This window comes from Notamacropus eugenii, chromosome 3 (assembly GCF_028372415.1).
Source record: "Notamacropus eugenii isolate mMacEug1 chromosome 3, mMacEug1.pri_v2, whole genome shotgun sequence".
NCBI classification, from domain to species: Eukaryota; Metazoa; Chordata; class Mammalia; order Diprotodontia; family Macropodidae; genus Notamacropus; species Notamacropus eugenii.
Window position 1 is genome coordinate 191,922,806 of NC_092874.1, and position 71,304 is coordinate 191,994,109.

Consider the following 71,304-nt stretch of genomic DNA (forward strand, 5'->3'; position numbering starts at 1 on the left):
ACACTGGGAAGCTATGTTTTCAAACAGCAAGCCCTCGGAACAGAAGCCAGATTGGAGGGTCTTGGGTTAGCTATTTAACAAGTCAGTTAAAGTAAGTAAGTAAAGTAAGTTAACAGGAGAGATAGAACAAAAGGAGAAAGCTGCGAGCCGAAGCGAAGGAAGCAGCACAGAAACTGACGACAGAAACTGACAACAGAAAATACTCCTGTGGATTTGGGGAACTCAGCTGATTGGCGGAGAGCGGGGCAGGTTGAAAGAGCTGATTGGTGGAAAGCTTTACACTGAAAGAGCTGATTGGAGGAAAGGAGAATCATCCGCTGTCAGAATAGAATCTCCTCAAAGCTTTTCCTCTATGCCAATTTACTGTACCCTCTCTCCTCGTAGAGGGAAAAACCCGAATACCTTTGCAGATATCAGGGTACTCCTCGCAGTGTCACATTGAGTTGATAGCCCACCAAAAATCCTTAGATCTTTTTCAAAGAAGTAAACTCCCTTAACGACAACTCCCTTCTTCTACATGTATAAGCAATTGATTTTTTAAAAACGAGAGACTTTATCTTTGAACATATTTAACTTTACTCTATTAGATATTAACCACTGTTCTAGTTTGCCAAGTTTTCCATCTTCTTTTTGTCCTCTGAAAATTTGGTAAGTATTGCTATCCATATTTCATTTAAATCATTGATAAAGACGTTGAGCAGCACAGAGTCAGGGCTGAACGCTCCACTAGAAACCCATGTCCAGTCTAACGTTGACCCATCAGTTGGTCAAATCATTCAACCGATTCTGAATCTCCATTAAAGTGGTTTAGCTCGCAGCTCTCTATATTTGAATACAAGGAAAGCATGGGGTTCTTTGTCAAACGTATCACTGAAATTAGGAATTCCCTGGCAATACCGGTTTGGAAAGGCTGTCAAAAGCGGAAATGAAATTAATCTGGCACGACCGGCTCTGGAAGAAATCATGTCTCTTGCTTCCTTTTTTCCTAAGTGTTCCCAAACCGTCACTCTAGATTCAGGTTCTACAATTTTCACAGGAATCTAAGTTAATCTCATGGACTCACAGCTTGGCCAGACCTATCAGACCAAGAGTGGGGGACGCGAAGGTGCCGGAGGAGGAGGGAGATGAGGCATGGAGGGCAAAGGAAAAAGACTGCAAATCCCAAGATGCTAAGCGGCACACACGTCAAGCTCTCCCAGTCCCCTGCCTTCTCTCCCACCCACCCCAGTTTCCGCTTCCCTATTTCATAGTTCACATCCCTAGGAGCATAGGGCCAGTTTTCAGGCACGTGAGTCCGCGTGACAGCCAGAGGCGGGGAGATGAATCTTACCTATTGGTGGAAAGGAGGGTTTGGGAGCGGGGTCTGCGAGATCGGCAGGAGAGAAGGGAGGGGCCCATCGGGGGCTCTTGTTAGTGATTGGACAGGATGGGGTGAGGGCGGAGTTCATTTTAAAGACTAGGGATTGACTCGCTTTTTGCCAATGAATGGCCAAATGGTAGGCTGGATTACTTGGGAGTGGGAGGGGAAAAGGGAGAAGAGGCAGGGCTTTAAAAAAAAAATCCACGGTCGCCTGCCGCGGGGCCTGGTGGGAGGTAGCCTTGCCGGGTCGTAGGTTCTCGCTTCCTGTTTCCGGTTCCCGGCGCGGGGCAGTAAGAGGCGCTACTGAAAACCCTGGCTGTTGAGACTTGGGCTGCCGCTGGGACCCTGTTCTGTTCCTTCTTCGGGACCTGTCTCCTGACGATATCCCTTGGGGATTCCAAAGGAGGATTGCGCTGATTAATATTCATGAGGGCTCATTAATAATTCAGGACGATCGGCGTTTCGCCCCTCCTCCGGTGGCACGTGAGTATGCTGGGGCCTCTGGGAGAGGGAAGGACCCCAAAGGGCCTCCGGAATCCGGATCGCCTGCGTCTCTTCTCCCGAGACCTTAGTCCCCATCTCCCAAGGGGGGTCTTGGGAAGGGGGTGAGGCTGGGACTCCAACTAGGCCACGGGGAAGTTGCCGGGACGTGGTTGGAGTGGAGGGAGAGGAGATCCTATAGGAACTTGGTTGTATTTGGGGGAGATCGGGGGGTGCTGAGAAAAGGAGGTAGTGATCTAAGGAAGTCCCCTGCACCCCTCGCTGTGCAATCTGGCCGAACTACTATTGGGGGTTCCCCTGTGTGGGCTTCACCAGATAACTTGATGGAGGCGGGGTAGTGCAGGTGAGGACGTCAGGTAGAGGAGGAGGACTTGTGTCCGTGCTAGGAGGGAACGGGAGTCTTGAGACAAGCTATCTGGATGGAAGGTGTGCAACCCGGCTTAAAGTTTCTGCCGGCGGCACAGCTTGAGCTCCTCTCTCCCAAAGGCTTTCTTTTTGCATTCCTAAGTGTTTGGGCCATGGACCCTCTTCTGGGGCAAGAGAAAGGTGAAGGCCTGCAGTTCTTGTTGCCAGGTGTATCAGTAAGCACCCCAGCATACGCAGGAGGCACTTGCTACCACAGGTTCTTAGGTCTGCGTTGTAAAAGGAAAGGCAACTTTAATCGGAGAAGATCCAAATCAAAATTGCAGAGAAATCAGAAATAAATCAACTGACAGCGCTTCCAAGCTGCCTGACCGTTATATAGACACAGTTACCCGAGAGGGAAGCATCAACTTCTGGGTTTTAGGGGGAGGAGGCTCCTTAACGGCTTCCCAGAGTCTCTCTGACCAAGTGAGTAAATCCCAAGAGTATTTATACACTTTTTAGAGCCAGAGGACATAACCCTCTGACCCAGTGCCTCAGTGGAAAAAGAAAAGGTACTTGGGACCCTCCTACAAAACAGCTCCCCTAATCAAACTTCCCACTATGGTCAAGCTCATCAGTGGATGGGAAAGATCCTCCTAGTCACATCATTCAATCAGAGGCACTTTTAGTAAAAAAAAAAAAAAATAGCAAAAGATCCTAATTTGATTGCCATTTCGCAAGAGAGGCACGAAGCTGGTCCTCAGACTTGGGAGGTTGAGATGGTCTAGAGAATGAAGCCGCTTCCCATCTACCAAAGCAGTCTGTCCGTACCCCAAGTGTAGGAAAACTTTTGAGTGTTTCTGACATCACAGAGTTGGAAGGGGATCACAAGAGACCATTACCCTTTCATGTTTCCAAGTTATAAATTGTTTAAGAAAATTGCTTGCTTCTTGAGGATCTCAACCTCCTTTTGAGAACTTTTCTGACTAGGGAGGGGTTTATTTTTAATCTTGACAAAGTCAAGAAGTTCTTAGTTTTAAATAAAAAAACTGCTAAAATCTCTACTGTCTTAATTTAATCTTATCCTTCATGTTTGAACAAAGCATCTATTCCCACATCTAGAATGCATGCTTTTTTCACTTCAACCTCATAAGAATCCCTCAAGTTTCACCTCAAAGATCACCTGTGCCCTAATCCCTTCATCTGTCAGTGCTGCCACCACAATAAAACAGATAATAAAAAACAAATCCCTTGTGTATATTTTCTATATGCCTGTGTACCAGATGGCTGTTTAGCAGATTGTCTGAAATGCTAGCTATAATAGCTAACATTTATGTAATGCTTACCATGTGCCAGGCACTGTGCTAAGCACCTTGTTGATAGATAACTTATCATTGATATAATCTTTAGTCATGATATTCATAAGGAATAAAAGAGGATAATAAAACAATCACCTGTTTTCTGAAGGATAATTATAAAAATCTATTTACTAGCTTAGCCATCTTTGTTGATTATCATTTTATGAATGATTTTATGAAGCTTAAATAGTAGGGTGACTAAAAATTACATGCAAAATTATTCTCTAATAAGAGTTGGACTAATTGTGGAGCAAAGAAGAAAAGATTCTTCTTTATCCCCTTCATACTATATTGTTAGAATGTTCCTAACCCAGTTTTCCGGTTAATGCCTCAGTAGAATTGAGTAGTAATGTTACCTAAATAGTCCCATATGACCTCCTGTAGGAGGCTTCTGTAACACAAAGGCAATAAGGTAGATTCCTTGCATATTGGTATGGGTTGAAAGAACGGAAAACCTATTTCTCTTATGGCCTGAGGTTTACTATCGGTCGCTTAGAAGTTTGGGGATGACCCCTTCTAGTTGTTGAACTCTACAAGATAGACTAAAGATATGGGTTTTAATGCTCGAGGCTTTTGAAAGAAGAGTTCAACTATTAACAGATAAGGGACATAGAAGTGTTAGACCTAATCCTTTGCCTCCAAAACTCCAAATGACTTTTTCTAGGGAGTTTCAGTACTTTGGTTCCTTTAATTGTTTCTCATTTCATTCTGTTTGTGGAGAAAGTCGCAGAAAGAAGGGACCCCTCAGGTAGTGCTATTTGGCAGGTTTTAGAAGTGATACAGGAAGCTACTAGCAGTCGGGGCCTGAGTCCTTTATTCCATTTTCCACCAAATCACTCTTGAGTTTTGGGGAAGTCATTTCGCCTTTATCTTTTTGAGTCAAATAGGGAATATAGTTTTTGTTATTTGTCAGCTTTTCTAGATCGTGAGAGATTTGGTGTTTTAGTGTTTGGGGGTCCTCAGACTATATGAGGATGATTACTTACAATAAAAAATTGAACTTTGGGGTTGGTAGAAAAAGACAGGACTGTGGAGAACCTGGCAGAGATGGGGGCAGGATGGTTTGATTATAGAATTACCAGCTTACAAGGGAGTTGCCTTAAAATAACCTCTGAGATTATCAAGGAATGTAGGCAAAATCGAAGTCTCATGCAAATCAGTATGAATTAAAGGAATGGACAGAAAGGGACAATACATTTTGCAATAGGGTAGATTCTAATTAATGAACAGGATTTTTATTCCCAGAGTAATTTGGTAAAAATGGGTCAAGTATGCAAACATTGCCTTGATTTGGCTGAGTGGTTCCCAGGAGCTCAGTGGCAAGAAGTGTACTGACCTAATGAATTTTCTTCTTATAATTTATAAAATTGAATTTTGGAGAGCAAAAGACATGAGACCTTAAAGGAAATGAGTGTTTATTGTTAAGTGGGACTTTATTCTTTTTATGTTGTTTTGTCACTCCCCATTCTAAGATAGGCAGTAGGATTTCTTGCTGGTCTGAGAGATTAAGAACCAAGGCAATCTTGTTTACTTCTATCTAGCTCAGGTTTTTTTGAACTTCTATGATGCTTTTGGATGGGAGGTGAGGGTGGGCAGGGATTGGGGGTTAGGAAAAATTTACTTCTGCAAGAACTGTGACTAACTACTGGCTTGACATAAATCGCAATCTAACTCATCTCCAGACTAGCAGGAATGCTCCTACCCACCCAATTTCCTGAAATTGTGAGGTGTGATTTGTTTTGTCTTTAGCAGTTATGAACTTCTATTCTAACAATCCTGATTGGGCTTTTTTGGTGCCTCAAGACTGAGGAGAGCTGTTTGTTCATCATATCTTCTCCTTCCCTGAAGACTTGTGAAATAACTAACAATTAGGAAAATTGTTAGGAAGTTCCACTCGTAATCCTGATTTGAGAATGGCTTTTTGGTGCCTTAATACTGGGGAGGACTCTGCTTGTTCATCATTTCTTCTCCCTCCCCAAAGTACTGTGAATAACAAAGAGGAAAATTTTGTAAAGAAATGCAAAATAATGAGAGTCATCAGCATAAGCTTGGCACTCTAGGGACCTTATGGAGACACATTATAGAGGGGAGTAGGGAAGTCTTCTATAAAATTGTGCCTGAGTTGGGGGGAGAGCTCTAGTATAAGTTAGGAAGTGTCTGTAGCCAGTGACAGGTATAAAATGTGGGTTAGCTAGAGGGCATGTGTATGTTACACATTGATGTATTTCTGCATATTCCAGAGCTTTTTGCATTTAGTTATAAAGGATCAGCCTTGGCAGTATGTTGTGATGACTGATTCTCTAAACCTCCCCACCCCCTTTTTCTCCTCTGTCCCAATAGGATGTTCCCTTTTTACAGCTGTTGGAGGGCTGGGTTGCTGTTTTTACTACTGCTGGCCATGACAGTGAAGGAGGCTTGGCAGGTGGAAGAGAAAACCTGTGACTTGATAGGAGAGAAGGATAAAGAATCAGAGAAGGAGCTGGCCATACTGAAGAAGCTGACTCCACTTTTTGACCAGAGGTAAAAGACGGAAGAAAATGACAAATTTGGAGAAGGAAAAGTCAAAGTATTCCAGTATCTCTGTCAAGAAAATCCTAAAGGGGGTCACAAAGAGTTGGACAAACTGAAAAGATTGAACAACAACCAAGGACAGAAATTTCCAAGGGTTTGGGGCAGTAGTTGTTTTAAAGAATTTTTCTCTTTATAGTCTGTGATCCCAGGATTAAAAAAAACCTTACTATGCAGGGAATGCCATCCGTGGCTTTTTTGTGGACAAACTACCTGGTTTCATAATGAATGAAAGGAAATTAATCCAACTTTTCCTTTGAGCCTGTATTTCTTACATTATGCTGCCTGATTTGTCTGTCTCCAAGAATAGACTCCAAGGACTGAGCCTGTCCTCTATAAAGTGGACTTTTGGTGACAAACTATTTGACTCAGACACTGGGCCTTAAATTTCTTACATGGGCATTGTTAGATCCATACATTAGTTGTTCCCTGCTGCCTTAAGTCTTGGGAACCTCCAGGTTATCAGTTAAAGGTCCTTGTAAGGAAAAAAAGCAATCTTAGAATGCCATGTTCCTGAGCGTGGGGAAATGGCACATATAAAGTTACAGGGCTTAGTATAGATGATCTGTTAAAAAAAAACCCTAGAAGCTGTGGCAGGTGTATTTTCATTATCAGCTAACCTTTCAGAGTCTCAGGTATCACATTTCTGCAGATGGTATTAGCTACCATGTGTGACCATAATCATCTCTGCCAAATGGGTGGGATGAACTCTGATAAATGGACCAAAACCTCAGTAGATGTGGTCAGGGCAAATTCTGCTATAAGTGGAGATACCCATTCTGACTTTTGTCTCCCTTCCTTGTTTCCCTGTTCTTTCTTAACAGCTTTGTAAGTACTGTGGGCCAGGATTCAGAATCCTATACCTACAAATTTAGGGTGTGCCGGGAAGTTGGCAACAACAACTCTGGGGCTGGACTGGTGCAGATCAACATGAACACCAAGAAGGAGACGATAATAGGGAGGATTAATGAGACCCATGTCTTCAATGGAAGTAAGGCCCTTTCTCACTTCTCCTGTCGTCACACCTCAGCTTCCCTGATTTCTCTGCCCTTTCAAATGTATCTTATGATCTGCCACCAGGCTCCCATTTAAGGATATCCATTTGTATAATTTTCTTTAGATCTTGGTTGCTTGACGAACTTCTATTGGCATGATTATTTCACTTAGGGTTAAAGTTGGAAAGAACATGATCGTCCTTGTGCTACCATCCCCTTCTCTTTCCTATCATTCAACCAGTTCAACACATAGATTATACTTTTGAGTTATCAGTGGCTGATTTTAAATACCAGAGAGTAGGTAGGCTTCTCCCTTCTCTCCTTTTGCCAGCAAGTAGTATGTAACTGTGACTCACTATTAACTGATGAGATTGATTTGAAATAGCTATCTTGTATATCCCAGTAAAATAGAAATCATTTAGATTCATGTCATTGTGCCCTTATATGAGTATGGAAAAATCAAGATTTCTTAGTAGCCTAGAGACTCATCTTTTCCAGTTCTCATTATCCACAGGATAATGGGTATTGCCACAGCTATATTAAACAAGACACTTAATACTTTGGTATGTTTGGTATATAGGTCCCTTGATGCAATAATGAACAAATCTTTCAAGTAAAGTTAATTCATCTGAATCCCTTTTATTCTTTCCTACCCACCCCATTACCTAATTCTGTTACTGCTACCCTTTCCTGTGACAAAAAATAGTTTTCCTTGTCCCTCAGGTGACTGGATCATGCTGACCTATAAAGGGGGTGATGAATATAACAACCACTGTGGCAAGGAACAGCGCCGGGCAGTGGTGATGATCTCCTGTAACAAAAAGACCCTAGGGGTGAGACACCATGGAGCTAGCTAGTAGAACTGGGCAGAGGCTAAACAGCAAAGTGGGCACAGCATCACTGTGTGGGCATATGCATGGGCATATTATAAGGGAGCATTTCTTTCCTTCATTAGGCTAAGGGAAGTGAGTGTTAGAAGGGTGCTAGAAAATGTTGCTTTTAACGTAGTAAACTATTATAATTTTCCATCTTCATGCAGGGCAACTTTGCACCAGTCTCTGAAGAAAGGGGCAAAATGCAGGAATGTTTCTACCTCTTTGAGATGGACAGTAGTCTTGCTTGCCCACCTGAAGATTCCCACCTCAGTGTGGGCTCTATCTTACTTATCACGTGAGTGCTCATCAGTACAAATACCTTAATACCTATTCCCTTTTTCTGGATCAATAGGAACAATTTCTGTGGAGGGGTAAGCGATCAAAAATGCATTCTCATCTCCACCTCTGCAGCTGTGAATGTGAATGGATTTAACAATAGAATCTATTCTAATTGCATTAAGGAGGCTCTGTCCTAGAGGACTTGACAAATTCTTATTCCTACTTTTGCTTATGGAATAAACGAAAGTGTAAGTCAAGGGGCTGATGATTTGTTTTGACCAAGAATGAATTTGTGCTAAACATGGAATCCAGATTCACACATCCTTCTGAGCCCAGACTCTTTGTTGACCATTAGGGTCAATAGCCTGGCTGGTAGCCTCAAGGTCATGGGGGAGGGGAGCTCACTAATTTGTATTGCTAATTGTTCACTACCTGTGCTCTCAGTGTCCAACTTTGTTATTCCTGAGGACCTGTGTCTCCTGGCTTATTTTTTATACTTTTTCCCTTCTCTTCTGTAGGTTTGCCTCCCTGGTGGCTGTCTATTTCATTGGGGGCTTCTTATACCAAAGGCTGGTCGTAGGTGCCAAAGGCATGGAGCAGTTTCCTCATTTAGCCTTCTGGCAGGATCTGGGCAATTTGGTAGCAGTAAGTAGTAATAGGGTTGTTGCTATGGTACCCATTCTGTATCTAACTGCATGGAACAAACAGATTCTGGCCTTTTTGCAAGAACTGGCTTATTTAGTTTTCTCTCTCAAAGTTGTTTGAGTATTTTGGAACTTGGTGAGGGGTGGGTGTAGGGGAAGGGAATGGTTACCATCAAAGACCCTACTCTCCAACATTCAAAAACTCAAACGAAACTTTAAACTTACATGTCATCAGCTGGCATCTTTATTCTATGAGTTACTTCTCTCTTCCCTGGAAGCTGCCTGTCTAGGGCTAACCTGTAATAGCTAACCTGTAATATTTGTAGTCTAGGGCTAACCTGTAACATTTGTAGACTAGGCCGTCAGTTGTCTGTTTTTCCTCACAGGATGGTTGTGATTTTGTGTGCCGGTCTAAACCTCGAAATGTGCCTGCTGCCTACAGGGGTGTGGGGGATGACCAGCTCGGGGAAGAGTCAGAAGAGAGAGATGACCACTTGCTGCCCATGTGACCGCACTGGAGACATCCAGCCTTTCTTTCTCTCCACCCCCGAACCAAAGCATCCTCAGCCAGATTTCTCCGCCGCTGCTGCTCCATCTCTTCTACCAGTCTTTTCCTCTAGTTTGCTTTTAACTTGCACTCACTCTTTCTACCCACTAAGCTGCCTTCTCTCTGCTGTTTTTTCCCTTTGGAGTCTAATAGTGGCACTGACCCAGAGAAACGTGCCTAGGAGGAGACATCCCCTATGGGCCAAAGGGAATGGAGGATTTGAGAGGGACTACCATTGCAGAGAAAGGATAAGAAGGAGGTGTACAGATGGCTGGGAGTGGGCAAGAGACTTTCCTAGCCTTTTTACTGCATTTTCAATGTTAGGCCCTTCTGTGAGACACTGGATTTTAAAGGAAAAAAGATATTATTTATATAGGGTTTTGGTTGCCGTCATGCTATTACCTATGCCTGCTCTTATTTACAAGAGTTTGGTTGGAATTCCCTTGTGCTGGGACAACTTTGTAATGATCATCACTTCCAAGTTCCTGAATTAGGTCTGGGCTCAAGGCAGCCCCCAAGTCTCTCTTTTGGCCCCCTTTGGGAACAGAACCATAAAATGTGAATTTTCCCAGGCCATAGATTTGTGAGGTATCACTGGGTCATTTGTTGACTTAGTAGAGACCTTTACCTTGAAATATGATGTGGATTGTGATCTTGTGTTGTCACTTCACATTCAGCCAAAAAGCCCATTCCAGAAAACCAGAAACTAGAAAGGGGAAACAAGACTGAAGTATTGTGCCACATTGGCTCCTACAAAGGAAAATGAGCCATGCCTAGGGTGGGCTTATTGGTGGAGGGGGGATTTTCTTCTCTCTCTGGTTACAGAACTGGGGAAGCTTTTCTTACTCTACACCTGCCTTTTTATGAATATGGCCTATCTCTCTAGGTATGTGATTTTTCTTTGACAAAAATTGCCAAAAATGCAAATAGAAGCAGGTGGGGAGCCTGGAGCTCTGCTTCCAAGTATAGAGAATGCTACTAACATTCCCTCTGCTGGCTCAGGGAGGAAAGTGTGTCTTGCCCATGATATTTCTGGGCAAGTAAGGGTTTTCAAAATTCCTTCTGGTGCCTCCCTTTTCTAATTAGGTGGTATGGCCAGGAAACTGGGCTGATCTTTCTTTGGCTAATTAAGTTCTTCTGGCCAGTCAGGGGCAAAATAGCTACAGACAGAAAATTTATCTTTGGCTTTTTCATTACTGTTTGAACATTTTTTCTTTGAAAATAGGGAAATTAAGATTATAAAATCAGCAGGTATTTTTTTGTGTGTATATTTTGTTTTCCTCTCTCTTCCTTAACCCGGTGTTTTAAAATAAGGCAAAAGTCTATGCCACTTTTTGTATAAAAACACAACTTCAGAAAATTAAAAGGACAAAAAAAAAATCCTTGAGGTCTGGCTGTTTGCTAAGAATTAGGGTCTAGGAATTTCAAGAATAAAGTAAGACAGACAACCAAGACCAGTTTTCATCCTTTTACTAAGGAAGAAAAAAAATATTTGATATTTTTGTTGTACAAGAAACAGGGTCTGAGGCAGGTGCTTATACTCCTGCCCCCAGCAACTCTTACTCCTGCCTTGTAAAGCTAGGGGAGAGAAGAGGTAGAAAGAAAAGGAAGAAGGGTGGGTAGAGTAGAACAAAGCCAACAGATGAATGGTGGAGAAAAAAGAACAAGAAAAACCACACACGTGCCAGCCACAAACATGCCGTATGTCCTTACAGCAACTCAGGAGGTTATGTGCCAACTCTCAGGGGTCAGCAGCCCTGCCACAGAGCAGGTGGAGCTTCGAGGTACTCAGGAAAAAGGGACTCAGCCTCAGCTACAGTGGTACAGTCTGGGGAGAGAAGTACCATAGACAATTCTACCCTTATTGCCCCAATAGGGGAAACAACCCCAGATCTTGCCTGTTCCACCATGCCTGGTCAGGCCCTTGCCTTACCACAGTCCCCCAGTAGAACTGAAGTCCTGGCTGGACTCATCATCTAGAACAGAGCTGAACAGCCCTTGCCCTCCAGGTCTTACAGATTTGGGGGTATAGGGAAGGGTGGGATGGTGAGGGAGGAGCCATTTTTCAAAAATAAACTAGAACTGAGAAGTGTCAAAGCTGCTGCCATATGGTAACAGCAAAGTTTACCAGGGGGTAGGTGAAAACTCCTTTTTCCTGTCTCTTCCCCACTAGTAAGACAGCTCCCTCTTCTCCCCTGCCCAGATCTCTGCTGGTCCTCGGCAGGTTGCAGCTTGGACAGCAAGGGAGGGCCCACTTTGGGCTAGTCTGTGGGAGGAGTTTGTTAGGTCTCCTTGAGGACATTGATCTTGGCGCAGATCTTGAGGGCTGGGCCCAACTTGATATTCATGGCACTCATGAGATGTTCTTCTTTAAGTAGTAACAAAGCCTGCCCATCAATCTCCTGGGAGCGGAACTCTTCTGCAATCTCTTGGCATCCTAGAAGAAGGCAGAGTTTTATAAAACAGGAGCCAGCCAGAAAAAAGAGTAAAGGGTGGAGAATGGAGAGGAAAAGGAAGGACTGGAAGGCAGTGGGGCTATAACCTGGCCTGTCTCCCTCAGGACTGTCCCACCTGTTTCACAGCAGCCTCCAAGCATCCCGGCCCCATCTTGTGCCATCCATCATTTCCATCCCAGGATGCCCCTTCCATTGTCAGGCTGAGGAGCTTCCGATGCATAGCAGACAGTATTTCCTTTGCCCTCACAGTGCCCCAGACAGAACAGTGGCAGGGCGTGATGGATGAACTGAGGATAAGCAATGGCAAAGCTGGAATGGGACTCACTTATCCTAAGTGCAGTGCTACAGCGTGGGATCTGAGATGGCATGTTCTTTGGGTAGAGTGAGAGGGCGACTGGCTGTGACTGCTTAACAAGGATCGAGGATGAACTGACCATAGTTAATGAAAATGGTAAAGCCTAGGACAGCTTATTCTGTAGGGGTCCACAGAGAGAAATGTTTTACATTTGATATTAAGCACAAAGAGCACCTACTGCTTGGGCCCAGAGCTCATATCTGTACTACCAGATCATCCAGGGAAGTGTCCTATGTTGATTTGTCCTTTGGGGTAGGGCAGGGAAGAACATGCTATTTCCTTAAAAGCTTTTGAATTACAGCTTTTTTTCTGAGGCTGTGATCCCCTCATTACAGTGAAATAGAGTGATTACTTCCAGTCATTGCTTACAAGAAATATGACAAAATTTTCATTTTGTAAGGTTAAGTCAGTACAAAAGGCTCGTGATGACTAAGTAAAAAAATTGGAAAGCAGGTCTGCTGTGGAGAATAATAGCCATTAAAGGAGAAGCCCAACAATTTTCAAACAATGGAAAGTTGCTACTATTTTCTGTAACCTGGCAGAATGCCAAGCCAGTTTCTGAGAAAGAAATTAGATGAAGTGCCACAATCTCCCCCTAACCCCCTCGAAACCCCAGACCATGCTATTGACGGGAAATATAATTAACCATAAAGAAAAACAGCTATCCACACTATATATACACACTGTACTATAGTACTGTGACACTGGTCCGTATAGGAATATTTTCTAAAAACAAGATCTAGGTTAACCTTTCAGGCCCTGGGGAGGGGTTACCAGTAGGGTCTGACCTTGTAGAGAGGCGATGAACTCATAGACTTCCTCCACACTCCAGCGGCTGGGATTACTGGACAGGAAGACTGGGTTGATACCATGTAGCTCTGGTGTTAGGGGGTCCGTGTTAGGATTTCCCAGGTCTCGTTCTCCATGACCAGCCCTCACTGATAAAGGCCCAGGGGATGTGGGAGATAGTGCTTCATCATAACTAGAGTTATCTGAGCCCCGGCTTGAATCCTCTTGGCCCTATGGAAGACGAGAGATAAGGAAGAGGGATTGGTAGAAATAAGAGCAGGATTATGATGTGCATCTCCCACATTCCAGGAGCCATTCGAATGTTTCTAAGAGATATACACGTGTATGAAGTAATCTCCAAATGCACATAAGGCAGCTCTATTTTACAGGCAAATTTCAGTTTTTACTACATTGTTGCTTTTTGATTTTTCAGGTTTTTCCTTTTTCACAATATACCTGATCCAGATCTCCTCTGCAAAAATTATAGTGAAAGAACTGGGGAATAATAGAACTAAAGTCCATGTCAGGGAAGTGAGGGAAGGCAACTAGTGGCATTATTCATCCAGACTAACACTGGGTTGGGAGGCTGCACACTCAACAGCAGTGACTTCGAACTTAGGGGCAGGGGAGGGTAAAGGATAGGAAGAAAATTGGTTTCATGATGGGGTGTAGGCATCTCAGTGGTCACTTTCAGTGGTCTTCAAGGGAACCTCACCCGATGTCGCTTGCCCTGGATCTTGGCCCGGGCAATGTCAGAGGAACTCCGTCTAGGCCCACGCCGGCGCACTCGGGCATAGTTAGCCTCCTGGAACTCTTTCATCTTCTTCCGCTTTAGTCGAAACTGGTGGCTACAGCTCACATTGTACCTATGGGAGTAGGGGGTTAGGCACAGGAGCAGGTCAAGACTGGGTAGGGCTTCCCACTACAAATGCTGACTACATAAAACAAACTCCAACTTTAAATGTTAAGGAAAGGAAGAGGGAGACAGGAGAGGACGAGCTAAAAGAGCATCTGGGAAAAGGTCCTGGGGAGGGACTGTGGAGGGTTAGGGGGCTAAGTACCTCTTAGCACATGTCATGGAGCAGAATCTCTTGGAGCCACGGAACTGCTCCTCTGGAGCATACTTTCCACAGTACTCACACTTCAGCAGATTGGTTTTCTTATCCAGTTCTAAAGAACAGAGAAATGCTGAGGTACAGGCTATCACTACTGCCACCAAGACACCCCAAGCCCCAAAAGCTGACCCTCAGATGCCTCAGTAATCCAGCTCTCAGTCCCTAAGTAGCGCAACTGGGAACTCTTTGATAGTTCCCCATCGAAACTGTTCTTTGAGGATATGGGTCATTGCCACTTGGGATGTTTTCATCATCCTTTTCTTCATTTACATCCTCCAGCCCCCATCCCTACCTCTGCTTTTCCTTTCACTTGCTGGCTGAGAAGGAAAAACCCAAAAGAGTATGAGACCCTTCCCCCCAAAGATTAATAAAACCCCTAAAGAGAGCTAGTAAATTAGTCCACACCCACCACCATGAACCTCTTTCCATAAAAAGGGGTCTTCATAGCCATACTCACCTGAAGTTATACTGTCTCCTCCTAGGGGGCCTCCTGGTTGGCTTTCATTCAACCCTACAGGAGCCCCTGTCTGTAATGGCTTCTCAGACTCCTTTAAGAGCTGAGAACAGCCCACCTGTAAGTGGCAACATAATTAGTTGGCTCATTTCCCTTCCTTCTCCCTTTACAATTCTTTTTAAGGATATCCCTCTGTAAGGTTCTTATACCCTTAAGCTAGCTACAGAGTCAAACCAGAGAAGATCACTTTTCCAGAACAGGTGGGACAATCAAAAGTCCCCAGGTCTTCATGGAGACACTGGAGAACAGATGAACATTCTTTCTAGCACCCTATTTCTTTTCATACTTTTCTTGACCTTTGCCTATGGTACAGTGAGATATCTGGACTGGGAATCAGTTAAGTCTTAGCTCTGCCACTAACTAGTTGAATAACCTTGGGCAACACTTTCACCTTTGTAAAATCAAAAGGTTAGATTATATGATTTCCAGAGACCCAATCTTAATTCTAAGAATTTTTTCTTTCATCTTCCCATCTCCATCATGTGTTTGTTTCTCTCCAGCTTATACAGGATCATATATTGTGAGCCAGAAGGAACCTTAGATCATTTAGTCTTCTCCCCTAATTTTACAGTTGAGGAAAATAAGGCCCAGACAGGTTAAATGCTATGCCCAAGGCCCCACAGTGCCAGTGCCAGGATTCAAGCACAAGTTCATTAACTCTAAGTCCAGGGCTAATGAACTCTGGGATGTGTACTCTTCCTCAACACAGGTTCATACATTCCAACTGGGGGAACAACTACCTTTTACTTAGGGGGAGCAAACTGTAATTTGCAGTTCTAAATTACTTGACCCTAACTCCCTCACCGGGAAAGGTTCTGCCCCTTCCTGGATGACAAAGCCTTCAATGATGTGGGTCAGGATTTGAGGTTTCACAATGGCCTGTGGGGGCTTCAAGTCACCCATCTGTCGAGACATCACAGCCAGCGTAGGGGTTGGTGCTGATGGAGTGGGAGTTGAGACTGCTAAGTCACTGCTAGGAGTGTTAGGGACCATGTTGACCAGTGGCTCGGCTTTCTCTAGAAAACAAAATACATACATAAGAAACAGATATAAGAACAATAAAATGGTTCCTTCAATTTTGTCTGCCACAGTAGTGGATTCACTAGGTTGTCATAACCCAGATTACCAGTTTTGGGGATCTGTCCAGTCAGAAATTGCCAGTAAACCCTGTCATCTCACCTGCAAGGCTGCCCTTTTCTTCCAGGGTTTTGGGACTCTCTACAATTGGTGACTTGGCAGGAAGCATAGTGTTTATGGAGGAAGCTTCTTCTCTATCTCCCTCAGATTCAGCCTTTCGCTTAACAGCCAGAGTCTGGGGTTTGCCCTTTATAATGAGGAAACGAGAAAGAAAACGGGAAAGAACCCAAAGATGAAGGACAATACAGGATTATGAACATTCCCATTCATTTAAGGTAATACCTCATCAGCTCTCAATTCTCTAATTAAAGTATTCCTTTCTGGGTCCTCCCCCTTGTCCCCAGTCTGGGCCATTTCTGAGATCAACCTAGGAGTTCACTTCTATGTTCTGGTTTGTCCCAGTACTCCTGCCTACCTTAGAGTGGGTTAAACAGAATTGTTGCTTAGAAAACTGACTACTGGGGATATGGAGTTTGAACACTGCTTACATTAATATTAGATTCCTTCTACCATCAGGACCAGAAAAGCAGCAGTATCCCTCATCTCTGAGCAACTCTTCCATCTTAAAAGGGAAATATCCCCTTTGTAACCCAGGTCTTTCCCCTACCAACTCCCCCCAAATAAAATCCCTTTCACTTTCAGATGTCACTCACCGGCAGCTGGACAGACTGCATATAGAAGGCAGCAGGCACCTGGGCCACAACTGGTGAGGCAGCGGCTCCCCCCTTTACCACATGTGCTGTCCCCTGCATAGGTGTCAAGCTGACCCCAGGGGCCAGTGGTGGAGGGACCTCTTGCAGGGTACCAGTAGCCTGGGAGGGTGGGGTTACATGGGTCTGGCCCACTCCTTGCACTGTGCCTGGCATTCCCCGAGAAGTTGGCACAGCAGCTGCCAGCTGTGCTAATCCTAAAGCCTGTGCCTGGGCTGAACCTGGTTGTCGGCTTCCCACAACTTGAACCGGAATATGTGGTGGAGGTTGCTGGCTAGCAGACATCTTGGAAGGCCCTAACTGAGGGGGCTTAATGGATGCCATAGGCAGCTTGGATTGGATGGGGATGGGTGGTTTAGGGGCAGAGTCTGGGGGGAGTGCAAGGGCCTGGGACTGGAGCATAGGCTGGACAACCAGGGTCTGAGCTTGCTGAGACTGCGGGGGTGGGGCTGGCTGGGGAGGCGGGACTTGTGGCGGAGGGGCAGTGAGGGTTTGCGTTTGCTGTTGCTGCTGCTGTTGCTGCTGCTGGGCTAACTGGAGATGGGTAGCTGTGTGGAGCAACTGGGACTGCCGGTGCTGGAACTGCTGCTGGTGGTGGATGGCAATCTGCTGCTGGATTACAACTTGCTTCTGCTGCAGGTGGATCTGTTGCTGTTGCTGGATCAGTGAGTGGGGCTGGATCTGTGTGTAGGTTGCTGGAGGAATGAGGCCAGGGTGGGCAAGGGAACAGGGAAAGAATAAAATTTGATCAAACTAAAGCGTTTCTCCCAGGAGAATAAAGTTTGAGGTCATATAATAAAAAAAATCATAGACTGAGATGTGCCTTTAGATGTCACCTTATCCATACTGTTGCTTCAAGTTAGGTATTATCAAATTTGTCTATTCCCAAAAATCATTTGAAAAGGGATGGTATATCTTACAGAGATAATCAAAATTATAAAAAAATGGCATTAAAAGTGCTATGTAAATGTAGTTATTAACCACTACAATCAACTCTCCATTCTTTCTTAGTGATTTATCCGCACTCAATTAGTTATGATAATATAGCCTTCCCCACATCCTCCAACTGAGGCTCAGGATACCTATATTAATATTAAATAAACAGGGGATGAGGACTAAACACTAAAAAGGGCATAGAGAAGGTAAGTATATGGAGCTACGTCTCATCTACCTACATTCCAGAAATAATATATTTTTATTGCTTTGATTTCATAGTACTATTATTTCCTTTTCTCCTATTCTGTTATCATTGTTTGGTTGTCAAGATCTAGCAACATTAAAATATAGGTTCACTACGCTAGCTCAACGATTGCTGTTAACCCATATTTCTTAAAATCTCAGAGTAAAACATCTCAGTAAACTTTTTAATTGCTTTAAAAGGCAAGAAAATTGAGGTTAGCCTGGAAAAAACCAACATCCAAGGGGCAACAGGGAACTTCTTATTTCACCCAGAAAATCAGGGGCAGGCCTAATCAGGGCTCACCTACAGTTTTTCTCTTCCCAGGTAATGAGTAATCCTGAATCTAGTAGATCCAGGCACACTGGGCAGAGACTTCGTCTATTTGCTAACCAACACTTGGCCATAGTTGGTACAAACCAATGTCTGTCCTAAGCCTAAGACAGGGGGAAGGCAACGCAAGGTTGCACAGTAAAGCAGCCAGAACTGAGCAGCTTGGAAGCTGGTTGGTATTTGGTGTAGAGTTCCCATCAAATCAGTATGCATTATTTTTCTTATTAATACTAGCATAACATAGGATGAATGGATGTTCATTTCTTTTCTCATGCTACAACAGGGTCAATCAAGAGTAGTCTGATAAATCTTTTAAACAAATGGGAAATAAAGTAGCCAGTCCTCTGCTGAGAAAAAAACCACAGGTCTTTGTTCAACAGATACCCTGCGGAGCCAAGATAGCTCACCTGAGCTGATAAGGGTCTGGCTGGGGGCAGGTGTAGCTGTCCGGGTGAGGTTCATGCCCACACTCTGCTGTCCACTGCTCTCTACCTCTGCCTTCTTGGCTGCTGCATTTTCTGCCTCTGTCTGGCTGCCCTGGCTCACTGTCACTGCCTGGGCTGCAGGCAAAGGCTGCACCACCCCAGTACCCTTCCTGGAGCAGCTCCCACCTCCACCCATCCCTGAAGAGGGCACCTGTCCCAGGCCCCCAGATGCCTGGCCACCCCCCGGCCCCACAGATCCTGGGATGCCATTCCCACTGCTCCCACCAGCTTGACTGAGGTTGAGGGACTGGCCTGCCCCTCCAGAGGAAGCTTGAGCCACAGCTAAAGGCTGGCCAGTGGCTTGGGGAAGGCCTGTGGTGGGAGAGGCTCCGGGGGGAATGGCCTTTTGAGCAGAGCCCTGCATTTGGGGACCCTGGGCTGAAGACTGTTGGCTCCTCACTGCCAAGTTCTGCACCTGAAAAACATGAAGTGAAAAATGTAGATTGGGCATAAAGGAGGGAACTAAGGAAAGTCAAAGAATATAGGAGTTGGAGGGGACTCATTAGTCATCTCAGTTCAACCCATCAATGGAAGGAAGTCTTCCAGTCTCTGCTTTAAGATCTCCAAGCAGGGGCAGCTAGGTGGCGCCACACAGTGCAGAGCTCTGGAGTCTGGAAGACTCATCTTCAAATGTGGCTTCAGACACTTCCTAGCTGGGTGACCCTGGGCAAGTTGCTCAACCCCAATGTCTCTCTCCACCCCCCTCCCCCAAGAAAAACCTCCAAGAGGGGTGGGGTCAAGAAGGATCCACCACTTTTCAAGGCAAACTATTCTACCGTTAGCAGTAATCTCAATTAAACCTAAACTTGCCTCTTTGCAGTTTCCACCCACTGCTCCTGGTTCTGGGCTCTGGAGCTAAACAGAACTAATCTAGTCTGTCCTTGATCTTAAAGCAATTCCAATACTCTTAAGATAGCTGTACTGTCTCCTCATGAGCCTTCCCTGTAGGCCAAATATGCCCATTTCCTTCAACCAATCCTAATATGTCATGAACTCAAGGACTTTCACCATTCTGGTTGCCTTCCTCTAGGTTCTTTCCAGCCTTTCAATGACCTTAAACTCAAATGTCCAAGACTGAACATAGCACTCTAAAGGATATCTACAATTGCAAAGTAAATCGGTACATGTATTATCCCCCCTATTGCTGGAAGTTATACCTAGCTAATGTAGCCCGAGGTCACATGAGCTTTTTCCGGTTGCCATATCACATTAATGGCTCATATTGAGCTTGCTTGCAGTCCACCAAGTCCCCCAGATCTTTTTTCAGTACTGTTTTCAGAACAATTGCTAAACCATGCTTCTTCATCTTATTCTTGTGGAGGTGATTTTTTTTTTATCCAAATGAAAGATTTTATTAAATTTATCCCTTTTCATCTGCAAATTTTTACCATCTATGTCTTTTGAAGACACTGATAAAACATTAAACAGCACAAGAGGCCAAGGACAGATCTCCACAGTTCCTCTTACCATAGATGCTGAACTGCTAACTACTTTTCAAACCTAGCCATCCAACCAGTTCTGAATCCATCTGACTGTATTATTGCCTAACCAATATCTCTCCATCTTCTAAGGAATCTGTGGTGTCAATAAGGAGAAAAGCAGTTGCTACATCATAAATTCAACCCCCCAGGGCTAGAGCAAAACATTTGTCTTCCTTTATCCCAGGCTAGAAATTTTGAGATAATAGATCCAAAGTATGTCAGTTAGAAAGGACCCCAGAAGTCATTTGGTCCAATCCATGATATCTTCAACAAGAAGCCTACTGGAAGACTTCCGGTGACAAGGACCTCTATTTCTCTCAAGACAGCTTCTCTTTTTATCCAGCTCTCACCTTTCTTCTGACCTCCAGTCTCACATCACCAGCTGTTTATCGGGATGTTCTGGAAGCACCTCAAACACATGTCCCAAACAGAAGTCATTATCTCTTCTCCCAAGCCATCCTAACTTGTCAGTGTCTCTATTATTCTCCAGGGTACCACCATCTTCCCAAATGCTCAGGTTCACGATCTTTATCATCCTCCACTCCTCACTCACCACATATATGCAATCTATTACCAAGTCTTAGAGTTTTTACTTTTATAATAGCTCTCATATATACCCCCTTCCCTCCACTCAGACAGTCATCACCCTGGTACAGACCCTTATCATTTCACACCTAGATTATTGCAATAACCTGTTGGTTGGTCTCTCTCCCCTTTAATCCATCCTCCAGTCAACTGCCAATGTGATCTTTCTACAGGTCTGCCCATGTCACTCTCCTTACTCAATAAACTCTAGTAGCTCTCTGTTATCTTCTGGATCAAATACAAAATCTTAATGGTTTTTAAAGACCTTCAAACCTGCCTTTTACTACCTTTCCAGTTCCCTTACATTTCACTCCTCCCCACATTCAATAATCCAGTGACATTGGCCTTGCCGTTCCTCAAAAATGCCATTGTCCTCTCAAATCTTTACCTTTACTCATACCCACCTCATGCCTGGTATGCTCTCTCTCATCTCCGCCTTGCACCCCACCTTGTTTCCTTTAAGATTCAGCTGCTACTCAGAACCAGGAGAAGGTTGTACACAGTAACAGCAACACTGTGCAATGACCAACTCTGTTAGACTTAGTTCTTCTCAGCAATATAATGACTTAAAACAATTCCAAAAGATTCAAGATAGAATGTACTATCCACACCCAGAGAAAGAACTATGGACTCTGAATGCATATGGAAGCATATTGTTTTCTTTTTTTTTATTTCTTGTGGTTTTTCCTTTTGTTCTTATTATATATATATATATATATATATATATATATATATATATATATATACATATATATATATATATAATATATATTATTCTTATTCCACAACATGGCTAATGTGGAAATATGTTTAATATGATTGTACATGTATCATATCAGATTGGATGCTATCTTGGGAGGGAGGGAGAAAAAATTTGGAACTCAAAATCTTATAAAAGTGAATGTTGGAAACTAAAAAAAAAAAAATGAAAAATTAAATAAAAAATTAAAAAAAGATTCAGTTGAATATTTAAAAAAATATAAATTGCCCAGATTAACAGAAGAGGAATTTGAATACTTAAATAACCCCACCTCAGAAAAAGAAATTGAACAAGCCACCAATGAATTCCCTAGGAAAATATCTCCAGGGCCAGATGGCTTTACAAGGGAATTGTATTAAACATTTAAAGAACAGTTAATTCCAATACCATATAAACTGTTTGGGAAAAGTGGGGAAGAAGGAGTCCTACCAAATTCTTTTTATGATACAAATATGTTTAGAATACCTAAACCAGGAAAAGCCAAAACAGAGAAAGAAAATTATAGATCAATTTCTCTAATGAATATAGATGCAAAAATTTTAAATATGATATTAGCAAAAAGATTACAACTTTTCACGAGAATAATACATTATGATCAGGTAGCATTTATACCAGGAATGCAGGGCTGGTTCAGTATTAGGAGAACTATCAGCATTACTGATCATATCAACAACAAAACTAGCAGAAACCATATGATTATCTCAATAGATGCAGAAAAGCTTTTGACAAAATACAACACCCATTCCTATTGAAAACACTGGAGAGCATAGGAATAAATGGAGCCTTCCATATAATAATAAGCAGTATCTATCTAAAACCATCAGCAAGCATTATATGTAATGGGGATAAACTAAATGCATTTCCAATAAGATCAGAGGTGAAACAAGATGTCCATTATTACCACTGTTACCAATATGGTACAAGAAATGTTAGCTTTAGCAATAAGAAAAGAAATTGAAGGAATTAGAACAGGTAAAGAAGAAACAAAGTTATCACTCTTTGCAGATGATATGATGATATACTTAGAGAATCCTAGAGAATCAAGTAAAAAACTACCTGAAATAATAAACAACTTTGGCAAAGTTGCAGATTACAAAATAAACCCACACAAATCATCTGCATTTCTATATATTACTAACAAAGGCCAACAGCAAGAGACAGAAAAAGAAATCTCATTTAAAGCTACGGTAGACACTATAAAATATCTGAGAGTCTACCTGCCAAAACAAACCCAGGGACTATATGAACACAATTACAAAATACTTTTCGCACAAATGAAGTCAGATCCATGTAAGTGGAAAAATATCAGTTGCTCGTGGGTAGGCTGAGCTAATATAATAAAAATGACAATTCTATCTAAATTAATTTACTTATTCAGTGCCATACCAACCAAACTACCAGATAATTATTTTCTAGAGCTAGAAAAAATAATATCACAATTCATCTGGAAGAACAAAAGATCTAGAATATCAAGGGAACTAATGAAAAGAAATGCTAGGGAAGGTGGCCTATCCCTACCAAATCTCAAATTGTATTATAAAGCAGCAATCAGCAAAACCACTTGGTACTGGCTAAGAAATAGAGGAGCAGACCAGTGGAACAGATTAGGTACTCAAGACACAGTAGTCAAAGAATATAGTCATCTACTGTTTGATAAACCCAAGGACCCTACTTTCTGGGATAAGAACTCACTGTTTGACAAAAACTGCAGGAAAAGCTGGATAACAGGGTGGTGGAAACTGGGCATAGACAAATGCCTGAAACTGTACACAAGAATAAAGTCCAAATGCATACATGATCTAGGTATAAAGATTGATACTATAAACAAATTAGGGAGCAAAAAATAGTGTATCTGTCAGATTTATGGAGAATGGAGAAATTGATGACCAAGCAAGAGATAGAGAACATTATGAAGTGCAAAATGGATAATTTTGATTACATTAAATTGAAAAGTTTTTGCATAAACCCAATGCAGCCAAGATTAAGAGGGAAGCAGAAAACTGGCAAAGAATTTTTGCAACTAGTATCTGTGATAAAAGCCTCATTTCTAAAATATGTAAAGAACTGAGTCAAATTTAGAAGAATACAAGTCATTCCCCAATTGATAAATAGTCAAAGGATATGAACAGGGAGTTTTCAGAGGAAGAAATTAAAGCTATCTATAGTCATATGAAAAAATGCTCTAAAATCACTATTGATTAGAGAGATGCAAATCAAAACAACTCTGAGGTACCATATCACACCTATCAGATTGGCTAACATGACAAAACAGAAAGATGATAAATGTTGGAGAATATGTGAGAGAGTTGGAACACTAATTCATTGTTGGTGGAGCTGTGAGCTGACCCAACCATTCTGGAGAGCAATTTGGAACTATGCTCAAAGGGCTACAAAAATGTACATACCCTTTGACCCAGCAATATCACTTCTGGGACTGTATCCCAGAGATCACAGAAATGGGAAAGGATCCCACATGTACAAAAATATTTATAGCAGCTCTCTTTGTGGTGGCCAAGAACTGGAAATCGAGGGGATGCCCATCAATTGGGGAATGGCTGAACAAGCCATTATGAATGTAATGGAATACTATTGTGCTATAAGAAATGATGAAAAGGAAGACTTCAGAGAGGTCTGGTAAGACTTCTATGAACTGATGCTGAGTAAACGGAGCAGAACCAGGAGAATACTGTACACAGTAACAACCACAATGTGTGAGGAATTTTTCTGGTAGACTTAGCCCTTCACAGCAATGCAAGGACCTAAAACATTCCCAATGGACTCGAGGCAAAACACCTTCCACATTCTGAGAAAGAACTATGGAATTGGAATGCAGAATGAAATAGAATATTTTCTCTTGTGTTATGTTTTGTTTTTTCTCATGGTTTCTCTCATTCATTTTAATTCTTCTATACAACATGACTAAGGTGAAAATGTATTTAACAAGAATGTATGTGTAGAACCCATATAAGATTGCATGCCATCTTGGAGAGGGAGGGAGGATCGAAGGGGAAGAAAATTTAAGACTTATGGAAGTGATTGTAGAAAACTGAAAACAAAGAAATTATTTAAAAAAAAAAATCCTACTGCAAAATTTTATCCAAAAAAAAAAAAAATTCAGTTGCTACTAGGGGCAGCTAATTGGTGCAGGAAACAAGAGCACTGGCCTAGGAGTCAGGAAGACCTGAGTTCAAATCCAGTCTGAGATACTAGCTGGGTGACCCTGGGTAAGTCACTTAACCCTGACTGCCTCCAGGAAAAAAAAAATAGTCAGCTGCTATTGCCTTCTCTCTGAGATTATGTGCCATTTATACTATAGATATGCAGTTTTTTGCAGGATATCTCCCCCTCTTTGATTGTGTGGATTATCTCTCCCTCTTAGAATGTTAGCTTCCTGAAGGCAAGGATCATGTCTTTTACTTTATCTGTATCCTCAGGCCTTAGAACATAGCAGGTATGTCATAAATGTTTGACAACGATGACGATGATGACACAGTTTTCTCTATGAGCCAGAATCTGCCTCTCTGAAACCTCTACCCACTAGAACTTGCTCTTCCTTCTGGAGTTAATCTCTCCTCCACACGACAAAGCCCTCACCCCTATATTAATATTACCAAGTGCTATGGTCTTTCTTCCAAACAGAAGTCTTTTTTGCCACTTCCATCTCCATGCTACCTCCCTCATCACCTTAAACTTGGATTACTCCAACAGGATTCTCACTAGTTTCTTTACCTTCCATCTCCTTCTCCTTTAATTCTTCCTGGGCAGTACTGTCAGACTCATGTTCCTGAAATCACTTCTACAACTATTCCTCTATTCAGTGATCATAATCCCTGTTGCATACTCATCAAGTACAAATTCCTCCCAGTTTCAGAGGCATTTCTAACTCAACAGGTCTAAAACAAAACTCATTTTTCCCCTAAGTCCATGTGATTTCTCAAATTTCCAATTTCTGTCAAGGGCACGGCTAAACGTCTACTTATCCAATTCACAGCCTTGGCATCATCCTTGACTTCTCACGTTTATCTGTCACACTCACTCTCCTGTGCCATATCTTTTAATGTCTACCTCCATATCTTGCAATCCATCTCCTTCTCTCCACTTACATGGCAGCCCTCTAGTCCAGGTCCTCATCAGCTCTTGCCTTTCCTATGGCAATAGTAGCAATAATGATTTCCAGTCTATCCTTCTGCCTCAAGATTCTCCCTCCTTTCCATCTTCCACAGCAGCTAAAGTGATCTTTCCAAATGCAAGTCTGACTGTGTCACATCCCTATTCAATAAACTTCAGTGTCACCCCAGTATTTCTAGATCTTCTGTTTGACATCTAAAACTCTTTACGACCTCTTCCAATCTCCTTATCTCTATAGCACAGAGTCCAGCCAAACTGGCCTTCCAGCTGTTTGTCGCTAATATTCTAGTTCCTGTCTCTGACATCTGGAATACATTTCCTCCTCACCTCTGCTTTTTGGAAACTCTGATTTTATTCTCAAGCGCCAGCTCCCATAAGGTCTTTCTTGGTCATGCTCCCTGATAGTAGTTTCTCTTTCTCTGCTTTCTGTGTGTTTTATGTAATATGCATAAGTTTTGCTTCCTGTTAGAATTCAGGATAGAACTCTGCTCCAGGAGGGCAGAGATGACTTCACTTTTTGCCCTTTTATGCCCAGCACCTGGCAGAGTCTCTGGCCTATAGGAGGCCCTTAATAAATGCCTGCTGACATTGACTCTCCTCAACTGAAATAGTCATTACTAACCTGATCTGTATCTGTATGCACTCCTGGAGACTGAGCACTGGGCACTTCCTGCTGGACAGCAGCCACAGCCCCATTAGGCATAAGGATGAGCTGGGATGCCAGGGGCACATTCCGACCCAGGGTCCGGTTCACCTGTAACAGGTTACCCAGCTGTGGCTGGCAAAGACAGCAGAAGAACAAGAATGGAGGAGAGGTGAGTAAGAGACAGAAGGGAAAAAAGAAGAAAAGAAACAGAGAACACAAGATAAAACAGAAACAACTGATGAAGTAGCTAAGCCTGGCTCTTTCTATTTTGGCCCTTTCATTCTCAATATTTAATTAGTGTATAGAAAACTGGATTTATAGCAAGAAACCAGAACCAGGGACTCATGTATTTAAGAAATGAATTGGTCAAGACATCAAAGATTTAAAATAAGTACAACTGGAAAATGGACTGAGATATGACAATCTGCTAGAATTTTCAGAGATTATAAGGTATAGGTGAGGAGGTATGGATTTCTTCTCATACCAACATTTTAACACTGGGTTGATTATTAAACAAGAAACTGTTACTATAACTTTAGCAAAAAACTTATCCTTTAGCCCTGGTCTAGCACCTTCCATTTTGGGATCTCAAAGCATTCTGTTATGTATATGGGGACTACAGAGATCAGTAATTACTCCTAGGATAAAGAAAGGCAAGGAAAACAGAGCAGCTTCTCCCAAGACATCTGGGAGACCAAGATCAAAAGACGTGACAAATCTCGGTTCCCAGTTTCAGCCCAAGTTCTTGCTAAATAGACAGACCAGGGTGTTCCTGCATGGATGGTGGTTATGTATAGTAGCTTACCCGAAGATACATCTGAGCCTGAGACTGGTTGAGGGGTGGAGAGGTGGTATTCCCCAGGAGCACAGACTGGGTAAGAGTAGTAGCACTGGGGGAGCTCACGCTCTGAGAACGGCTGATGAGCTGAGCGGCAGATGTGGTAGCCAGATTGATCTGTGTGATAGAAAAAGAACAAGACCTATGGATGGTTGAGAAGATTTAAAGGGGACAGCAACCCTCATGTTTCCCTTCTAATAAATCTAGCATTACAATCAAGATTAGGTCATCTTCCCCCAGAGCACATACCCCCTCAGGCAGGGTCAAAGGAAAGGAGGATCATGACTCCTCATGGATACAAGGCTGAGGAGGCACACTACTACTTGCTTGTCACCTCACATTCTGCAGGTCCAAGACATCATTTGCTATCAGCCATTAGATTCTGCACACTGTACTCCTGGTCAGAGAAGCACAGGACAGTAGCCTTTCCTCACAGGGCTACTCTGAGTGCTGGTCACATCCCAGGGATAGATATTTCCCCCTAGTTTCATTTTTCTCATTATTTATGTCTGCTATAAAGACAGATTCAAATAACTCATCTCCTTGTTCTTATTTTCTATAAAGGAGAAGAAAGCCTTTGTTATTAGCCTGAATTGGCTAGGTTCCCAAACTCAAACAGAGATAGCAAGGTATCTTAGTGGATATTGCTAGGCCCTAGATCAGTAAGACCCTGAGTTCAAATCCAGCGTTGTGCACTTAATAGCTATGTGGCCCTAAGCAAGCCACTTAACCATCGTTGACCTTGGTTTCCCCATATATGTTGTACTGACCTCCCAAAGTTATTGTGAGAATTAAGTGAGATCATATTTGTAAAGTGCTTAGCACTTATGGGCACATGGGGGCACCTAGTAAATGCTTATTCCCTCCTCTACCTTTCCCTTTCTCAAACACTGGAAGTGCTATATCAGGTCCCCTAGTGGGAAGGAGTACTTACTGAGGCCTGAGTAGTAGTGGTCTGCTGGGGTGTGCTGGTGCTTGGGGAGCTGGCTTGTCGACTGGCTGCAATTGTAGCCTGCGTAGAACAAAAGAAAGAAGAGAGAGCACAGAGACGAGGAAAGACCCTGAGTCTTCCAATAACAAATGACACATATAAGTATACAAATAATCCCTGGTGAGGATAGAGAGCTTTTATTACAGAGTATGTAGACAGAAGGTATTCTCACCTTTTGTTTTGGTTGTTGCAAAGCAGTTTTACATGTGCAACTATGATGACCTTCTACAGCCTCAGTGGGGCACACAAGATGTCAATATTCTTATTTCCACTTCTTAGATAAGTAAAACTTAGGATCAGAAGGCCCTCTTGTAAAGTTACATCATGAATCAGTACTGAGATGAGACCTTAGAAATTCTAACTCTTGGGCTGGCTCTCCACTGACTCAAGACTCTAGCAGTGTCAAAGGATTCCCCCTCCCCCAAAGGAGGACAAGAGACAGAGGAGAGACTCTATCCCCAGCCCTACTTGGTGTATATGCAATGCTCTTCACAAGTCCCCCCTACCCACCTGTGGTGCCTGTCCCCTCCCTCTTGGGCCAGCTGGCTGCTGACCTCTCACCTGCTGGACGGCAGCCAGGCTGTGCAGCTGGGCATTGCTGAGCTGCTGCTGAAGCATGAACTGGTGGAAGTACTGGGCTGCATTAGGCTGTCTCTGTAGTGCTTGCAGGGCCTGAAAGAAACAAAGTCACTCAGAATGGGGAACTGCTGACTCCTAATCTATCTGTGCTGCTATGAGTCAGTTAGAAAAGGAGAGGCCAGGTAGAGGTGGAAGCCAGGGATATATACAACAGCAAGCTGGTTTTGTCCTTGAGGAATTGAGTAACTGTTCTATTTGGACCAATATTCTACGTGAAGCAATGGGTACAAGCTGTACCAAGCTGTCCAAGTTGGTATGTCAAAAAGGAGAACAGTGAAAACTCATACAAATCCATATTTCTCAAACTGAGATCTCTGCCTCTCTACTATAGAAAGGAAAAGAGGATATTCTAAGGGGGAAATAAACAGTAGGTGAGGGCATTTTAGGAGAAGGAGATTAAAAACCAAAGCCATGGTTCCCAGGAAGGCAATGTAACATCAAGTGAGAGAAGAGGAGATAACAATAATAGTAACAATGGATATTAATGGAGTCATTAAAGTTGGCAAAGGGATTTACTTGTATCATTTCATTTGATTTGAAAGGTGGTAAAATGTTTTTAACCTAGCACTCTAGAAATCAGATTTTTCAATTAACTGGCATTCTAAAAATGTACAATAATAACCGAGGCTTATAATTATGACCCCAGACTACTGCAGAACCTGTAATGACTTGCTCCAATAATCACAGATATAGGTTACTCCACTTCCAAACAATGACAAATAACAGAAACTTCATGTGCAAAAATATGAAAAGAGACACAGTAAATGTAACCATATGATCCAAAATGACATAGAAGCGAGATCACAGAATTTCAGAGCCTGAATGGGCCTTAGAGGTCACAAAGTCCAATCTCTTCATTTTATAAATGAGCAAATTGAGGCTCAGAAGGGTCAAGTGATATGGTCACATGGGTAGTAACAGAGCTTGAATCTGAATCCACACCAATTCTACTCTATCACCTTGCTCCTCAAGGTCAGTAGATGCCAAATCTGACATAAGCATCAGAAATAGACAGTTACATGAATAGAGCAATGCCACTGACCCTACCACTTACTTCTGATTCTTTGTATTCTGCTTGTCCAGATCTTTTTGGAAGTACAGAAAGTACACAGTTCTGAAACTGAAAGACATCACCTAGTTATGCCCCTTAGCTTTACAAATGAGGAAGCCCAGGTAATGGATTATCTATCTTGCTATGTCCTTGCCCATCCCACAACGCACAGCCTTCTTACCTGCACCGCCTGCCGCTCATATAGTGACATCTGAGCTATCTGGGGGCGAGCGCTGCCCCCTGAGCTGGAGCTCCCATTAGTGGAGTTGGAGTTCTGTTCACTCTCAGTTTCCATTACAGCAATCCAGGGCCCCAAAGCTAATGCTCTGAATGTGAGACCTAGATGGAAGCAAAATCAGTAAAGTCATAAACCAATCCAAAATAGCACTCCCCCCTCCACTTATTATTCTAGGTCAGGAAAAAACCAAAATAGAGTAATCTTCCTTTGCTAGGCCTTCACCTTCTACATTCTTAGAACTCCCATAACTACCAATCACAACTCTCCACTGTACTGAGACATTATATCTACCCTCCTCCACCCCAAACTCCTGTACTCTTTTGAAGTTACAGATCTCCCAAATACTGTTTTTTCTCAAAGCTGTCAATAGATAAGAGGAACTCAATGGTCTTTAGTAAAGAAATTTATTGCAACAATACCAAAGGAAGGCAAAAAAAATTCAAAGCCTTCTCCTGCTACCTTTTAATTTTGATTCAGTGAGATGACAGGGCAAATATTATTTTTTTTATTTTACAAGTGCAGAAACTAGGGCATAGAAAGGTTAAGTTACTTGCCTAAAGCCAAGAAGTTAAATTAATGAAAGAATCAGAGCTTGAATCCTTGCCTATCTTTAGCTCTGATCCTAGTTTAGGCATGTCACTTCATGCCTCAGTTCCTCCATCTTTAAAAAGGCTTGCCAACAATGTTGTATAAGAATTTCACATACCCATGTAAGAAAATTAAAAATATCCAAGAAAATTTCAAAAGAGAATAAGGTTTGGTGTTTTAACTTTTTAAAAGAGTCCTCCCTTTACCCCACCAAATACACAAAACCTCTAAAAATCCTGGGACTGAAACATGTAAAAGTAATGCCAAAGTCTACCATCATCTAGTAGTTCAACCCCCTCACTTAACAGATGGAGAAAACAAGGTTCAGGAGGTGAAGGGCCTCACCCCTGATCACAAGGTGAGTTAGCGGAAATTCAAAACCAGAATTTGACTCTACAGACTCCTATCCTAGTCTCAAGCTCTTTCCTTAAAGCGATTTCCAAACGCTGCTAAAAACCAGTTAAAGGGACAGAAGGAAGAAGTATGCATGCGCTCGCAAACCACTTTTTCCGAACTCAACTCGCTGAGTCGAGGCTATCTACAACCACCTCTGCCTGATGTGGACAGGTGAGGAAAGCGGTGACCCGCCTCCTAAGAAGTGGAAGGTCAGCAGAGCATTGTTTGGCTCAGAAATGAAAGAGATCCAGTCAGATTTCCTGCGGAGGGCTGTCAGGGATTCCATTCTATTGAATGAAACCATAAGGAGCGGTCCTAGGAAACTGATAAAAATCAAGAGAGAGGACCATGACAGGAGCTCTGGGGACGTTCTTCTCTCTCCCCGCAGGGCTGATCCTCCCCACCGCTTCCATCCACAGTTAAATCGGGGGTGCTCTTTAAGTCAACGGAGTGGCACCACGCCGGGACCTGCTCTGCCTTCTACACCTCCTACCTGAGATCCTAAAGCCCTCCGAAGCCTATCCATAACGGTGAAAAGGCGCACACCTTTCCTGGCTTTCTTACAGCCTGGGCACCAGGGAAGGCTCCAAAGACCCCTGAATTCTGGGACCTCCAAACTACTGCTGAGGACAGAACATGAAAAAGGAAAGTGCAAGCGTGTTCAGCACAGCCAACTCGGAGCGGACGAGGCGGGCGGGAGCCCCGCTGCAAGGGAAATGTCCCAGGACAGACAGAGCCCGAAGGAGGACAGGCGGACGCGGGTGGGTGTGTGCGAAGGGGCCGGGGCACTGTCAAGAGAAGGGAAGAAAGCCAAACGCGCCGGGGTCCTCGGGGCGCTCAGGAGTCCGAGTCGGGGGAAGGAGGGAGAGGGAGCAGAGGCAGAGGATTAGGAAACGGCTGGGGGACGGGGGCCGACAAGGGACCGCAGGAACCCGAAAGTTGGAGGCAGAAAATGAATGGGGGGCAGACCCCCTGGAGGTGGCCGGGGGAGGAGGAGGAGGCGGGGGTCGGCCTGGCCCAGGGGCCCGGGAGGCAGCGGACCCGAGGACCGGGGAGGGGGCGGCGGCGGTGCGGGGGCCGAGCCCTCACGACGGCGGCGGTTACCTTCACGCCCGGCTCGGCCCCCGGGGCCTCCCGGGACGCATCCACCTCGGGTGTCGGGGAATCCCCAGTCGCCGGCGCCGGGGGGGCGGGGACGGAGCCCCGGGGCCGAGGTGCGGGCGGGGGGTCCGGGCGGGCCTCGGCTCCGCGGCGGCGGCGGCGGGGGCAGCGGGCTCCGCGCCTCCTCCCTCCCCAGCCTGGAGGGAAGGGGGGCGGGGTGGCCGAGCGACGGTCCCGGCCGCAGCGCGCCCGCCCGCCCGCCGGGCTCCTCCTCCTGCTCCTCCTCGGCCGGGGCCGGGCCGGGCAGCGGGCACTGGCGGCAGCTCCGCTCCGGCCTCCGGGGCTCCCTCCAGGGCCCTGTCACTTCCTGCCAAGCGGGGAGGAGGGGGCGGGTGGGCTGGCAGGCTGGGGATGGAGGAGAGGGGGCCTGGTGGAGGAGGTGCTTCCGGGGCAGCCCGATCCCTCCACTCCTCTCCCTCTCCTCTCCTCTCCTCCCTCCCTCCCTCGCTTCCCTCGTTTCCTGCCCGGGCCCGTTGCCATGGCGACGCAGCTCTTAGGCCTCCCTCGGCCAGGCTGGGCCCCAGTTCCTCCCCCTCCCCCCCAACCCCCTCGACCCTCTTTCTCTGTTCTGCCTCTTGGTTGGACGGATGAGGGGGCCGAAGTGCTGACTAGCGGGGGCTCACCGAGAGAGGGGGTGATGGGAGGTGGGCTCGAGCATCTGGGAATGGGGGGAGGGGAGGAGAAGGGGGAAATGGAGGGGGTGGGCTCGAGCATCTGGGAATGGGGGAGAGAGGGGGAGGGGGAGATGGAGGGTGGTGGGAGTGGACTCTAGCATCTGGGAATGGGGGAGAGAGAAAGAGGATGTGGGGGGTGGGGGGTGGGCTCGAGCATCTGGGAGTGAGGGCTAGAAATGAGCTCTAGCTGGCAGAAAGAAAACAGGGTCTTGAAAGAAATCTCGAAACCGAAAGGAAAGGAAAGGCAAATAGAGGGAAGGAAAGGTGAGGGGAAAACTGACATAAGCTCATGACGGGCGGTTGCGTGGGAAGCCCGCACTGCTCGATTCCTGTTGAGCTGAAGTCCAGAGGACCTGAGTGCAAATCCCCAGCTCTGGCATGTACCGCCTGTGTTAATACTGCACCAGTCTTAATCTCTCTGACCCCCAGTTTATTCATTTGTGAAAAAGAGGAGGTTGGACTGGCTCTAAATCTATATGAGCCCTTGCTGGTGTCCCCCCACCCAAAAAAAAAACCAACTTAGTGCAGTTTTAGGCTTTAATAGCTTAAAACCTGCACCAAGAACATTCTGCATGCTAATTATATCTTATTATACAATTAAGAAGACTTTGTATATTCTCACCCACTTCTCCAGGAAAGTAGTACAAAACAGGAAAGAAAGAAATTGCACTTACCCAATGAAAGCTTACATTCTTTAAATGCATGCATATTGGTAGGCATGAACACCGTTCTGTTTTTGTGCGCATTTTTAAAATTATTATAAGAATTTGCTTATTCTAGGTGAAGCAGCACTGTATAGCATAGTGGACAGAGAGGATCTGAATTCAAGTTTTGCCTCTAGCATATACTAGTTTGTATAGCAAAGTGTGTGTATGGGACCCTGTACAAATCATCTGACCTCTTACTATATGTCCAGGTAATTTTCTAAGACTATAAATTGCAGGGCTAGTGGTAACCTCTTGTTGATAATGAGAGTTTCCTTACTGGGCATTTTCTATAACAATGAAGTCACTGATCTTGTTCAAAAAATAATCATTCTAGAGAAAGTTCCAATATGTTTTAAGTAATGTCAAGGCTGAAATATAGGCTAATTCCCCAAGAGGAAAGCATTAATTTAAATGTATAAATTCTTGTTTGTGTTTTCAAGTTATATTATGTTATAGATATACTTCATAAAATCAACATGAGCTCATTCAGTGGTGGAAATCAAAGAGAGGAAGGACAGAGGTCAAAAGAGAGAACCAAATCTGTCATTGTCAAACATCTGAGAAGAGGTACCTTTATTATTTCCTCATGCTACAGGTTCATCTTAATAAAACATTTTACAGATGTCTTCTCACAGAATTTCAGAGTTAATAGGACCCTATAGTGACCATTAAGGCCAACACACTTAAAAAGAATTCTCACTACATATCCAAGAAGTCTCCCAGACTAAGCTTGAAGTCCTCCAAGGAGAATAAACCTTCCATATCCTGAGGCAACCCATTCCACTTTTGGGCAGGTGTAATTGTTAGCAGGTTTGCCTTGACTATAAGCCTAAATTTACCTCTTTGTAACTTCCTTCCTTTGCTCCAGGTTCTACCCCTCTGGGACCAAATGGAGCAAGCTAATCTTTCTTCCTTGAACAAAGCCCTTCAAATACTTGAATTTTGAAAAGGTGTCCCCCTGAATATTCTCAAATTCTTCCTGGCTTCTACCCATTAAATCTAGAATTAGCTAATTCTTATAATAATTGAATAATACTCACAGAAACAGAATGATGTGCATGGCTATCTTTGGGTGGGTCATTACAATTACTTCTGTGCTTTGTACTACCTTCTTGGAGAGGTGGGTGAGAATTAATACCCAGCATGTTCTTAATTATGTAAACAAAACAACCTCATTTCCTTTAACTGATTGTTTTAAAACGGACTCACCACCATTCTGGTTACCTTTCTCCCGAAGCTTTCCAGCTTATCAGTGTCCTTCCTAAACTGTCGTGCCCTGCATTAAATACAACATTCCCAATGTATTCTAACTAGAGAAGAATGCTGTGAGTCTATCACCTCCCTCTTCCTGGAAGCTGAACCTTTCTTAATGCAGCTCAAGATCACGTTATTATTTATTTTTTGGCTGACTTTTCACATTGTTGACTGACAGTGAGCATGGAGTACACTGAAACCTCTAAGTCTTTTTCAGACAAACTCCTATCTAACATACCTCCCTGTAAATAGTACTTAATGAATCATTTTCCGGATTTCTGGAACCCAAGGGTAAAACTTTTTATCTGTCCCTATTAAATGTCTTATTTAATTTGGCCCAATATTCTAACCCATCAAGATCTTTTTAGGGCCAAAGGATCATCTTAACTATAGCCCTCAATTTGGTGTCCTCTGATGATTTCATTCAAATGCCATCAATGTGTTTATCCAAGTCACTGGAAAAAGAAAATGACAAGTTTCACAAGGCCAAGCACAGATTCCTGAGGCACTCCCCCAGAAACCTGTTACTAAGTTGACCTCAAATCAGTAAGAGGAACTCTCAGAGTCAGTCATTGAACAAGTTCTGAATCTAATTTTACTTTTACCTAATCCACATTTCTCCATCTTTTCCACCAGAATAGCACAAGATACTTTATCAATCATTTGCTGAAGAAATAAGAGTTTGATCCCCTTATGTAAAGGCAGGTAAGGAGAGTAGAGCTTTTCTCTTAACCTGTCTGGTAAGGTTAGGTTTAGATTAGGTTAGGTGTTCTCCACAAGTGAAGGACCAACGAATGCTGTGGCTAAAAATAATTTGGGAAGTTTTTCTAAGAGTAGGACCCTTGGTCCAGATTCCTTTAATCTCTGTAGAGGATTTTTTTTTTTTACGTAAAAGGAACAGTTTTAAATATTTCATAAGTGTTTTGAGACTGAACTCACTTTTTTTTGCCCCCATCTATAGTTCCCTCCAGGAAAATCTCCAAATCTAGTTTGGTATAACTGGTCTCATTTCCTATTAAGATTCTTATCTCCTCCACTTCACATAATCCCTAAGGAAATATATTCACATTACATCTTAGTATACATTTAGTACAAGAAATAGATAATACAATCTGACACTGTGATTCCCCAGTTGGTTTTGAGTAGCATAGCTACTTGTAGTTAGGTAGAAGTCCAGCCCTAGCTCCAGTAACTGTTGCAGCTTTCCTAAAGACTAAGACGGAGTTCATACATTGAGTCTCCCTAAGGCAACAAATGTTTCTAGAAGCCCTTAGGCTGGGTAAGTTATCTTTCATCCCCCAAATATCACATTCATAGAGTAGAGGAAAATACTGTCTCACTCTGCCTTACCTTTGGCTTAGAAGCAGTTCATCAAAGGCCATGTCAGGGCTCACATCTGTCTTCTTACTGGAGTCTTGGATTAGCAACTGAACCTCACTGTTTCCACTTCTCAAACTGGTCTCCAATTTGCTGATCCATATTTTTTTTATTTTAAATTATTTTATTTGTTTTCAGTTTTCTACAATCACTTCCATATATCTTAAATTTTTCCCCCCTCTCCTTTCCTCCCCTCCCTCCCTACTTCTTCCCCGAGACTGCATGCAATCTTATATAGGTTCTACACATACATTTCTATTAAATACATTTTCACCTTAGTCATATTGCATAGAAGAATTAAAATGAATAGAGAAACCATAAAACAAAACATAACACAAGAGAAAATGGTCTGCTTCATTCTGCAATCCAATTCCATAGTTCTTTCTCTGGATGTGGAAGGCATTTTGCCTCGAGTCCCCTGGAAATTTTTTAAGTCCTTGCATTGCTGTGAAGGATAAGTCTACCAGAAAAATTCCTCGCACACTGTGATTTTTGCTATGTACAAAGTTTTCCTGGTTCTGCTCCTTTCACTCTCACTTATCCGAATTGATAGAAGGAGCTGCCTCTATGGGATTTCCTGTGCCAACAAAGGCTCAGGTCTAGATAAAAAGAAAAGAAAGAAAAGGAAAATAAAGATGCAGCTGAGCTTTCATGAGCTTTTAATTTCAAAATAACATATTGATTTAAAAGATAGGTATCATTTCACAACACGTCTGTATTAGATTTTTTTTAAGCCCAAAAGGAGACAAACTCTGTCACCTGCATTAGTATGTTTTTATTAGACTTGCCTTTTCTCTCCCATTACATTGTAAGGTTTTTGAGAGCAAAGACCATATTTTCTATCTTGCTTGAAATTCTCAACAGTTTAGTACTATACTGGGCTTGTCGAGGACACTTAGTGAATGTTGTTAAATGACAGTGGGTGGCCCGAAAAGCCAGTTTGATTTGGGGCTGTATTAAGGAACCTAAAGCTTAGTAATAAGGAGGTGATACTCCCTCCAAACTCTGCCCTTCATGAAACTACATCTGGACTATTTTTTTTTATTCTGGATTCCCAGATTTAAGAAGAAAATTGATAGTTAACTGAAGAGTGTTCAGAGGAAGGAAAATGAGATGGTGAAGTGTCATAGAAAGATTAGTTGAAGGAGGTAAAAATGTTTAACCTGGATAAAGGAAGTCTTAGGGAAAAAATGATAGTTATCTTCAAATTTTTGAAAGACTCTCATATGTAAGGGCAGCCAGGTGGCACAGTGGATAAAACAAGGCACCTGAAGTCAGGACGACCTGTGTTCAAATCTGTCCTCAGACATGTACTAGTTGTGTAACCCTGGGCAAGTCACTTAACCCCATTTGCCTCAATTTCCTCATCTGTAAAATAAGTTGAAGAAGAAAATGGCAAACCTCTCCAGTGTCTTTGCCAAGAAAATTCTTTGTAGGGTCACAAAAAGTCAGAGAGAACTTAAAAAAAAATGACTGAACAACAGTATACTCTGCTGGGGCCCAGTACTCCCCAATCATCCCAGTTCTCTGGTCTTTCCTCCACTCCAAGTGCACAGTTTACTATGGTTCTGCAGGATTTCTTGGAAGGTTTCAACAAGCAGCAAATGGCAGCAGGCTGCCTGCTCCACGAAGAACTTCTAGTGTCATGAGCTCCTCCACTCCCAGGTAAACGGAAAGACTCAGATGGAATGGCACTCTAGAAGTCCGACTGGGAAAAATTAAGGCCCAGGAGTCTTTCCAATGGGCAAAGCCAATAATAGACCAAAGTGGGCCAATCCTAGGGCATAACACAAAATCTCAACCTTGTCTTTTACCCTCTCATACAGTTTTACCCCTGTCCTGAACCCATCCTTGTGGCCATTGCAAACCCCTGATACTCTCACTTGTTTACTTATTTTTTTGCCCTTAGAATGTAAGTTCTGTGAGGTTAGGAATCGTTTCATTTTTGCCTATATATCTCCAGAACCTAGCACAGTGCCTGGCACATAATAGGCATTTAATAATTTTTGTTGAATGAATGAATACAAGATCCCTCTAGAGTCTTCTGGAGTAATTTTTTCTTCCCCAAGAGGCAAGGAAATAGAAGAACACATAATTCCCAAAGCCAGTGAGATAGATGTTATGGCTGATCTGGGATTGTACTGGGAGCAAGGATTAAAACCCAAGGTGTTATTGTTACTGTTATTGTTTGTTTTTGTGGTATACCAGGGATTTTATCTGTGCCTGACCAGAGTGATATAATTCAGAAGTGCCGTGAAGCTTTCAGGAATGGACCAAACCAGAATTATAAGAAAAAGAAATAGGAGGGCAGTGAAAGGACTTAAAAAGCAGAGGGGAGATGAACAGTGTTTTGCCAAAACATGAGTGACAGATTGAGGGTGAAGTTGTCTCTAGGCATGTTGGTTCAAATATTTCAGTTAGCATAACCAGTAGCAACTAAAACACTCATTCGTAGGAATGTAGGCTCATAGATTTAGAGTTGAAAGAGAATTTCAGTGTCATCTAGTGAAACTTTGCTTATTAATCCCAAAGAGATTAAATGACTTGCCCAGAGTCCTACCTGTCTCTACCTGTCCCAAGCAGCCACCGGATTTTTGCCCATTGGGGAAACCTATACAGAATTTTTGGGTTGGGGCTGAAGGTAGAGAGGAAGGAGGGAGGAACCTTCCTCCCCAACAGCTTTGCCTGGTGGCCTGTCATTCATTAGAAGAATTTGCCTAAACTGCTTTTATGTAGTTACATAAATAGTTCAAGACTTTGAGTGGAGTGTTTGTTTTCTTACTGCAAATAATGAAAATAAGTAACACGGGGGAGTTTGGAATAGAATTAGGATCTGGTACTTTAAACATTTTGAAAGATTAAAGCTTTACAGCATTTACTTCCTAGATTTAACACAACCATCTTGACCCATTTCTCACCCCCGTTTCTTAATTTTCCAGGATGCAACTGCCTCAGGATTGACTCTCCACTTTTTACCCGTACCAGTAAGCTTTATTTATTCCACTTTCCCCAAATGAGAGTTGTTTTCTTTTTTTCCTTTTTTGAAAAATTTATTTATTTATTTTTAGTTTTCAACAGACGCTTCCACAAGATATTAAGTTCCAAATTTTCTCCCCATCTGCCCACCCGAAGATAGCATGCATTCTGATTATCACTTCCCCCAACCTGCCCTCCCTTCTATCACATCCCTCCTTTCTCTTATCTCCATCTCCTTTATTTTCTTGTAGGGCAAGATAGATTCCTATATCTCATTGCCTGTATATCTTATTTCCCAGTTGCATGTAAAAACAATTTTTAACATTTTTGAATTCCAACTACTCTCCCTTCCTCCCTCCCCATCCATCCCCACTGAGAAGGCTAGCAATTCAATATAGGTTATACATGTGTAGTTATGCAAAACGCTTCCATAACAATCATATTGTGAAAGACTAATGTTATTTCCTTCCAATCTATCCTGCATCCCTCCCCCATTTATTCTATTGTCTCAGAGTTGTTTTCTGTAGAAAGGCTCAGTACAGAAAGGGAAGAAGCAAAAATGTTGCTGAGAAATTGAGATATTGGCAAAATCAAAGGGAAAATTAGAATTGTCTCTTCATCGCCTAGATTAGAAACTGTCATCCTGGGTGCAGATATCTAGGATGTGATATTTAGATTTCAAAATTATTTTCTGAACCTTTTCTTCAACTCTTGGCACTTTCTATCTTCTATAATATATCTTTATAAACATGCCACACCCCCTACCCCCATTAAACTGTAAACTTCTTGAGGGCAGGGATAAATGTGCTGTTTTATTTTTCTTCAACTTTGTAGCCCCAAAGCAGCACAAGACCAGTACATCTAGGCTCTTACTAAATATTTGAGCTAGGAATAATGTAAATACTGTATAGAATAATTCCGGTTTTCTTTTAAAGGATAAATATCTCCATTTCAATACCCAGATTACACCTGAACCAATCTTTTCTTTTCCCTGAATCACCAGATCGTCCTTCTGGGCCAAGATTTGGGCCATTCTTTCCTCTGCATAACATTGAGGGTCATTAGCTTTAACTATGTCAGGAATGCATTCAACTGACTTCCAGAAAATGTTACACTCTCATTTGCAGAGATATCTAAATGAAGTGGGGTTCAGGATTTGAAAGATGGCCATCTAGTTAATCTGAATTAGGATACAATTGTGGAGGTCCTCCCCACAATCCCCCTAAACTATATGGAACTTTTGGAATAAAAGGAAAAGAGGGGAAAAAATTTGCAGACTTTTCAAGCTGGAAGGAACTGTAGAAATTAGCTAGTCCAAATTTATTTTTACTGATGAAGAAACTGAGACACAAAGGGAAATGTAAAATGGCAAGGGAAGGAAGAAAGTACTCTTCAGAGGTATTTGCACCTGGTCAGAAGCAAGGGAGCAGGAAGGAAATCCATTGCTCCCCAAAATTGTAATGCAGCCTCTTCACTCTCAACCTCTTATGTCCTTACACTGAACATACCTCAAAAGAATTTGTGAACTGTCTTGCTGTGATTCAGAAAGACCCCTTAATATCACCCTGCACTTTCAAGGTCTTTCTTCCAGTTTCAGACAATGAGGTAGCTAGCCCTTTTGCTTGCCTAAGTCAATCCCTCTAAATGTGGACTCCATCCTATCCCCTTCAGTCTTTTTTAATGGAGAGAAGATATGCTTGTCAATCATTTTCCCTACATTCTTTGCCTGCATACATTCCCAAGCCTCACATCTTGAAAAAACAAAACCTACAATAGACTCATTAGATCCTTTTAATTTCTCTGTGATCTTATAAGCTGTGCTTCTGTTGTGGATGGAAATGGTGTTCTCCCATCTCTCTCTTCCACATTTCATTTATCACATTTCTAAGAAAGCTATCTACTGTACTCAAGATCTTCACTCTTCATTCACTCTTCAGTACTTTGCAGATTGACTTTTAAGTTCATCACTCAATTGAAAGTGCTATTTCAATGTTACTAAAAACTTCGTATTAAAAAAATTCTGAACTTAAACACTTAAAAAATAACATTTCTGTTGAGGTTTGGGGTACCATATGAGGCTTGGGGTGATTGGGACCTCAAAATACCGACACTCTGGGTCCTGCTGAATGAATTCGACTCAACACTTTTTCCAGCCAAAGTAAAACAAAGTTTATTAAAGGTGTGCCATATTGGGTTGACTCTTAGGGAGCCTAAGCATTTGTGATGCTTGTATTGACAAACAGACCAGAGAGAATCTCAGCTAGACAGTCAGAGGTAGATTGAATCTGAGCACCTTTATGGAGGTCAGATGGAACTTATATACAGAAAGTCCATGGGAAGTATCTAGAGGTGGTCTAGTAGTCTGGGAGGAGGGTCTAAGGAGGATCTTGATGAAAGTGGGGTAACTAATGATGTAATCAAGGGTGGGAAACAGTTGGAGGCAATTGAGAGGGCTTGGGTAGGAAGCAGGTAGGACAATTCAGAGGCTACAGAAAATGGACGACCAGGCTAGGCTAAGGGTAACAGATTTGAGTATGAAAGGCCAGATTAAGTGGGAAGATTCAAGGGGAGTTCTAGGAGGTTCCCAGAGTCTGTACCCCATCATTTCCATTCATCTCAAAGCATAAATTTTTATTTCATGCCACTTGCTTTCTTAAAAACCAGATATAATAAATTCTACATGTTACTTTCAAAACTATCCTACTGTCCCTTGGCAACACACTGAACTCAACTCCAATTAAAAACTGGGAGAGAAAAAAAACCTCTTTGTAACAAATAAACAAAGCCAAACAAACTGAATTCACACAATAGCCGTGTTTAAAAAAAATATACACCTCTGTATCTTGTGTTGATCTGTCAGAAGCTGGGCAATAAGCTTCAGCATGGGTCCTCTTGAGACATAATTGATCAAAGTTCTTAAGTGTTTCAGTTTATTTCTTTACAATGTTGCTGTCCTTGTATAATTTTTTCTCACCCTACATTAGTTCATACTATAGAGGATTCTCTAAAGTCCTCTCTTTTGTCATTTCTTATGGAGCAATAATATTAAATTACATTCAGATACCACAATTTGCTCAACCATTCCCCAACAGAGACAACCTAGGGCACCCCTTTATATTCTAGTTCTTTCTTTTCTTTCAATCCCCCTTTTTGGGATCAGGAAGTTTATTTTACTTGAACTGTCACCTCCCTATAGTCATCTTACCACTCAATCTTTTCTTCCCTCATTTCCCTGCTGTGACTGATGTTAAACCAAACTGTGTGTGTTTGATCTTCCTTTGTATTTTTCAGATAAAACTGAGATTCATCTGATGCATATTCCCTCCCATCCTTTCCTTGGTTATTATAAAGTCTTCTCATGTACCCCAATTATGATTAAATCGAGGAAAAAAATCAAGTCACAGGATGACAAGTGACATATAAAGTGTGGTCAGCTCCTACATAGCTTGCTACCTAATTATGTGTAAAACACACACATGGATAAGGGAACCTTTGAGAGTAGGCACTAGCAGCAGGAAGAAAGGCATCTTGGAGAAGGTGGCTCTGAGCTCTGGCTTGATGGAAACCAGGGATTCCAAGAGGTGAAGATGAGAAGCTAATTAATTCCAGGCATGAGGAATAACTAGTGCAGAGACTCAGAGACAGAAAATGGAATGCTATGTGTAAGGAGCAAGAAAAAAGGCCACTTTGGATGGATTGTAGAGTACATGAAGGGGAATAATGTGTAATATGTCTATAAAGCTCAGATTCACAGATTGTAAAGAGCTGTAAATGCCAATGGTGTGAGAGTTGGACTAGAAAGAAATCTGAACACCTCAGCATGACATTTTCAAATTGTGGGAATTGAAGATTCAAGGGACTCAATTTGTGAGTCCCTTGGACAACAAGGAGATCAAATCAGTCAATACTTAAAGAATTTAATTCAGACTTTTCACTGGAAGGTCAGGTACTGAAGCTGAAGCTTAAATACTTTGACCACATAATGAAAAGACAGGACTCATTGGAAAAGACCCTGATGTTGAGAAAGATTGAAGGAAAAAAGAAAAGAAGATGGCAGAGGAGAAAATGGATAGATAGTATCATGGAAATAATGAATATGAATTTGGACAGACTTGAAGAGATGGTGGAGGATAGAAGGGCCTGGAGTGCTATGGTCCATGGGGTCACAAAGAGTTGGACACAACTGAACAACAAAGAGGTTATAGGGACTCACTGGGATTTAATAAGGGAGTATGGGGAAGTGACATAATCAGACCTACAATTTAGGAAAATCACTTTGTCAGCTGTGTAGAGGATGGATTGGAAAGGGGAGAGACTTAAGGCAGGGAGAATAATTAGTAGGTTTTTGCACTAGTCTAGGGAAAGGGGGGTTGGGGCAGCTAGATGACACAGTGGATAAAGCACTGGTCCTAGGGTCAGGAAGGTTCATCTTCTTGAACTCAAATCTGGCCTCAAACACTAGCTATGTGACTCTGGGTAAGGCACTTAAGCCTGTTTGCCTCATTTCCTCGTCTGTAAAATGAGCAGGAGAAGGAAATGGCAAACCACTCCAGCATCTTTACCAAGAAAGCCCCAAATGGGTTTATGAAAGGTCAGATGTGACTGAAATGACAGCGACAACAACAGGGAAAGGGGACGAGGCCTTGAGTCATCGTGGTGGTTATAAGAGTTGAGGAAGGGAACTAATGCTAAAGGTAGAACCCTAGATAATAAAATTTGGCAACTGAATGAATGAATATGTTAGGTGAATGAGGGTGTAAAGTTCAAAATGACAGCAAAGTTGTAAAACCTGTGTGACTGGAAGAAGAGGAATGTCTAACACAAAAACAGGGAAATATGAAGTAGAGGTGGAATTGTGAGAAAAGATAACCATTTAGTTCTTTTATCTTGAGCTGGAGAAAAATCCAAGAGTGTGTTTGGATGTTTTTTTCTAGTTAATAAAACTGTAACATCTTTCTCATTAATTAAGCTTAAGATTCCCCCACAATTAATTACATATTATTGAAGAAACTAGAGAAACTTATAGTAAATTTCTTTATCTCTTATGAAAAAATATATCAAAATTACTGAACATATTATTTATTTAAAATGAGATAAACACCAAGTACATATGTACATTTTTTTAACCATTTTTTTAATTGTGCAAAAGATCACAACCAGATTTACCTCAGACTACTTTCACTGTAATGGCAGATGACTTTTCTTAAGTTCTGAAAACATTGTTGTACACATTCAGTTTCTTTACAGATGTCAAATAAAAGACATTTCTTCTCAAAAATCTTCTAAAGGAAACAACTTCATAAAAAAAGTATCCCCTATCTCGTGTTCTTCAGCTTTTCTCCAAGCATAACAGGAAAAGAATTTCTTTCCCAGATTTATTCCTTATAGAATTCTCTTTATTATGTTTCTTTACAGTATAAGAATTAAGATAGTTCTAATGTAAAGTGTGATGAAGCATCTCCATCCTACAGTTTCTCTCTTCCCAAAGGGCATTGGCTGTCTACCTTGCCTGGGCTGGCTCATTCTACTGGCAGACCTATCTTCCCAGAGATAGATCTTCCTACAACTATGAAGCAATCACTTAAATTCCTTCAGGGTCCTAGGGGTAAATCTGTGCCTGGAACATAATAGAAACTTAATAAATACCTTTTTTTGATTGGTTGGTTGAGCATATTTCATCTCACATCTGACTTTACCACTAAAGAATCTTAATAATCTCTTCTTCATATAACAACCCCCCTATCCTTTTCATTCTAACTCTCTTCTTCTGAGATTTTCCCTTTTTCATCATATTCTTCATGAGTTGCTTTGACTAGAATTAATGATGATATTCTAGATTTAGATACACTGTGATTTTTTATAAGCATTAGGTTTTGGTTTATTTTTCTATTGTCTAATATATTGTACTTTGTTGGCCATTTGCCTTGGTGTGATTTCTGAAAAATCTAAAAAGCTATTACTGAGAGCTTATTAAGAATGTATATGTATATATTTTAAATCAGAACTAGTAACTGATGTGAGGGCAACCAGGTGGTGCAGTGGATAGAGCACCAGTGCAGGGGTCAGGAGGACCTGAGTTCAAATCTCACCTCAGACACTTGACACTCACTAGCTGTGTGACCTTGGGCAAGTCACTTAACCCCAACTGCCTCATCCTGGGTCATCTCCAGTCATCCTGATGAATATCTGGTCACAGGATTCAGATGGCTCTGGAATAGAAGTGAGGCTGCTGACCTGCACAGCCCTCCCTCACTCAAAACAAAGTCAAGTGCAAGTCATGTCATCATTTCTCTGATGGCGTGGTCTTCTTCGGCAACAAAGGATGAACACACACAACTGATGTCTCAAACTCCTAGTGTTGAAGTCCTTTCTTGCTTTTTGTTCTTACTCTTTTCCAATATCCACAAAGTTGGAAATTTTCAAAATATTCCTTTTTATAGACTATTTCTATACATATTTATAAAGTGATACCCAGTAATTCCTACTTTCCAGCTGGAGAAGAAACCATTCATCTCTACCTTAACCTAGTTTCCATTGAATTGTCAAAAGTCCCCATGCCATCCAATTTCATTATAACTCAAATGATTTTTTAGTTTTTGCCATTGAAACAGAATTGTATCAAAGGCTTTTTGATGGATGAAAGAGATTAGATCCATCATTCATATATTCAGCCAATATTGATTCAGCATATGATATGATAGAAATAGCACTAGATTAAAAGTCAGAAAACTGGCATGGTCAGTTGTTACCTAAGTGAACCATGGATAAGCCAAACTTCTGTAGGCCTGCCTCACTTTCCCTATCTGTAAAGGAAGTTAGATTTTATGTCATCTAAGGTCCCTATCAGTTCTAAATCTATAATCTTGAGGAAAGAATAAATATGAATAGGGCCTCATTTTTAAGGTGCTTAAAATATACATGTATATTTATTCATTCTCAAATAACTACAATCCCTATTAGGTAGGTACAATAAGTATTATTGTATCCATTTTATAGATGAAAATACTGAAGCTAGAGAGGTTAAGAGGCTTACCCATACCTACACAATGAGTAAGTATCAGAGGAAGGATAAGAATGTAGAATTTCTGATATAAAATCCATCATTCTGTCCACTATGCCACTTTATGCCCCTCCACACATATATCCTGGCCACACATTTTCTCTACATTCATATCTATCTATGTGTATTTCCTAGAGATATCCTTTCTTGCCACTAATGGTATGTTTAGTGATAAGAGAGTTTATAGGGAAAATATTACTGCTTACGTTACCAATATTTTATTCAATATCTTTACCTTGAATTGTTTTCTCTACTAACAAGTAAAAATTAACTTATCGCACTAACAAGTTAAAGTAAATATATCTACTTGTGAGTAGATAGAGTTTCTGAGTAGAAAGAGACCCAAAGAATACCTTGAAATTGTGGCACCATACGTGAGAAAGTGGTGCCCCAGGTGCCACATAACTGAATAGAACATTCATTGGATATATTTTCTATGTCATACACATACATGGGTAGATAACATTATGTCCTGGAAAAATCAGAGAATTTTCTCTCTTGTGATGATCTTTTCATAATACCTGTCAGCATTCTGAGACCACCTCTTTGTAGTGTTTTTAAAAAATGCTATAGAACAAAGCTTTTTTTTTTTTTAAAGGAGGAATATGAAACATAACCCCTAAATGTACCTTTGGAAAATAAAACAGAAATTCTCAAGTGAAGAACATTTTTCTCAAAGCAAAATATAAATGTAATGAAGGTAAAAAGAGATAGAAAGAGAAAATCCATTCAAAATAACTACAGAATATAGAAAAATTTGAAGTTCAGCTATGAAGACACACACAAGAGCTATATGAATACAATGACAAAGCACATTTTACATCAAGACCTAAAAAGTTGTGGAGTTGTTTATAGTTGTTTATATTTGAACCATGACAAAGTAATAAGAATGACAATATTGCTTGGTTTAATTCAGCTGTTTAGTGTCATTTCAATAAAACTACCAAATGATTAGTTTAGAGAGATAGTAAAAATAGTAACAAAATTAATCTAAGAAACAAAAATCTCAAGGAAAGCAAGAATTTCAAAGGAAATAATGAAAAAAGGGAAGAGGCTAGCACTACCATATCTTAAACAATACTGTATAATATCAATTATAAGTAAATTAGTGGAGCACAAAAATAATTGGCTGTTAGATCTATGGTAGGGGAATAATTTATGACTAAACTAGAGATATTCAGAGGAGGTAAAATGGATAATTTTGATTACGTAAAACTGAAGAGTTTTTGCACAAACCAAAGCAATGTAGTTAAAATTAGAAGAGTAAAAGGAAATTTGGGGAAAAAATCTTTGCTGCAGTTTTCTCTGATAAAGGTTTCATTTCTTATATATACAGGGAACTGAGCCAAATTTGTAAGAATAAGAGGGATTTACCATTTGATTAGTGGTTATACGATATGAACAGTCAGTTTTCAGAGGAAGAAATCTAAGTCATCAATAGTCATATAAAAAAATCTTGAAATCACTGACAGAGAATGAAATTCAAACAACCACTTCACACCAATCAGATTAACTAAATTAACAAATAAGGAAAATGACAAATGCTAGAGGGACTGTGGGAAAACAGATATTTTTTTTGCACTGTTGGTAGAACTGTGAACTCATCTAACCATTGTGGAAAGCAATTTAGAATTCTATCCCAAAAGCTAGAACTGGGCATATCTTCTGACTCAGTTATGCTGCTACTAGATCAATACCTAAGAGATCAAAGAATGAGGAAAAGGACTCATGTACAAATATATTAGTAGCAGTTCTTCTTCTGGTGACAAAGAATTGGAAACTGAGGGGCTGCCCATCAATTGGGAAATGACTGAACAGGTTATGGTATGTGATGAAATGCTATGGTGCTATAAGAAAAGATGAAAGCAATGGTTTCAAAAAAACCTGGAACATTTAGATGAACTGATGCAAAGTGAAATGCCTAGAACCAGGAAAAAAAATTATATAGTAACAGCAATATTGTAAACATAATCAATTTTCAAAGACTTGGGAACTCTAAATCAACAAAGCGATCAGTCACAATTCCAAGGGTCTCATGATGAAAAATACTATCTGCATGATGAGTCTAGAATACAAATTAAAGCATCTTTACTTTCCTTTCATTTCCTTTCTCTTCTCTCCTTGCCTCTTCTTTCCTTTTCCTTTTTTTTTTTTGGAGATGATTAATATGAGAATTTTGTTATATATGATTATACATATTTTTAGTGGGTTTTATTTGTTGTAGTGGGTATTTTTTTTGGCTTCTTAATGGGTGAGGGGAGGTGAAGGGGGAGGAGAAAATTCAGAACTTAAGATAAAATTGAATTTAAAAAGCTATTTAGTGCTAGTTATAAAACTACAAAGTCTATCAGTTGAATAGATTAGGTACATGACATACTGCAGCAAACAAACATAGTAGCACAGTATTTGATATAACCAAAGACAGCAACTCCCTTTTACACAAAAATTGCTAGAAAGGAATCTGGCAGAAATTAGGTTTAAATCCACAACTTGCACCATATATCAAGATGGGCTACATATGACCTATATAAAAATAGTCATTTCATAAGCAGATTAGGTGAGTAAAAGAAGAAATGCTTTTTGGATAGTGAAAGGGTTCATGACCAAACAAGGGAAAGAGGATTACAGAGAAGAAGATAGACAATTTACATTATATAAAATTTAAAAGTTTGCACACACAAAAAAATCAAGGCAGTTAGAATAAGAAAGGAAGCAGCGAACTAGGAAAAAACTTTTTTTTCTGATAGAAGTCTTTGACCCATTTTCTAGGCTTATATCCTAAAGTGACTCAATACTAGACTTATAACCCCAAGGAAACTGAAAAAGTGGGAAAGGACTCATATGTTAAAAATTTTATCCCGGCTCTTTTTGTTGTAGCAAAAAAATAGGACTAAAGTGGTGCCCATCAATTGAGGAATGACTGAACATATGATATTTTACTGAGACATAAAAAACGACAAGGAACAGTTTTAGAGAAACTTAGGAGATTTGTAAGAATAAATGAAGAGTAAAGTAAGCAGAAACTGAGAATAACTTATAAAGCAACAACATTTCAAGAAAAACAGTTTTGAAAGATGTAAAAACTCTGATCAGTGCAATGACCAATCATGGCGCTAAAGGAACAATGATGATGTAAGCTATATACTTTCCAACAAAGAGATGATGGTTTCAAGGTAAAGAACAAGACATAGAGCTGTACAATGCATAGATTTATTTTGCATAACTATGCTTGTTTGTGACAATGATTTTGTTTTGTTTTCTATTTTTACTGAGATTTGTGGAGGAGGAGGACAAGCAGGACAGTTTTGAATTTATTATATACTTTTAACAAAAGCAAGTTTTATGAAAGAGAAATTTGCAGTTTTAAAAAATGTAATCTTTTCTTTTGTTCTATGTTGTATGTGGAAATGATCTTTTTAAGTATTTGTTAAATGTGAAATATAGCAATTTATCCAATAAATTATTCATTATGACCAAGTTGGAGCTATGCCAGACATACAAATATGATTTGACATCAGGAAAACAATTGATATAATTAATCATAAATTAAAAATAAAGAGATCCAAAACCATGTCAAAAAACATTTGACAAATGCAATACTCATTTACTCTAAAAACAATGCCCAAAGTCTACAAAGCATAGGCATGGTGAGATCTTTTAAAAAATTTTGACAAAAATTTACTCTTTAAAACCAAAAAAGAGTGTTATATGCAATGGTCATATACTAGATTTCCCAAAAATACAGGAGTAAAGAAAGTATTCTCCTTTCCCACTTTTATTTGATATAGTTTTAGAAATAATAGACATAGCAAATAAGACAAACAAATAAATGTAAGACATTAAAATAGACAAAGAAGAGATTAACCCCCCTATTTGCCAATTACATAATCACTTATTTAGAACATCTTATGGAATCAACAAAGAAATTGAGACAATTAACAAAACAAACACAAAAAATAATAGCATTTCTATATAAAAATAACAAAATTCAGGAGACAGTGATACAATGGGAAATAACATTCAAAATGATTACAAAAATTTGTAAGATATTTGGGAGTCAGTCTACTACAGTACACTCAATACTTGTATAAATTCAACACAAAATGCACTTTAAAGAAATAGTGACTTAAATTTCTGATCACCACTCACTGCTGGGCCATGCCAACATAAAAATTTCAATATTATGAAAGTCAATTTATGGATTTAGTTCTATACCAGTCAAACTATAAAAGAAATATTTTACTGAACTAGATAAGGATAATGACCAAATTTATTTGGAGGTATGTAAGATCTAGAATATTAAGGACAATAATGACAAAAGGTATGGATGAGAAGGAAAATAGTATACCAAGACCTTACCTTTTATTATAAAACAGCAATCATCAAAATAATTTAATACTGGTGATAAAAAAGATAGAAGACTTGATAATGGAACTGACTAGACAAGGAAGAATCAGAAATGATGGAACTCAATATCCCAGATGTTTTTTAATAAACTAAAAAACATGAATTACTTAGGAAAGAATATTCTATTTGATAAAAATTGATGGGAAAAATGGAAAGCAGTCTGACAGAAATAAAGCCAACATCTTGCACAATATTTCATGATAAATTAAAAATGGACACATGACTTAAATACAAAAGATCATGCTATTTAAAAAATCAGAAGAGAAGTCCATTATGTATGTTTCATAGCTGTAAGTAGGTCATTAACAAAACAAGGGATAGAAGAAATTACCGAAGATAAAATAGATGGAATTTCAATTACTTGAAATTGAAAGGCTTTTTCACAAATGAAATGAATACATTTAGAAAAAAGGAAAGTGATCAACTGGGCAAAAAACAAACAAACAAATAACTTTTGCACTAAATATTTTTGATAAATTTTGATATCTAAGACATTTAGACAATGACAAGAAATATATAAAAGTTATACCCCAATAGAAAAATGGTCAAAATATAGGAATGAAAAGTTGTCAAAAAAATTGTAAGCTATTATCAATTATATGAAATAATAATCAAAATCACTGATAAAAGAAGTCAAATAAAAATAATCTTGAGGTTTCAACCACACTTAGCAAAACAACTTAGATAACAAAACTTGGTAATAATCAATGTTGGAGGGATTGTGGAAACAAAGGCACACTGAAGCATTGTTAATGGAGCTGTGAATTGATATAGCCATTCTGTAAAACAATTTGGAATTATGGAAATAACATGGCTAACTGTCATGTGCCTTTTGACTCTCTAAGTCAAACATAGCTCCAAGGATGTAATTAAGAAAAAGAAAAGGTCCATATATATCAAAATAGTTATAGCAGTACTTTTTTGTAGTAGCAAAGAACTAGAAACAAATTCAATGCCCATGGTTTGGGGAATGACTAAATAGATTGTGTTTTTAATGACTATGATGAATATAGAGGAGCAAGGAAATACTTACATGAACTACTGGAGAGAATAGTCACAAAACAGTCAAAGCTGAACCCTGTAAAATTATAAAGAGCAAGGTGGACCAGAAGGGAGAGTTATCAGAAGATACCTCTTCCTTTCCTCATTCTTGTTTGCTGGGGTAGAGATGGTCAATGAGTTTGAAACATTATGTAGAGTCAGATTTTTTTCTATGGATGAATTGGTTTTGCTAAGTTTTTTCTCTTTTGACTCTTAATTTTTAAAAATATCATTAGTTATAAAGGATGGCTGTCCTGGAGGAAAGAAGAAGAAAAATACAGGGGGACATTTAAATGATTTAAAAAACAAATGTTATCAGTAAGAATTATTTTAAAGATCCTTTGTTATAAAGAATGCCTTTCTGGGAGAGGAAGGAAGGCAGTACAGAAGAAAATGTAGGCACTGTAAAAAACAGAACAATGTGTGTTCGTCCTTTGTTCCTGAAGAAGATCATGCCATCAGAGAAATGATGACATGACTTGCACTTGACTTTGTTTTGAGTGAGGGAGGGCTGTGCAGGTCACCAGCCTCACTTCTCCTCCAGAGCCATCTGAATCCAGTGACCAGATATTCATCAGGATGCCTGGAGATGACCCAGGATGAGGCAATTGGGGTTAAGTGACTTGCCCAAGGTCATGCAGCTAGTGAGTGCCAAGTGTCTGAGGTGAGATTTGAACTCAGGTCCTTCTGACTCCTGCACTGGTGTTCTATCCACTGCACCACCTAGGTGCCCTAAAAACAAAACAAAACAAAAAGAACAATAAAAAAATCTATTTGAACAAGAAAGTAGTATGTTAAATTTATTATTTGATAATTGTAACATTATTTATCATTACATTACTATTTTTAAAAAGCAAACTGATAGAGATCTGTGGTTTCATAGAAAAGTTCCTTCTTGTATTCTACTTTGCATACAGAAATATCCTTTTTTGGTGTTTCTAAAGTTAAGAATAAAAATCCTTAAACATTTATATTAAAAATAAGTGTTATTGAGGAATAATCAGGAGAGAACCCCTGATCTACTAAGCTTTGCACCACTTTCACTGGACCATGTATGTTCTGGCTAAGTTCTGAAGAGGCTGGTGCTTTGCAATGACACAGAAAATCTTTAGTTATCCCTTAGTGTCCCATCTCTCTTTTCTTCCACTCTGCTGAATGTGTGCCTTGGAACTCCTTCTCTCTGAGACTTGCCATGAGTGGTGGGAGAGGGACACTTTACAGTACCTTGGCTAAAACTGTAACTAGAACTGGAGCATGTGCTCATGCAGGTGAGCTTAAGTTGGGAGCCCCAAGGTCATGCTGCCTTTTCTTCTTTGGTTCTCCAAGCATTTCAGAGCAGATAAACTGAGCTGATGTTACTAACTGTACACAACTATTCAAGATTCAAGATGATCCTGAGAAAAGATCTCTTTCCCCAACTTCCCCTCAAGGTGCTTGTCTAATCATAGACACTATAATATAATCTCTTCTTTCCTTACCTAAACATACCCACTAACTTGAATTTTACCTCAGTCACACAGAGGCCAGGGGTTAACTAGAGTAGATGTAAGTGTAAATCTAGACAGAAAACCTAACCTCTTTCTAAACTTCTTACATCAGCAAAGTAGGGTACCATGTGGCCCTAATATTGCTACCCTTTCAGTTAAATTCTCTCCAAATTACGTATGTGTCAACAAAAACTCACAGTAGTACGTTCTTGTGAAAAAGAGTGGAGAGGAGCGACCTCAGAACCAGATAGAGATTCTGAGGGTCTGGAAGTGGAGAGGAAGGACTGGGGGTCATACAGAGCAGTGCTGAAGAGATCCCAAAAGTCCAAGAGCAACCAGTAAAACCACAAAGTAGCTAGGTGGCCCAGCAGATAGAGGTTAGGGCCCAGAGCCAGGAAGATCTAGTTGTATGATCTTGAGCAAGTCACTTAACTTCTATTTGCCTTAGTTTCCTCATCTATAAAATGGCAGTAAAACAACACCCACTTCCCAGGGTTATTGTAAAGTTGAAATGAACTAAATAATTATGAAATGCTTAGCACAGTGCCAGGCACTTGGTAAGTGCTATATAAATATTAGTGGTGATGAGGAGGAGGAGGAGGAGGATGTTAGGCCTGAGCTGTGGCAGAGGAGGATATTGAGGTGAACCATGAACCATACAGGCATCCTGAAGCACAAGCCTAAGAGTGATGCAACCATCTGTACCCAACTACTCAAAGACTCAGGAAATTCCAAGACAAAGGTTTGCTCTTTCTCCAACCTCCTCTCCCATTATTCTGTTTCTTTGTTATCCAGACATTTCTGGTGACTTTAGTATTGTCACAACCGAAAAAGATACTAGAGGTTCACTAGAGATAGTTGTAAATATAAATTAAGACAGAGAGCCAAACCTTTGCCTAAATGTTAGAAATTTTCCCAATTGGGGGCTTGGAGTGATTGTCATTACACTCAAACTTTTCATCTAACATGGACTTCCTAAAGCTGCAGAGGAGGGAGCCCAGTGGATCTTAGGGGTCCACTTATTTTCACAGACTTAAAATGAGCTAATTATTGTAACAGGGTGTTACAGTTGTTTGTGTGCTGAATGCCAGCATAAATGGAAATTTCAGAAGCGTTTGGGCCTCTTTAAAGAGATAGAAGGGATTATTTTTCTTTCATCATAAATTGCAGTGCAGAGGCCAGTTGGTCTCTTTGGATTACCCACAAAAAGAGACATGTATTATAACCATAAGCCCGAGGCAGAAGCAAGTTTACTATAAATAGGATTGCATATAAACACATACCAAAATTTATATGTTCTTAGACTAAGATAGATTAAACCCTTAAAGGAAATGAGACTTGGAGCAGGATAAGCCCCACAAGTTGAGAGTACTGACTTAAACCAATTCCCCTTAACCAACCTCATGTGGGGTGATGGTGAAGAATCTTGGGACCCCTTGGCCTAAAGTTGCCTTCCTGCTATACATACTTCTTTTACCTGAATTCTGCTCGTAAGTCTGCTTATTATATGATTTTTATTATATGATATTATTATTTTCTTATAAATATGAAAATTGTAAAGGATTTTATAAGTCAATATGCATACATTTCTGCTTGTTGTAATAAAATTACAATAAATTCTTATTTGACAAAAGTAGAAGTTAAGATAATTACACTATTTTTAAAGAAAAGCATGTGGGATCATGACAAAAAAAAAATAAAAAGGTGTGGTATCATTAGAAAACATTTGGAAATGACTAACAGAGAAGGAACATTTTAATTTTTTCCACATATCTGAAGGGCTCCTGCTGTTTTTGGCCCCAGAAGGTAGAACTAAGATCTACAAACAGAAGGTACAGAGAAGCAGATTAAACTTGAGGGTAGAAAATGACTTCTTAATAATTGTTTTCACAATAGAAAAAAGGCTGAATCTAGAGACAGGGGAATTGAATTTTAATCTTGGCCCTATCACTTTCTACCTGTTTGACTGTTGGACTTAACTTCTTTGGGTTTCAGTTTCCTGATCTGTAAAATAAGGGCATAATAGGGGTGTGTGTCATGCCTAGACTACTTTCTAGGATGGGATCACCCATGTGAAAAACAGTGGAAGACTTGTTTCAAGAAGACAGGAGAAAGGGTGCATGTGTGAACATTCTGCTGTGGGCCTACCCCACTGTTGAAAGCAGTCTTTTCCCATTAGTTGTATAGATGAAGCTGTCTTATCTTAAGACCTTCCTGCCAGAGCACATCAGAGTTTTTTTTTTCTGAATTCAAGTCTGAGGGTTAGTCATGTGGTAAGGAGGAAAGGTCCTGAGGGCCATTGTTTCCTCTTTCCTCCCCACTATAGGTCATGTGACCCCAAGAAAGGCCTCATCTCTCTCTCTCTCTCACACACACACACACACACACACACATCAATGTCAGACTTGAATGCATGAAAAACCCCAGCTATGCTCTGTCAGGCAGTTTTTAAAACAGTTCTAGCTGAGTAGCCAATGGAAAATGGCTGGTTCAACCACATGATAGGCCAACTTCAGAAAGGCTACACGTGCACCTGTTCTTTAGTTATCAGTAAGCGGGTCTCCCAGCATTTTCCACACAGATGATGTCATCTTGGATGGTCTAGGCGGATGCCAAACCCCCATCATGAGGACATTGCACTGATGGCCACTAAGGTAGATCCTATTCAGCTCTTGATCTTGGGTCCCAATTAGAGCTATCAGAGAGCAGCATTGGCTGCCTCAGAAGCAAGGGGTTGGTTCCCCTTCTCTTAAAGTCTTAAAGCAAAGGGTGGTTGACTATTTATTGATGAGCAAGTCTTCCATAGTAGAGATAACTTTTGTTTAGGAACAGACTTCTGAGGTCTATGATAGACATATTTGTCTAGAATGAGTAGTTGTTCTTTTAGTAGTGGCATAGGATAGCTTTCTGAGGCCCATTTTAGCTTAAAAAAAATGAGGGGTGGCTCTTCCAAGAAAGATTTGAACAAAGCTTATAGTATTGTCATAACAGAACAGCTGTAGAGTAGATAGACAGCCAGGACATAATTACAGGATGGAGAAATGGAAATTTATCTTCAGCTAATAATGAGATTTCTAGGATGCCTCTTGCCACTACCCTGTAGGCTGAACTTGGGGGAGGGGGGAGCTTAGAGTCATGGTACTTCAGTTCAATGCCTAGGAAGAATAGTGCTTTCCTGCAGTCACTTTATTCCTGTGATTGTGTTTTGTGAAAGGCAAGAGAGTAGGTGGAAAGAGGATGGGTATATTGAGAAGTAGGTACAGCAAACAATGGAAAACACTGCTCTTTTGGTGAGTGATTCATAGTCATAGAATTCATATTCAAGTCTATTTCACCGGACACCAAAGATTTAGTTCATCTCAAAATCTGAATGCTTGTTATGTAAAGAGTACTGTACATATACTATGACTATATACAACAATTTTAAATACCTTGTACGTATTTATGTAGCCAAGTGAAGAAAAGCCTTTTCCAGAAAGAGTTCATGTGAATTAAGAGCTCACATGAACTAGGTTCAGTCTTGGAGAAGTCTGATGGAAAAGAGAGGGGATCAGATTTTTCTCGTACTCTCTAGTTCCTTACCCCCAACCTAGAGTTTTGGAGAAAATCTCCTCTTCCCTAAAAGGATTTTTAAAAAAAAACTGTGTATTTTCTAGATTTTTTATTTAATATACAAAATAGATATCAGGTGTAGGGCAGATATTTATTTCATTTACCACAATAAAGTAGCACATAGAGTACATAAAACTCCAAAGATTCACAAGGATACCTTAACAAGTGTTTACATAATGACCCTTGGTCCCAGGGTAGGGGCGCCTTCTCGCCACAGAGGGGTTACAACTCTGGGCACACATAATGGTTTATATCCTTGAATCCTTAACCTCTAACATGGGAATGAAACTTTTCTTTTACTGTTTCATTCTTCCATTCATCTCATTCTTGCCAGAGTTCAACTCTAGGGAAAAACCTCTAAAACAAGGCTTAGGAATGCCTCACACCTAGAGTCTTCCCAAAAGGCCTTAACAGGGTCCCTTCTAGAATGGAATAGGATAGCTATTTATTTCCTCTACCACAAAAAAAAAAATGTTTAAAACACTAAAGATTCATAAAGGCACACTGACAAAATAACATGACATAGGAACCCATTATTGCTATCATGTTCTCCTGGAACACTTATGGGACTGCTGAGTAAGAATTTTCTTTTGATACTGTTGGAGCAACTCGTTGAAATTCCACATCTGCAGTCAAGGGCACAGTTTGGCTTTCTTGGTCTGTAGCATCTGCAGTATCTTCCTGGTACTGGTCATCTTTTCCCCTAAGAAGCTGTTTCGAAAGTCACTTTCTGCTGGGCAACCCATATCCAGGAGCTCCCGAACTCCCAAGCTCACAGGGTAGGATAGCTACCATGGTTGCAGAAAGAGAAAGGAGAAAGAGATCTACCTTCCCATGACTGCAAGTCCAGCCTCAAGTCTGAAGGAGAATGTAAAGAGTTCTCAAATATTTTACAGATAAAAAGATAAGGAAGAGGAGAATTGTTTTACTTAAAAATCTGCTGAGGTGGTTCCTTCTGATGAGGTTAATGGGTGATGGGAACCCCAAAATACCGACGGTCCGGGTCGTGCTCGAATGAATTCGACTCAGCCTTCTTAAAGCCAAAGAAAACAAAGTTTATTAAGGATTCGCCTAATTGGGTTGCCTCTTAAGGAGCCTAAGCATTTGTAACGCTTGTATTCACAAGCGGGCCAGACACAATCCCAGCTAGACAGAGTCTGAGCTGGATTGCATCTGAGCACCTTCATGGAGGCAAGGTGGGACTTAAATACAGAAAAGAGTATAGGAGGGATCTGGGGGGTGGTCTGGTAGTCCAGGGTGATGGGAGGAGGGATTTAGGAAGGGTCCTGAGGAGAAGTCCAAGGAGGGTCAAAGGCTGGAAACAGCTGGAGGCTATCAGGAGATATCAGACTAGGGAGGGTTTGGGTGGGAAGCAGGTGGGGCAATCCAGAGATCTTGATAGGGGCAGTATGGGTATGGGGTTGATGGGATCAAGGGTGGGGAGTGCAACAGAGACCTGAAATGATAATGAAAAGCCCATGGGCTTCCTGAGACTGCCGGAACAAATGGGAAGATTAGATTTGAGTAAGAAAGGCCAGATTAAGTGGGAAGATTCAAGGGGAGCTCAAGGAGGCTCCCAGAGTCTGAACCTCATCACTTCTGGCTCCAACATGAGTACACACATTGCCACGGTGATCAAGGGACTGGTCATGCATGCCATTCAGCAAAAGAGCAGAGCACATGTGTCAGTAGAAGTTTCTGGGGTGCAGACTCAGCTCCACTCGTGACTCAATCCCTCACTATGCATGAAACAATAACATCTATTATACTCTCCTGAAAAGTAAAAGGACTCTGTGGACTGCTGAATAGTTATTTCACTTTACTTGTGACTTTCATTGTCTATTTAACTCACGAGTTCAGCTCTCCTGGCAAGCCATGCCCTGACTTGGGCTTTTTCAGGCTTTTCAAGTCTTATCTTCCTGGTGGTTTCCCCCTTTGATGCTGTTTTCTTCTCTGAGAAGCAGTACAGATACAGGAAGCATTTTCTTTTGAGCAACCAGCACTAGCTCAAGAATTCTAGTTACTTGAACTCAGGTTTCCAGAACTTATCTCACAAATGCTATTTGTGACCTGGAGTCATAGAAGGAAAAACAAAGCAGAAGAGGCAGCCAGGGACTGGCCTGAGATTCATTCTCAGGCTCACCTAGTGAAAAGGTAATAATGAGAGCTGAAGATCTTCCCCACCCATTAATGGGCCTGCCCATTAAGGAAAGCTTAATTAGGGGAGGCCTATAGCTTTTGTTAATTTTCTAATGAGGTACTGATTCTCAAGGGTTGTGATGCCCTCTGGCTCTGAAAATCATAGAAATACTCTGAGGTGAGGTTTTACCTTGGGGCTTACTCATTGGAAATGTTTGGCCTTAACTGGGTAGCCGCTAAGCCACCCCTCCCACCACCTCAAAACCCAGGTATTGGTGCTTCTCTCTCTGGTAACTATGTATGTGTGGTCAGAAAGCTGGATCTGTCTGTTGATCTGTGATGTATGTATTGCTTATGGTCAGACAGTTGGAAGCCTTATCTGTTGATTATTACTTCTTTATGTTTTCTTTAAAGTTCAGGGTGCTGACTTTTTCCCCCCTGAACTAAGTGAATGATACATGTGCTTGATTAAAGTGATTGTGGACCCCTCAAAAGTTGCCTTTCCTTTTAGAAAAGCAGATTTAAGAACCTGTACAGCAGACCCTCCTGTGTATGTCAGGGTGCTTGTTTTTACACCTAGGCAAGCTCATACTGATCACCTTTGACACATTCTTAATGGAGCCACTGTGGGTCACTGGGCCTGTTTATAAGAAGGGAGCAATATTAGGGAATAGAGAGAAATTTTTTCCCTTATGGGGAAAGTCCAGGGGAGAAAAGCATCTGAAATCAGGCAAGGCCCAGAATAGATGGAGGTGGAACTTTTCTACCACTCATAGCCTACTAAAGGACTTAACCCTTCTTGACTCAGTTGCCAATCACATTAGACACACACAAGGACCAAGTAGGATCTATTTATTGTTATGTGCTTTAGCAGTGAGTCAGAGTGTATGTCTATCCCCAAAGAACCAGACTATATATATTAGACACATACATATACATGCATATACATATATATTTACATGTATATATGCATACATATACACATACGTATATATATATATATAGCAGGGCTTGCATTTAAAATCTGCTACATCTCCCTTCAAGTTTCCAGGGGGTCACCCTGAGGGATGGGACATGTTTTTTCTCTACTGCCATTAGCTAGATGCCCCTCAATGGTTGTGTTCTCCCTATTGTTAGGGAGCTAGTTTCATTAACCGCTTAATACAGAGTAGCTTTTACAAAACGATACTTACTTCAAAGACATAGCCAATAGATTTACAACCATTCTCCCTAATACTTCCAGGGTCTTGGTCTTGGGGGTATAGGTTCAAAATTTAGCTCAGTTCCACTGAACTGGAACCTTGAAGGTTATTCACAAAGACCATTCCATGCTACTTGGGGCATCCATGACAGCTAGGCTAGTTGTAACACCCAGCCTGTATTCCATTTCCTAGATTCCTGTGGTTAGCTCTCCTGTGGCTGAATGTTGTATTCCCTGTACCAAGAATAGAAAAGAATAAATGGAAAAACCAAGGTATCCAGGCCTCTATCTTTGGTAGTAACATAGAGGAAAAAGGCCCTAGGTCCTTTCTTCTTACCGCCTGGTCTCTCCCTGGATGATGTGAAAGAAAGAGTCATAGAGCTCCTCTAGATGAGAATGGAGCAAAGCAAGAGGAGATGGAAGCTGACTTAGTCCTTTTTGAAAATCTGGAAAGTTTTGCCTGTACAGCCAATTGGAAAAAACCTCCCAAACATGTGACTAGTCAACAGGAAGCAGTTACAGAGTATCTATGTATGCTTCATATATTCTGTCTTACAAGCCGTCCCAGTTCTCTCAGAACCCCTGTGTCCAGCATCTTCCATGTGGAGAGGCTGTTATCAGCTGAGTGAACAGATAGGGTCTGAGCATGTGTCAGGCCCTCATTGCTCTTTCCTTCCCTTCTCAAGCTTTCCCATTCTTGGTAAATAAATGCATTTTGAACACATTGCCCAAGTTCCCAGTACAGTTCAGTGCTCTGAGGTCTGTGGCCAGGCATAAACACTTGCTTTCCCAGTGTTATACAGAAAATAGTCTCCAAAAAAAATCAGTGTAGCAAGATCTTAGTCTTACGTGTACAGGCAAAAATCATAAAGATACCCAAATGCACATTTTTGCAGAGTCAACAAACAAAAAACGTTTTACTAAGTTTATGAAAGATTACTGCTTGCTTAGTACTCAGTGAGTGCTTGACTTGGTACTTGAATGCCTTTTTTCAACCTAAAAATCAAAAGGGAAAAAATCTTCCATTCTCTGAAGGGAACCTGACCCACACAGCACTTTCCAGACCAGACGGAGCTCTTACTGAAGAGAGTTAGGACCTAGGGTCAACAAGGTGTTACCTTCACTCTAAGACGAGAAACCAAACTTCTTTAGCTTAGTGACTACAGATCTTTCTGGGTGAGGGTTGAGGGGGGTACAATACCCTTGTCCTTTCCACTAGATACCACATCTCCATTCTGGATTCACACAGAATAGGTTCAAATGTTGAGTAACTTCTAATAAAAAAGAAAATGAGGCCTTTTCATCTCAGAATAGCTGAGTCCCTTTCCAATCTCAGAGCATGTGGGACACTCCATGGAGGGATCAGGGATTTAGAGTGGACTGGAAATCACCCTTTTACCCTTTGGTGAGAGATCAAAAGTCCTACTTGACCAGTCTATCCTTATTCTCTAAGTGCTTAAAGCCACCAAACTAGAGTCCAGACAAAATTTTCAAATGTCCCTTTCTACACAGGGCACACCAGAACTTCTCTAGCGTCTCTATACGATAAATGATTCCTTTAGAAGTCCAGGCAAATTTCCTCTGGGTTTTTATTCCAAGGGTACCTGAAATTTCCTTCAGTGGATCCCAAACACTGTAAAGGCAATACAAGCAGAATTGAAACTCACTAACAGGATCAAATAAACTCAGATAAAATAACAAAACAAGGGTGACGCTCTCAAGGAAGGAATTAAACGCTGGGGTTTGCTTATTTATGACTTTCATGAACACAAGCAAACTTTACCTTATGAATTTGAAGGTGATAAGGATCTCACAATAAAGCAAGCAGTCTAAGTCTGTTTAAATACAAAAAGGAAAATATTAGCATCTCTCAAATAGGCACCAGCATTGTAGTATGCAAATGCAATATTTCTGTTAAAATAGAAATATTAGGCTCAGCAGCAACAAGGATTCAGTAATATAACATATAGTATTTATATAACAGTATAACAAATAGTGTTTATATATTACCAAATCAACAAGGTTCATTAGCCTGCCAGGTAATCTCAATGGAATTGATTTGGGAGGACATACACCAGAAAACTGATTGTATAACTTTAGTCTAATTGCTTTTTTGCCAATTTCTCGAGGATCCTACAAAATAGGGTGTCTGAAATTGAAAGATCTAGGTAGAGAGTCTTTCTGAGAAGGGCCCAATTTTATTCTAGACAAGCCCCCACATGGAGAGTGTATACTTTGGCCTTCTCTTTCAGGGTCAGACAGGCTACATTACCCACTCCAGGGACCAGAGAGTGACCCTAAGGGGTTGAAGTCTTTTTTACTCAGCCATTGGGTTGAGCCTCTACTGGTGGTCCCTTCTATTATAAAGATGGCTAGTAATAGTATCTCAGTTTAATTTAACCAAATTAAAACTAAGTTGCTTGTATAAAAGGATATTTACTTCATATGGTATATCTCAGGGCATAGGGCATGTCTCAGGTCCTTATGACACACTCTCTTTCCCTTCTAAAACTTATCCTTGGTAAATAAATTCATTTCAAAGCCCATGTTACCAAACCAGTCCTTATAAGAACAAATGTACAAGTGTTTTCCCCAGTACTTCTGGGGCATACTCTCTCCTGGACCACCTCAATCTCAAGGGAACTAGGCTCACAACTTAGCCCAATTTCTACATAGTATTTGTCCCACCAAGATAATATCCAAAAGTGGCACTGCTGTCCAATGAGACTTTGTTTTGACATGGGTCCAGAAGGTCATTCCTGAAGTTCAGTCCTTGCTCTTTGGGGCAACTATTATGGGCTGGATGCAACAAATGGCTTAGATGCCAGCTGCCAGATTCTTGTGTCTCATTCTCTCAAAGTCAGAGACTCTACTCCTATTACCTAGACCAGAAAAATGAATGAAAATGCCAAGGACTGAGACCCATTTCTTGGAGATCATATGACCTCAGAAGGGAAAATAGCCCTGAGGTCCTTCTCCATGCCACATAGTTTCTCACGCAATGCCATGAGTCAAAGAGTCACTGAGTTCCCCAAAATATGAATGAAGCCAAGAGACAGCTGAAGCTGACTTGGGCCTTTTGGAAGATGCCAATAGTTCTGGCTATATAGCCAATTTAAAAAGCTCCTCCTAACCATATAGTTAGCCAACCAGAATCAGTTAACAGAATATCCAGATCTTTCCCATAGTCTCTTCAATGCACTTCTCTTGTATGTCATCACAATTCTCCCAGAAGCTGGATCCTCTATGGGAAGCAGTTGCACCACCCCAGCAAGCAGATGGAATTTTGGAAAGCACCAGAATATCTTTTTATAAAAAATAAACACAATTTAATTTTTCTTGTGGGGAGACTTGAACATCTGGGGGCGAGAAGGAAAGATTTCATATAAGAAGTGAGAGTTTGTCAGCTTCTTATTTTCTCTAGTGGCTATTGGGTGGTGTGGTTGAAAGAAGAGTTAAAAGAAAATCAGGCAGTCTCATTCTACCCAACTCTGCATCCAATAGTCTCATCATATTCCATACTTCTATCATTTTTCTGACTGTTTCATTTAACTGGCCCTTGAGATATCCTTTCCTCTTCATCTCCAAATAAGATTGAGTTTCTGGTATTGTACTCAGTTCTACATTGCCTCCTAAGAGATACTATTTCCAAAACTGGAAAATATATTTTCAATTTCAACCACAAGGTGTCACCCTCTTATTGAGACAACTGGTCTTCTAGAAGGAATAGAAAAGAACTGGTCTTTTGGCAACAGATGTGAGAAGGATCAAAGAAAAAACATGGAGCTACATATACATAGGCATCTTAGGTGGACACTTGGAACAATCCTGATTAACACGGTCTAGGAAAGGAGAGAAGATATCTTCAAAAGTCACTCACATCCACACCCATACCCATTTATAGACAGTAACTCTACCTGACGAACCTAGGACACCTTCAAGGAATTGTAAGGGGATGGTAATAGAGTACAAATCTCCTTAAGAAAACTTAAAAAATACATCCTAAAGCCAAAATGGAAGAATTTTCCTTCCCTGAGAAGAAAATGGAGTTTCTGAGAGACCTATTGGACAAGGAAGCACAGATTTATGATTAGGAGAGCAAAATTGTTCTACTTGGTATTTAATAAGATGGAGTGGGGTGTGGAGTACTATTATGGAAATTCAAGAGCTGAATGAGGATTGCTTTGTGATGTGACTGTGATATTTATAGCTCACTCCAACCAATCCCCAGCAAAAACCTCTAACTTCCTTCCCCAAGCCTTTCTCTGAGATTGCCTTGGTCCAACCCTTCTCCACACTCCACCCTTCTGACAAAGGTGGACATCACATCGCCCTTGTTATTGTAGATAATTATTAATAATATAGAGCTACCCTATGCTCTGCCCCCAAATTATCAAGGAATTTTGGAAACTTTCTTCTCCTTCTTCTAGTCCTTCTTCTCCTCCTTCTTCTTCTCCTCCTTCTGTTCCTCCTCCTTTTCCTCCTTCTCCTTCTCACTTTTCTTCTCCTTCTCCTTCTTCTTCTCCTTCTCCTCCTCTTCCTTCTTCTTCTTCTCCTTCTCCTTCTTCTTCTTTTCCCCCTTCTCCTTCTTCTTTTTAATAGAGTTGATTACTCCTATAACAACTTGAAAATTTATATGTAGCTCCTCACTCATATTTCCTAATACAAATGATTGTTGCTAAAGTGTTCAGTATAACCAAATTACACAAGGGGTCACATATTTAACCAGTCCCTTGCATTTTTTTCCTGACTTCAGTTGAGCTCTCTACATTGAACAGCATGCAACATAATTCTTTCACATTATACCGCTTTTGTGCTAAATAAATTCCTCAGTTACATAGAGCATTTCTCTTGAAGTGGCATTGCCATCAATATATCTGTTAAGTATTGGTGGGGAGTGGGTCAAGCCTAGGGTATGATTCTTGGGATCTCTTTTCCCTCAACTAATGAACAGTGATCAGAAGTTTAGCCTGAACCTCAAAACCAGCAACAGAAAGATACAATTCTAGGCCTAGGGCTCCCTCTGTCTGAGCAGAGCAGTGACCAAGCTTTTGGTCCCAACTTTCCTCCCCTGGCAGAAATTAAAGTCTTCCCCGGAGAAGGGTGGGGACAGAAGAAGCTAGAGTTGTCTATTCTAGCTCCTCTGTGCTACATGTAGAGGGACTTTTTTGCTATATGTAGGAGATTCTACCAAATACTAATTCCAAAATGAATACATATAGCAATTATCAAAGAAACCCATTTATCCAAGTCAACAGCAAAAACAGAAATTGGAGAAAGCATATGCATGAGAATAGATATTCTAGACAATACAGACTAAAGTAGTCTGTCACTGGGAATGAGATAACTCTGCTCAACCAGGAGATCCCCTGATCTCATTCAAAGGAGAAATTTCCTGAAGTCCCTTAAGGTAGCAAGCTGAAGCAGAGATATGATGGAGATGGCTAGCTCCTCTCATGTTGACTTCTCCATAGAGTCTTCTCTCCTCAGCAGCAGCGTGAAGTGGAGTTGGAATCATCCATTTTCCTTCTTAAAACTGGAAGACAGAAGCACCCAAAGTCTGATTCTCCCAGCTCTCATCTTGGTTCCAAGACTGTAGCATATGCAGTGGCCACACCCCTGTAAACTTCATGGGCAGACGGACTAAAGCAATTCACCCCTGTTGGTGAATTAGGGGGATGTCTCCCTGAAGACCCAGCAGAATAGGTAGATAAGAACAATTTGTTCCAATAGCCAAGAAGGTGACTGAAGTGGACACTATGGGGAGTTTAGAGCCTGGTCAGATATAGAAGCTGCCAAGGTTATCCACTGCATCCCAGGCCATCACTAGTGGTCTTAACTTTTATCCTGCCTCTGGACTCTGATGACTGAAGGGAGAGCAAGGCTGAAGTCTTTGTACAGCTCTGCCTCACTTAAATCTAATTCATACTTTGTGATGCCATCAGTCCTCTTCAAAAATGAAGAACAATCATACCTTCTGTCCTGTGGCCATTATGACACATACTGCCAGGTCCCAGAGGATCTTTCATGCTTTATATTACAGGTGGTATCAAGTATGATCTAGTTCCAAGCTTCCTCTGACATAGGGTAACTAGGATCTCTACTTGTCTTAGGCCCCTCACCTAGGTCCCCCACACAGCACCCCAAGCTGCACTTGGGGAGGACACATTAGGTACACATGCTACTTTCCTAAATCAGATCTTTCAAGATGGAGAAAAAAACAAAAACAAGGACATGATTAAGCAGTAAGTCCTGTTCCTGTGGATGGGTATCTATGATCATTTTAGAAAAGACCTAAGAGAGTCACAGTGGAGTACAAATTAGGATCCATGTATTTCAAATCTATAAGATTTTTTTTGATGTTCGTTATCTGGCTTTAACCTTCTACAAGCAGCTCCTCCAGTGTCCCGTACTACAATGAACATTAATCAGCCTCAAGAGATCACCCCTGGAAAGCTCTACAGTGTTTGGTGCCAATGTGCAGCATGATCTAGCCCTGTATCCAGCTTGAGACCCTTCTGACTTTATGAGAACAGAGTTGAGTATATACCCTGAACTACACATTGCACGACTGGATATAACAAAACTAAGTTGTCCAGTCAGATCTATATAGTCAGCAATTATACCTCCTTGGATTTCACTTGACTTCTCCACAGAATTTTTGTTTTTGTTTTTCCTCAGAGAGACTTGAGTCTCTGAATTGCAGGATCATAGCTAATGTGTGTGAGCAAGGATACAATTCAACATTTGAGGGGTGGTTTTCACTGTCTCTGTGAGGTTGTATGCATATGTACGTATGTACCATAAGCTGCTTCTCAACTACACTCATGGGACATCTGTCTTTATCAAGGCATAAGCTTTTGAATACACAGTATAAAGGCTCAGGGTTTGAATTCAGGTTCTGGGCTTTGTGAGGGGGTACCCTAAGTGTCAATCAGCTTCATCAGAGTGTGCAGAGTTTCAGGCAAGGTTTGTTTCCTGTGTCCTCTTTGGAATTCATGGAATTCCCCAAAAAACTATCTCTTGAATTAGTTGCATATAAAGTAATTTCTGTCATGAGAAAGAAACAAAATCCAGAGTGTTTTTTTATCAGAAGAACCTCCTCCTCTCCCCACCCTTTACATTCCAAGTCAAGATTTTTGAAACTTTAAAAAAAAACCTTGTTGGAACTTACTACATTTTTAGAATCAGTTACACCTGGAATAATGTCTGTGATGGGATTTTTTTAAAAAAAGAAAAGAAAAAATCAGATATTTTAACCAAAAGAACTCCTCTGCCACCACTTTAATGATAATAGCTTGCATTTCCATAGGCCTTGAAGTTTATAAAGCACTTTACAAGTATCATCTCATCTGATCTTCACAAACAACCCTGGGAGGTATTATTATCCCCATTTTACAAATGAGGAAACTGAGGCAAAGGGAGGTTAAGTAACTTGCCCACAGTCACATAAAGCTGCTAAGCAACTGAAGGTGTGCCTGAAATCAAGTCTTCTGGCACTAGATCCAAAGCTCTTCATGTCCTGGGCCATCTAGCTGCCTAGTTCTTCATTTCAAAGTTATCTATTTTCTTTGCCATGTTGCCTCTTTTTATTCATATTGCTATTTAATTCTAATTTTATTGTATTGTGGCCAGGAAATACATCATGTATAATCTCTTCCTTTTTCAATATAGTTAGGACTTCTCTTTGACCTGGTGTGTTATCAAAAGAAAAGAGTTAATGTTGCCTATGTTTTCCATTTATTTTTCTTTATATGTGTAATTTCTAACCTATTAAGTCGTTTTAACCTGGAAATTACTTATTGTCGACCGTTTTCTTTGATTTGCCAATTTTTTTTATTGGAAGGTTCAAGTCCTCTAGTGAAGACATCGAAGATGAAGATACCAAGGTTATCCGCTGGACCCCATGCCATCGTCAGTCAACTCTGCCTCACTGAAATCCAATTCACGAGCAAGTCAAGAATTACCGCAGGATGTCATTGGTCCCCTCAAAAACTAAGAATGAACAACAACACTTTTTATCAATTCATACTTTTTCCAATCTGTTCTTAGAATTACTATTCACCTTTCTTTTATGGATTTAAATTGTATGAATGTTTGCTGCTTCAGTAGGAGCATTTCCTTCGCTGCTCCCCCATGCCGGGTAGGTTAATTTTTTGCATTACAACGTATTGAGACATTCCTTGAGAGCAGGTTGGCTCAGGGGACTAAAGGCAGACTGCTGATTTGGCTGCCTCATTCATTGCCTGAGAACAAGGAAGCCTACAAGTCCTGAGGGGCAGGGTTGCCTATAGTGGGGCGCCCTGGCTCTTAGAGGTTTATCTGGTAGATCAAGATGACTAAGGCTGGGGAGGCAGCTTTGCTTAGCTGAATCAATTTGACCCGACTTTAGTGAGTATCCTTGATGAATAGTCTTCTCTTGCTATGGTTAGTTAAATCTTGTTAAATGTTGAAGGAACTACAAATGTCTCATTTTTCTCCCAGTAGGCCTGAGTCAGGCCTAGCCCAGGACAGGTACATTAAGAATTGTTACATATTTTAACTCATCTTCCCTTTTGCCATGACTAATACCCTTGCAAGTGCTTTTCTGAAAAATGAATTTTTATGGATATCTTTTGTTTTTACATCATCTCAATTTCTCCCAGCATTTCTCCGCTTCCCACCTCCCTGAAAGCTATCCCATATAACAAAGAATATTTTTAAAGGAAAAAAAAGGAGAGAAAGAAGAGAAAAAAATAAGTAAAACCAACTAATACATTGACAAAAATCTGAAAATAAACGCCACATTCCCCACCTCTGAACAGAAGTGGCTCGTGAGGTTTTCTTTGTGATCTGTTCTTTCTAACTTTGCATCATTCATTTTTTATGGGTACGTGGCTGTTGTTCATTCTGTTTTTCATTGCTTTCATTGTATGTTGTTCTCTTAGTTTTGTTTACTTCACTGCATCAGTTCATATAAATCTTTCTATGCTTTTCCTTGTGCGTCATATTTGTCATTTCTTCTAGCACAGTCACATTCCATTGCATTCATGTACCACAATTTATTTAGCCATTTCCTAATTGATGGGCATCTACTTTATTTCTAGTTGTTTTCTACTACAGAAAGTGCCACAATAAATATTTTGATATCTATGAGGACTTTCTTTTTATTAATGACCTCCTTGGGATATATTACTAATGGTGGAATCTCTGGACCAGTGGGTGTGGATATCTTAGTCACTTTATATGTATAAATCCAAATTGTTTTACAAAATGATTTACTGATTCACAGATCCACCAACAATGCACCAGTGGGCTCATCTTCCCATTACCCCTCCAACACCTGACTAATCCCATCTTTTATCATCTTTGTCAGTTTGCTGGGTGTGAGGTGAAAAAAAGATATTTATACTTGCTTTTTCTGATAATTAGTGAGCATTTTTTCATATGGTTGTTAATAAATTGCTGTGTTTTTGATAATTTCATGTCTTCTGAATACTTTACCTATTGGGGAATGACAGTCAAAAATATGTGTGTATACACACACTTTTATACCTAGATGTGTGGATATATATGTATATACATATGTATATGTATGTGTATGTATTTCCAGTTATCTTGGATACCAAATCCTTACCTGCAAAACTGAATATCAATATCTTGTTGATCTTTTTTCACATTTTCTAGTTTGAATTATATTTTATCAAGTCCCATTACTTCCAATACCACTTAAATTTTTTTTTCAAATTGTATGATACATTTTGAACCAAGCTATTAATTTTAATGTACCTATATTTTTTTCATTAATGTTTCCTATAGGCAGCATATTGGTAATCTATAATTCTTTTTCTTTTAAAGGAGGAAAACTTGGGCCATTCACTTCTGTTAAGAATATTAAATATAATTTTCCCCTGATATTTTGTTCTTATGGATATTCATAAGAGTGAAATCTGTCTTAGTTTTCTGTATTTGTTTTAGTTATTAAAATAATTCATAAAACTGGTTATTATTCTGTTTTTCAAACCATTAATTTTTTTCCCTTATTGTTAGCAAGAAGGAGCTTCATGTTCTTTAATTTAGAATGTATGGCAGTATGAATGAACATTTTAATTGACTAGAGTTGAATTTTCTCTCCACACTGACTTTATCTACATTGTTGTAGTCACTGTATATATTGTTCTTTTGGGTCTGCTTTTTTCACTCTGCATCAATTCACACTTTTCGTGTTTATCTGAATAATTCACATTTGTCACTCCTTATGGCACAGTGATCTTCTATTACAAGAATTTATTTCACCATTCTCTAGTCACTAGGCACAAGTTTTATTTCTAGCTTTTCATTGTCAAAAATAATGCTGCTAAAAAATATGCTGCTATGAACATTTTTTTTTTTGCACATATGGGGCTTTTTTTTTTGTCAGTAACTAGTCATGAATTACATGACTGCCTTACCATAGCTCCTCCAGTAATGAATTTTATCATTTAAAAAACAACAAAACATCTTTGCTACCCTTATGGGTATGAGGTGATACCTTGGTGTTGTTTTAATTTGCTTTTTTCAATTATTAGTCATTTAGACCATTATTTTGATGGTTATTGATTGTATGTATTTTTATTTTGAAAATGTTCCTATATTTTAAACCACTTGTTTGTTGGGAGAGAACTTTGAATCATGTATTTGCATCAATTCCCCATAGATTCTGGATTTTAGAATTTTTTCAGAATTATCTAATGCAAAGACATTTCCCATTTAAAAAAATTTTTTTTTCTGATTCTAGCTACATTGCTGTACAATTGTACAAAAGCTTTTTGGTGATGACACCAGCTCAGTTATATGGCTTAAGTTCTGTTTTTGTGTTAATTATTGAGTTCATTATCTGACTGGTTCTCTGGCACTCATCTACTTGAATCTCCTTGTGGACAGAGACTATTTTTGTCTTTCTTTGTCTGCCCAGTGCTTGGCACAGTGTCTCACACATAGTAAACCCTTAATAAATGTTTGTTGACTGACTGCCCATCCTTGTTAGGCACTCTAATATGTCTGCAATGCCTACCAATCCTAAGAGGCGGCATTGTCCCCACTGACCATGAAGAGCTCAGCCTGCCAACACCTAGGCTGAACCTCACTGCCAAGCTCATGTGGAGATGACTTTAAAATACCTCCTTGACCAGGTCCAAATTTAACTTAGTTCATTTAATGGAAGATTGTTCAAACTTTTAAAATGTGAAATTTGCTCACCATACTTAGTTCAGAGTCTTTACCTCATAGTGGTTCCCACCCTCTCAATCTATTTCCCCTTGCATTCATAAATTCAGAAATGAAATGTGTTATGATTGCATACTTTA

The 71,304-nt window shown here is 40.7% G+C and overlaps 3 protein-coding genes across 7 annotated transcripts; 2 read left to right on the top strand and 1 right to left on the bottom strand.

Annotated features, from left to right (window-relative positions):
* Positions 1-1,573: 1,573 nt before the first annotated feature.
* Positions 1,574-10,740, top strand: M6PR (mannose-6-phosphate receptor, cation dependent). The gene is made up of 7 exons (XM_072653685.1): positions 1,574-1,843; positions 5,905-6,084; positions 6,957-7,123; positions 7,851-7,960; positions 8,167-8,297; positions 8,800-8,926; positions 9,312-10,740. The coding sequence occupies exons 2-7, from the start codon at positions 5,906-5,908 to the stop codon at positions 9,432-9,434; spliced, it is 837 nt and encodes a 278-aa protein (XP_072509786.1). The 5' UTR covers positions 1,574-1,843; position 5,905; the 3' UTR covers positions 9,435-10,740.
* A 185-nt stretch (positions 10,741-10,925) lies between these two features.
* On the bottom strand, positions 10,926-32,151 carry PHC1 (polyhomeotic homolog 1). Of its 5 annotated transcripts, XR_011977022.1 has the most exons (16): positions 31,989-32,112; positions 29,844-30,001; positions 28,483-28,644; positions 27,916-27,993; positions 26,949-27,098; positions 26,120-26,275; positions 18,466-18,958; positions 16,492-17,243; positions 15,881-16,025; positions 15,506-15,717; positions 14,645-14,759; positions 14,134-14,242; positions 13,788-13,938; positions 13,072-13,303; positions 12,044-12,215; positions 11,821-11,909 (listed from the first exon to the last, which is right to left on the bottom strand). XR_011977022.1 is itself a non-coding variant. In XM_072653683.1 (15 exons), exons 2-15 carry the CDS (start codon positions 29,955-29,957, stop codon positions 11,755-11,757), a joined length of 2,973 nt encoding a protein of 990 aa, XP_072509784.1. In that variant the 5' UTR covers positions 29,958-30,001; positions 31,989-32,151; the 3' UTR covers positions 10,926-11,754. The 5 variants fall into 5 exon arrangements, 4 of the variants coding, with proteins under 4 accessions (XP_072509784.1, XP_072509783.1, XP_072509782.1 ...); XM_072653683.1 differs by lacking the exon at positions 12,044-12,215 and having other exon boundaries at positions 10,926-11,909; positions 28,534-28,644; positions 31,989-32,151; XM_072653682.1 differs by lacking the exon at positions 12,044-12,215 and having other exon boundaries at positions 10,926-11,909; positions 31,989-32,151.
* LOC140531939 (uncharacterized) lies at positions 30,976-44,836 on the top strand. The gene is made up of 5 exons (XM_072650558.1): positions 30,976-31,055; positions 31,530-32,689; positions 35,317-35,385; positions 38,997-39,041; positions 42,325-44,836. Exons 1-3 carry the CDS (start codon positions 30,976-30,978, stop codon positions 35,319-35,321), a joined length of 1,245 nt encoding a protein of 414 aa, XP_072506659.1. The 3' UTR covers positions 35,322-35,385; positions 38,997-39,041; positions 42,325-44,836.
* The last annotated feature ends 26,468 nt before the right edge of the window (positions 44,837-71,304 follow it).

Bases quoted from the DNA above. Each gene is read 5' to 3' on its own strand.
- M6PR (XM_072653685.1), top strand. From the start codon at position 5,906: ATGTTCCCTTTTTACAGCTGTTGGAGGGCTGGGTTGCTGTTTTTACTA. The intron at 6,085-6,956 runs GTAAAAGACGGA...CTTTCTTAACAG, and splicing joins ACTCCACTTTTTGACCAGAG to CTTTGTAAGTACTGTGGGCC. The intron at 7,124-7,850 runs GTAAGGCCCTTT...CTTGTCCCTCAG, and splicing joins GACCCATGTCTTCAATGGAA to GTGACTGGATCATGCTGACC.
- PHC1 (XM_072653682.1), bottom strand. From the start codon at position 29,957: ATGGAAACTGAGAGTGAACAGAACTCCAACTCCACTAATGGGAGCTCC. The intron at 28,645-29,843 runs GTAAGAAGGCTG...TGTTTCTTTCAG, and splicing joins ATGAGCGGCAGGCGGTGCAG to GCCCTGCAAGCACTACAGAG. The intron at 13,304-13,787 runs GTGAGGTTCCCT...CGTCTTCCATAG, and splicing joins TCCAGGGCAAGCGACATCGG to GGCCAAGAGGATTCAAGCCG.
- LOC140531939 (XM_072650558.1), top strand. From the start codon at position 30,976: ATGCGCTCGCAAACCACTTTTTCCGAACTCAACTCGCTGAGTCGAGGC. The intron at 31,056-31,529 runs GTGAGGAAAGCG...AACATGAAAAAG, and splicing joins CCTCTGCCTGATGTGGACAG to GAAAGTGCAAGCGTGTTCAG.